This window comes from Dendrobates tinctorius, unplaced genomic scaffold (genome assembly GCF_039654945.1).
Source record: "Dendrobates tinctorius isolate UK_male_01 unplaced genomic scaffold, ASM3965494v1 ptg000223l, whole genome shotgun sequence".
Classification (NCBI taxonomy): Eukaryota; Metazoa; Chordata; class Amphibia; order Anura; family Dendrobatidae; genus Dendrobates; species Dendrobates tinctorius.
The window spans coordinates 8,412,706-8,473,653 of record NW_027361890.1 but is presented as its reverse complement, the minus strand read 5'-3'; the positions used below and the strand labels follow the sequence as shown (position 1 = coordinate 8,473,653).

The 60,948-nt window shown below is 43.2% G+C and overlaps 1 protein-coding gene across 1 annotated transcript; it reads left to right on the top strand.

Moving 5' to 3' along the window:
* The first annotated feature begins 1,468 nt into the window (after positions 1-1,468).
* AAR2 (AAR2 splicing factor) lies at positions 1,469-44,853 on the top strand. Its single transcript, XM_073555304.1, has 5 exons — positions 1,469-1,713; positions 6,533-7,076; positions 34,203-34,420; positions 35,696-35,925; positions 42,480-44,853. Exons 1-5 carry the CDS (start codon positions 1,626-1,628, stop codon positions 42,702-42,704), a joined length of 1,305 nt encoding a protein of 434 aa, XP_073411405.1. The 5' UTR covers positions 1,469-1,625; the 3' UTR covers positions 42,705-44,853.
* The last annotated feature ends 16,095 nt before the right edge of the window (positions 44,854-60,948 follow it).

Sequence of the window (60,948 nt, the reverse complement as noted above, 5' to 3'; positions counted from 1 at the left end):
TCCCGCGGAAAAACTAGCGATTTGCAAGTGTAATTAGCTTGCAGAATACTAGCGTTTTCCAAGCGATCTGTAGCATCGCTTGGAGAACTGATTGACAGGTTGGTCACACTCGTCAAACACAGTGTTTGACGAGTGTGACCAACTTTTTACTATTGAGGCTACCTATGAAGCATCAGTAGTAAAAAGATCTGATGTTAAAAATAATAAAAAAAAATAAAAAATTGGGTTATATTCACCTTCCGATGTCCCCATAAGCTGGGGCCACCGCAATCAGGGGCTTATCTACAGCATTCTGTAATGCTGTAGATAAGCCCCCGATGAAACCTGAAAAATAAGAAAAACACGTTAGATTATACTCACCGAGGGGCGGGTGCCTTCCATCTTCATACGATGATTTCCTCCTGCTTGCTTCTCCCGCGGCTCCTGCTTAGGTGTACTTTATTGGCCCTGTTGAGGGCAGAGTAAAGTACTGCAGTGCGCAGGCGCCGGGAAAGGTCAGAGAGGTTCGGCGCCTACGCACTGCATTACTCTGCTCTGCCCTCAACAGGGCTGATAAAGTACGCGTGCGCAGGAGCCGAGGGAGAAGCAAGGACGTCTTTGTATGAAGATGGGAGGCGCCGGACGGGACGGCGACACGGACCGGACGCCGGGGTGAGTAGAATCTAACTATCTACTATATAATCGTCTAATTCTGTCTGTCTGTAAAGGGAATCCCACGTCGCTGATCGGGCGCGACCAATCAGCGACGCGGGATTTCCGTTACAGACAGAATTAGGGTGTGTGCACACGCTGCGGATTCACCTGCAGATTTTTCTGTGCGGATTTGTCAAAAAACGCAGGTAAGTCCGCAGGTCAAAAGACCTGCGGTTTATCTGCAGTTTTTCTGCGGATTAGCGTGCGGTTTCACACCTCTACAATGGAGAAGGTGTGAAACCGCTGTGGAATCCGCACAAAGAATTGACATGCTGTGGTTTTGAAACCGCAGCAAATCCGCGCAGAAAATTCCATACTGTCTGCACTGCAGGTTTTGTTTTTCATAGGTTATAATGGTACTGTACACCGCAGCAGAATCCGCAGCGTGTGCACATGGCCTTAGACGATTATATAGTAGATGGCCACTGTATGCCTGTCAATACACTGTGGGGACCTATAGCTGCCATGATTACCTCATGTTCTAACCTGCACTGGGACTATGGCAGCGAAGAAGCCCCTCCATGATGCAGCACCGCCGCCCATCAGGACTGTGTACAACATAGAACATTGTAAGGTTCCTGCAGGTTCTCCATCACTTATCAGCGGCCCCTCACCCTAATAACGAGGGAGTTACCTCAGAAGAAAGGTGATAGTTTCACCAGTGACATAACTGCATGTCAGAAAACAGCTGCGTCAGTTTCTGTCTTCACACACTATGGAGCATGCGCAACGCAGACGTTCCCAAACCAAAGACATGTAGCTACTTAAAAAGTGTTTTCTGCTATTTCTCATACAGTAAGAGAAGCAGATGCAGCCATACTGCGGCGGGAGCCTGCTACTACAAGACTCAGCAGGCTGAATAAAAAAAAAAAGCGCGGGAACCTCCCTCCTAAGCACTGACTGACGCTCTGACCTGATGATAGGAAGGATCTATGCACGGAACTAATATGCCAGCGCTCGTTTCCTGGGGGAGATATTTGCGGGGCGCACTGCGCGGGAAGTTCCGTTTCCGGCTCGCAGGTGAGTGGTGTGTGTATGTAAAGTTGCCGTTCACAGGTGTGCTTTATAAAGTGCTGGTGTCTGCGGAGTATAGTGGAGCAGGGGCGCCCCTGATTATATTAGGTCTGTCTGAAGGGGGAATGGGGGTCAGACCTCAATAACAGCGGACACCCCCAAATACCTATACAGTGGGGACAGTAAAGCGGCGATAATGCTGCATGTGCTTGATTGCAATCCCTAATATTCTGCAATCACCACCAGCCCACTTGAAGGAGATGTCTACTTTGGATCACCACAGGTAGTAAGAGCCCCACTTTATAAGCTGATGGGATGCTGCCTGAATCCCTAACTGCATTCACCCTGGCAGAGCTGCACCCAGTAAAGGGTTAATTTCTCTCTTGAGGAGCACACACCTTTCTAGTCTCTCACTTCCTTGGGTCTGGGCGAGGCCGAATAATTCTGATTAAATAATCTAAATTAATTAATAATCATTCATCTGAATTATTAATCCTGAATAATTCAACCATCATCAGGGATATGACATAACTATACGTCATGTTGGGAAGGGGTTAAATAACATACCGCACTTCCATGCACACAGAACAATCGTGAAGTGGTTTAAAGTTGTAACACTTAAAGAAGGCCGCTCTTTATATGTGGAAGCACAGGCCAAAAAAAAAAAAAAAGCCGGCGGACACCACAGAAATAGCATAACCACCTATAAAGCCTGTCAGCTTTTTCCTGCAGTGATTTTGCAAGAAAAACCTCGGCGACTTTGTCACCAGAATCAAGGTGTCGTCTGCACTCGCCTTTATCATTGAATGATGCTTAAATAGAATGTCACCTGATGAATGCGCATTTTGTTTCTTTGTCAGGTGATTGGCAGCCTGTCTACACTATCTGATTAAATGAGAGTTCTTAGGATCGTTTAATGAACCCTAAAGGGGTGATTCATTGAGCATGGCGTAGCGCTCACTGGAGTACACTGACAAGATTCATTAAAGTGACTATTTTTTTTATTTTTTTTTTTTATTAACCATGGGCCTGGAAACCAACAGGGTTTCCAGTGCCTGCGCAGAGCGGTCACGCACCTCTCCTGCCTGCAATTTTGCTACTATGTCAAAAAAAGCAACTTCTTTTCCGCTCTGATCTGTTCACGGGTCGTGACTGCTGACTTCATGCTGATTGACAGCCAGCTTCCCACAGTTTGACAGGCAGCGGGGAGCTGGCTATCAATATGACATCAGCAGTCACACTCCGTCAACAGAGAAGAGCTGAAAAGAATCACATCAAATAAGGTCCAGGAAGCATAAGCCATAAAAATACATAGCCTTTATTCATATACAACAACGTTAAAAAAAAAAAAACATTAAAAGGAGATACATATCCAATAAGCTACTACAAGGGACATATACCCTACTCATATAAATTTTCGGAAAAGACCATACAATGCGGATAGCGTAAATGGTACTATAGCACGGAGTGAAATGCACTTCTAAACACGTGCATAAAATATGCAAAATACTCCCAAGGGTACTGCACTTAAAAATCCAAGGTGAAGGTACACATATAGTATGATCCACAGTAAAAAAGAAAAAGTGCGTGCTGTGCAAATACAACCTGGTCATGTGGCCAAGCTATTATCAAATAATGAGGAACAAAATTGTGTAGAATAAGTCAGAGCATAAAGTGGCCAGCATTAAATGTAAAGTGCAAAAGTAAATAGGGGGGGAAGCCAGCACTGCTTAAGGTTAGAACGCATAAATTGGAGTGCATATGCACATAATGTCTAGCTGTATTCAAAAATGAGATATTTAGCAAAAAAATTGATCAATTCAATTGAGCCACCCCGCCGCGCCAAGGCAATCTCATATGGGGGGTCCTACTCTATATATTTTTAATAAATGCTGTGCCATTACGGCCTCCTAAATACATTTAGAGCATGACCACATCAAGTGCAATCTGTACCTGAACATTACTGGATCGCTCCCATGAAGCCAGATGAAGCAAGTGCAGATGAAGGCCAACCAGGTCTGAACACAGATATATCAGGAATGGCCTCCACACATTGCCTGACCAGCAAACATAGATGAAGGGCAGTGATTTTGCAAGAAAAACCTCGGCGACTTTGTCACCAGAATCAAGGTGTCGTCTGCACTCGCCTTTATCATTGAATGATGCTTAAATAGAATGTCACCTGATGAATGCGCATTTTGTTTCTTTGTCAGGTGATTGGCAGCCTGTCTACACTATCTGATTAAATGAGAGTTCTTAGGATCGTTTAATGAACCCTAAAGGGGTGATTCATTGAGCATGGCGTAGCGCTCACTGGAGTACACTGACAAGATTCATTAAAGTGACTATTTTTTTTATTTTTTTTTATTAACCATGGGCCTGGAAACCAACAGGGTTTCCAGTGCCTGCGCAGAGCGGTCACGCACCTCTCCTGCCTGCAATTTTGCTACTATGTCAAAAAAAGCAACTTCTTTTCCGCTCTGATCTGTTCACGGGTCGTGACTGCTGACTTCATGCTGATTGACAGCCAGCTTCCCACAGTTTGACAGGCAGCGGGGAGCTGGCTATCAATATGACATCAGCAGTCACACTCCGTCAACAGAGAAGAGCTGAAAAGAATCACATCAAATAAGGTCCAGGAAGCATAAGCCATAAAAATACATAGCCTTTATTCATATACAACAACGTTAAAAAAAAAAAACATTAAAAGGAGATACATATCCAATAAGCTACTACAAGGGACATATACCCTACTCATATAAATTTTCGGAAAAGACCATACAATGCGGATAGCGTAAATGGTACTATAGCACGGAGTGAAATGCACTTCTAAACACGTGCATAAAATATGCAAAATACTCCCAAGGGTACTGCACTTAAAAATCCAAGGTGAAGGTACACATATAGTATGATCCACAGTAAAAAAAGAAAAAGTGCGTGCTGTGCAAATACAACCTGGTCATGTGGCCAAGCTATTATCAAATAATGAGGAACAAAATTGTGTAGAATAAGTCAGAGCATAAAGTGGCCAGCATTAAATGTAAAGTGCATACATAAACTGGTCCTAAGAATAATGCTGTCCCCACTCCCCATATGAACTAGTACCAACATGTAATGATTAGTAAAACGGGTATATGACCTGATCAAAGTAGCGCAGATCCCTGAGGCGCGTTTCGTGTTAGCTTCTTCCAAGGGGGTTAGTTGAAAAGAAGTTGCTCTGACTTCGTGACGTCACTGGAAGCCACAAAAATGCTGGCTCTGAGTTGGCAGCAATTGGAGTGTGCACAACGGACAGGTAATTGGCAATTGCCTGACTGTTAGCTCTTTGGTCCATAATGAAAAATAAATAAAATAGTCCCGGACAACACCTTTAAGTGGAATGCGTTGCGTAATGACTCGTACGCTACTCATTGTGCGCCACTGCCAGAAATGTATGCCTGCAAGTGGCTTGCATGCATTTCTGGAGTAAGATATGCCATTTTAGTGTGGGGAGAGGTAGTACAGCAGAGGTGACTGTTATTAAAGGAGATGTTTCTACTAGAACAACCCCTTCTTAGTCTGAATGTTGTCCACTGCTAGGACAACCCCTTCTCGATCTGAAAGTTAGGTTCCGATAAATAATAATAATAAATGTTATTTCTATAGCGCCGACACTTTCCGCAGCACTTTACATTTCAGAGGGGACTTGTACAGACAACAGACATTACAGAATAACAATAATCACATAGATCATAACAGATACCAAGAGGAATGAGGGCCCTGATAAAGTAAAAACGCCTGTACTCGCCTGCCGTCCCAGTGTCTTTCACCGCTGTCGGTGCTGTCGTTCCCAGGGCTCTTGTACTGTTGTCATAACACGTGAGCCCTGTACTAAATAAGCGTTGGCATTAGTGGCTCCACCTTATATAGTAACAGTTATTAAGGTTGAAGGGAGACTTGAAGTCCATCTAGTTCAATCCATATCCTATGTTAACCTGCCCTGACATGTTGATCCAGAAGAAGGCAAAAAAACCCATGTGGCAAACAGTAAGCTTCACATTGGGGAAAAAAATTCCTTCCCGACTCCACATACGGCCATCAGACTAGCTCCCTGGATCAACGCAATATTAAGGAAACTAGTGCATATACCCTGTAATATTATACTTTGCAAGAAAGGCATCCACGCCCTTCTTACATTTTAGTAGGGAATCACTCATTACAACATCATATGGCAGAGAGTTCCATAGTCTCACTGCTCTTACAGTAAAGAATCCGCGTCTGTGAGTATGCTTAAACCTTCTTTCCTCCAGACGTAGAGGATGCCCCCTTGTCCCCGTCACAGGTCTAAGAGTAAAAAGATCATTAGAAAGGTCTTTGTACTGTCCCCTCATATAGTTATACATTAAAATAAAGACAAATTGAATATCGAAAGGAAGTCAGCGAGCAGCCACAGCCCGGACTTGGTATTTATGTGCAATATGTCCGAATGCAGGCACAGTGAAGGCGGCGCCGGACTTAAGTATCATAACAACTGCAACATAGTCCACAGGGAAAACTGTTGCATAACACACTCTTGAACTTAACAAAAAATAATTAGTTACCAAATATTTTGATTGCAATGGAGAGGCAAAATTTAAAAAATAAAATGGTTTTATTCACTCTGCAGCCACTATTAAATATTGCATAGAGTTCAACATGAACAATTTGGTGTTATGTCCTCTTTAAGTAAAAGAAACTAAATGCCAATGAATATGTTTATATTCTTTCAATCTGTAAAACAGTGATTTCAATCTGTTAAACAGTGATTAAGCCTGGCTCGATTATGATATATTTTTTTTTTCCGCAGATTGCGCAATCTCATCTGCAGAAATGGATCCAGATTTGGCACGACAATTGTTCTTTGAAGGAGCAACAATTGTCATCTTCGGAGTCCCAGAGGGATCAGAGTTTGGCATAGACTCAAATAGTTGGCAAGTGGGCCCTCGATTCAAAGGTGTGAAGATGGTGCCACCAGGGATTCACTTTATTCACTACAGCTCGAAAAGAATTGGTGGGGCTTCTGGTGAAACTGGTCCACGCTCAGGCATTTTTTTCTACTTGGAGCAGAAGGAGATCCGTCTCCTGCGCTGGGACTCTCTGGAAGAAGAAATGGTTGCTGCTTCCCAGGAAGAAGCTGAAAATTTACGGGAACAGTTAACCTCTTTGGACCCATCTTTGGGGCCCTACCCATATGAAAGTCTCCGCCGCTGGGTGTCACTCACTAACCACATATCTAAGGAAGCAATATTGAAGCTACAACCAACCTGTGGGACCATTTGCTCATTTCCCGAAGTCTTGCCTATGGAGGAAATGACCCACACAGAAGACCGAGCCAAACATAACTTACCCAGGTAGACATAAAAAAGAATATTATGCAGCAAAATGGTTCTGTTGATGTTTTCCATGTAGATGTTCATGTTTTCTTCTAGTTTCCTCATTCTTTACATGCATACATTTTGGCCTGAGCGGCATCATTATACCCATTCAGTGTGGGACAGTAGCATAACATCTTCTGCTATCAACTTTACACCCGACCCTGTTTTCACCGACCAGACCAGACCAAATTTTACAATTCTAACCATTGTCAATTTATGAGGTGGTATCTGTGGGACTCTTTACTGTATCTCAGTGATTTTGAGATTGTTTTTGTACTTCATGTTAGTGGTAAATTTTGGCCAATACTTTTTGTTTAATTGTGAAAATATTGAAATTTTGGCAAAAATTTTGAAAATCTTGCAATTTTCTAACTTTTAATTTTTATGCCCTTAAACCAGAGCGATATATCACATAACATAGTTAATAAGTAACATTTTCCCCATGTCTACTTTACATAATTTTTTTTTTAGTACATTAGAAGGGTTAAAAGTTGATCAGAAATTTTATCAATTTTCCAACAAAATTAATAAAACCATCTTTTTTAGGGATCACCTCACATTTGAGGTGACTTTGAGGGCATATCTGAGAGAGAATATCGAAAAGAGACACCATTTTAAAAACTACACTCCTAAAAGTCCTCAAAACCACATTCAAGAAGTTACGGTAATTACCTCTTCCTTCTTCACAAGAATTAAAGCTATATGGGAGGAAAAAATGACAATGTTGATTTAGTCCCACGTGTTGCATTTCCACAATGGTAACACAAGATAATGGACAGTACAATATGTTGTGCGACTTCTCCTGAGTACACAGATATCCCATATGTGGAGACAAACTACCGTTTGGGGACACGGCTGGACTCTAAAGGGAAGAAGCGCCATTTAACTTTTGGAACACAAAATTGGCTGGAATAGATAGTGGACATGTCGTGTATGCGGAGCCCCTGATGTGCCTAAAACCGTGAAAACCCCCCACAAGTGAACCCATTTTGAAAACTCCACCTTTCAAAGAACTTATCAAGAGGTGTGGTGGGCACCATGAACCCTCAGGTGTCACAGAATTTTATAACATTAAGCCGGGAAAATGAAAAATGTGGTTTTGCCCCCAAATTTTTATATTCACAATTGAAACAGGAGAAAATGAATCATAATTTGTTGTGCAATTTTTCCTGAGTACACAGATATATGTGGTGAAAAACTACTATTTGGGTGCACTGCAGGACTTCGAAGGGAAGGAACGCCAACTGAATTCTGGAGCTCAATATTTGGTTGGAATAGATTGTGAACACCATGTTACATTTGAAGAGCTCCTGACATGCCAAAACAGTGGAAACCCCCACAATTGACCCCATTTTAGATACTACACCTCTTGAGGAATTAATCGTTGAGTGTATATTGAATATATTTAACTTTCAGGCAATTGACAGAATTGTATAACAGTAGGCTGAGTTAATGGAAAATTTACCATTTTTTTCACTAAAATGTTGCTTTCGCCACAAGTTTTTAATTTTAAAAAGAGATAATAGGAGAAAATGAACTGTACAATTTGGTATGCAACTTACTCCGAGTACGCCAATATGTGGTCGAAAACTACTTTTGAGTATCTCAGAAGGGAAGAAGCACCATAGTGAAGATCAGATTTTTCTGTATTGGTTTGAGGGTGCTATGTCACATTGACAGAGTCCCTGAGGTGCCAGAACAGCAGAACTCCTCCATAATTGATCCCATTTTACAAACTACACCCCCAATGATTTAATCTAGGGTGCAGTGAACAAGTTGACCACATGTGCCTCACAGAATTTTGTACCATTGGGTGGTGAAGAAAGAATAAAGTTTTTACCACTAAAGTGTTATTTTGCTCCAAGTTTTTAATTTTTTAAAGGGCTAATAGGAAAAAAATAGACCAGTTTGATGTCCAATTTCTCCTGAGTATGCTAATACCCTACATGTAATCAGGAAATACTTTTCAGGCAGAGTGGAAAGCTAAAGGTACTGTCACACTAAGCAATATCGCTATAACTTGTGACGTTATAGCGATATTGCTAGCGACATCGCTGTGTCTGATACTTACGACCCGCTCCTCCGCTGGTTATCGCTGATCGCGTGAGAACGTCCTGGACTGTTTCTCGCCGTCAGCTTCCTGTGGTGCTTCCTGTGGAGAGACGAGCGTGGAGCCGGGCGGGAGGACGTCAGGATCGCCTAGTGTGACAGGTAAGTAGCGACCTCCGTCCCCAGCGATGTCGCTGGTGAGATCTGCCTGTGTGGCAGCTCACTAGCGACCACTTAGCGATGCACCAGCGATCCTGACCGCGTCATATCGCTGGTCGGGATCGCTGGTACATCGCTAAGTGTGACAGTACCTCAGAAGAGAAGGAGCACCATATTATAATGTAGATTTCGCTATTATGGTTTGTGGGTGCCATGACCCACTGGAAGAGCCGATGAGGTGCCAGACCAATAGAACCACCCACATAAGTGACCCTATTTTACAAACTTCACCTTTCACTAAATTAATGTGATCATATTGACACCACAAATGTGTCACAGAATTTTATACCATTGGGTAGTGAAGAAAAAATAATTTTTAACACAAAAAATTTGTTTGGGCCTCAAATCTTACATTTTCACTTGGTGAAATAGGTAAAAATGGTGCCAAAATTTGTTACACAATTTCTTCAGAACATGGCAACACCCCTTATGTGGCTGTACAGCACTGCTTAGCCTTACGACGAAACTTTGGAAGGAAGGAGCGTTATTCTTGGAGAACAAATGACAAGCGGAGATATCAGTCTGCGCATGCGCCACCTTTGGCTGTCATTTTCCTGAAGCCCACCACCGGGAAATGAATGAGCAGAGTGACTCCACACTGCCAACATCTTGTTGAAACCAAAGGACCCACAACCTTTCACCGCTGGGACAGCCTCTTCTCCCATCCCAGGGCCCACAGCATCGCCCCTCTCCTGTTGCTGCCGGACCCCTGCAGCAGCGACCCTGCCTCCTGTGACCCCCCGCTCCACCGCTGCCGCTTTCCACTGGTAAGCTACTGTAAATTCGGACAGACCCCCCCCCCCCCCCCCCATCGTTGACAATTATTTTTTTTTCCTATTTTCCGCCCCAAAGTTTTGGGTGCGTCTTTTATTTATTGGTTTAACACTTTGTTTTTGTCTTTATTTTATAATTGTAAAAAATATTTTTACTTAGTCCCGGTCTGGGATTTTAACTTTTATTACTCTGATTGCTGGTATGATGCATTGCAATGCCTTATACCTGTTAGTGCTGCACGGACAGAGGCTTCTTAGACCATGCTCTGGGCTTGGTCTAAACAGATCTCCATAGCTTTCAGACCTGGAGTTCGTCATAACGACCTCAGGTTGCCATGGGAACGATCAGGCGCACACATTGATGTCACGGAGGTGCTGATCGCATGGAAGAGAGAGCCCCTCCCCTCTCCCAGCATTCTAAACGCTGTGATCGTTATAGAGCGTGGCATTTAGGAGGTTACATTGCCTGGGGCTGTGCATACACTGCTCTTAGCTGTGACAGCCTGAGCTTGGCTTAAACTTGCGCTGAGCTCCCGGCACTGATTGTGCAAGGACAGCTTCTGTGATCGCCATGACTTAAATTTACGTTCTTTTGCGGGAACCTCTTCACGACCATGATGTAAGCTTACGTCAAATGTTGTGACAGGGTTAAAAGGAATCTGTCAGCAGATTTTTGCTACCTCATGTAAGAACAGCATGATGTAGACTGAGACCCTGAATTCAACAATGCATCACTTAGATTAATGGGTGGAGCCATTTTGACACAATCAGAGCTTTTAGATTTAAATGAAGCAGAGCTGAGAAAGCTGACCCTGCCCACACCAGGTTCTCGGTGTACATCGCTTTGGCTCTGATAAGCAGCTCAGGGTCTAATCAGTGCTGACTTAACTCTCCCTGTCTTTGGACAAATCAGATATTAAGAGGAAGTCAGAGCTTAGGCTGGCTGCCCACTTTCTATTGATGTGTGATTCGTCTGAAGGTGGGGAGAGTGAAGCTTGCATTGATTTGGCGCACGGCTTGCGTGACATAACAATGGGACGCGAGTCCCACGCGAGAGAGTGCCAGCCCACAGATGTGAGTATAAGTGTTGTTAATTTACTCAGGGCAAGCACTCTGAGAAATGCTTGTCCACCACCAGGCGGCGCTCATAGCAATCCGGGCACTGACAATCTGCAGGAGACCTCTGTTTGTCATGCCGACCCATCAGTGACCCACGATAATGTGACGGGGTCACTGATGGGCGGATTTCTGGCGCGATTGCCGAAAGCGCTTGATAAATGTCGCATCTTGGCGCTTTATAGGTTGAAAACTGTTTATCCTTGGACATGGATTATGGCGTGGGACAGAATGACGGAAAGGTGAGGGATATTGTTGTTTTTTATTTTTGTTTTATTTCAGTAAATGAGGGATTTGGTAGAATTGGGCATTAGGTGGGTATAACGGTTTGTTGTTTTTTAATATAAAAGTGTGTTTTGTTTTATTTCAAATAAAAGACTTTATTCTGGCTGTGTCTTTATTTACCATATAACTATAGGATTAGTAATGGATGTGTGTCTTACAGACGCCTCTCCATTAGGAATCTGTGCCTTGAAGTCACCTGAAAATACAAAGATGACATCAACTCCACAAATATGAACCCCACTTGCCACCGCTACAGGGCAAGTGGGAAGAGCCTGGCAAAGCGCCAGAATTGGCGCATCTAATAGATGCGCCTTTTCTGGGTGGCTGTGGGCTGCTATTTTTAGGCTGAGGGGACAATATCCATGGCCCCTTACCAGCCTGAGAATACCAGCCTCCAGCTGTCTGCTTGGCTGGTTGTCAAAAATGGGGGGGGACCCCACGCCGTTTTTTAAAATTTAAATTAAAAAATATCCTGTGGGGAACCCTCTATTCTTGAAAAGCAGCTTTGCTGAAGCTGACAGCTGAAGGTTGCAGCCCCCACCTGTGGACTTTGCTTGGCTGGTTATCAAAAATACGGGAACTCACGTCGTGTGTTGCCGCTCCTGCCTGCTCTCACTGTTAGTGGCAGCAGGCGTCGGGACTATTGCTCCCATTAGCCGACATCAATGACTTGAGGTAAACTTTATACCTTCAATCATAGCTGCGGGCTCACGCTGTCATTGGACAGTGTGGCTGTCTGACCGACGGTGATGATTTTACAGCCGATCAGAAGCTATGTTTGCCGCGCTTTCATGCAGACGCCTCTCCATTAGGAATCCGTGGCTTAATGTCACCTGAAAATACAAAGGTGACATCAACTCCACAAATATGAACCCCACTTGCCACCGCTACAGGGCAAGTGGGAAGAGCCGGGCAAAGCGCCAGAATTGGCCCAACTAATGCGCTTTTCTGGGCGGCTGCGGGCTGCTAATTTTAGGCTGAGGGACAATACCCATGGCCCCTTACCACGCCGTTACCCCTTTGAAAATAAAAAAAAATTGGCACTAAAGTAACATTTTTAGGAAAAAAAGTTTTGTTTTTTTTTCTTTCACATTCGTTAATTCCTATGAAGCACCTGAAGGGTTGATAAACTTTTTGAATATGGTTTTGAGCACTTTGAGGGATGCAGTTTTAAAATGGCGTTACTTTTAGGCTATGTGCACACGTTGCGGATTGTATGCGTTTTTGCCGCGGCGAAAACGCTTACACAACGCAACCCATTGAATTCAATTGCATTCCTCAATGCTGTGCTAATGCGTATTTTTCCGCGGCGGAATCGCATCGCTTTAAAATACGCAGCATGCTCATTCTTTGAGTGGAATCGCGGTGAATCCGCACACATAGGAATGCATTGTTCCACTTACTTTCTGCATGTGGCTATGCCCACCATGCGCAAAGTAAGCGGATCATGTGCAGATGGTACCCAGGGTCTGGAGGAGAGGAGACTCTCCTCCAGGCCCTGGGTACCATATCCCTGTTAAAAAAAAAAATTACAATAAAAAAATAGTGATATTCTCACCTTCTGGCAGCCACCGCACCCATCGCGGTCCTTACCGATGCTCCCGGCAGCTCCTGTTCCCAGTGATGCCTTGCGGCAATGACCTGTGATAACGTAGCGGTCTCTCGTGATGCTACATCATCATTGTTGCAATGCATCGCTGGGAACAGGAGTTGCCGGGAGCATCGCGAGGATCGGGAAGGCTGCGGGGGCCGCCAGAAGGTGAGAATATCACGATTTTTTAATTTTTTTTTAATTTTTAACATCCTATCTTTTACTACTGATGCTGCATAGGCAGCATTAATAGTACAAAGTTGGTCACACTTGTCAAACACTATCAATCAGTTTTCCAAGCGATGCTACAGATTGCTTGGAAAACGCTAGCATTCTGCAAGCTAATGACGCTTGCAAAACGCTAGTGTTTAGCGGGAATACGCATGCTGCAGGGAGTTGCGGAATGTTCCGCGGCAATTCCAAACGTGTGCACATTGCCTCAGGTATTTTCTGTCATGTAGCCAACCAGTCACTTCAAATGTGATGTGGTCCCTAAAAAAAATAAATAATAATCATGGATTTGTAAATGTTGGAAAAATTAGAGATTGCTTATAAATTTTTGAACCCTTCTAACAGAAAAAAATGGTTTTAAAAAAACATGATGCACATGCTGCCCCTTGTCCCCGATGCTCTTTGCTCTAGCGATAGAGCCTATCGCCCTTCAAATTAGACAGGATCCTTTGGTCGAGGGTATTAGTGTAAATACCAGAATAGATAAAGTGGGATTATATTCCGAGGACCTGGTGCTCTTCCTAAATAAAGTAGCGCAATCCCTCCTAAGAGCAATTGAACTCAATAATTGTTTTGGGGAATTATCAGGTCTCAAAATTAATTGAGGCACATCTGTGGTACAGGTAATATGGCTGAGCCTGTGGTTTTTGGATTACAGGTAGGACAGAATTTTAAATACCTAGGTATTATAATTAATCAAAGCCCAATTAAGGACCTTAAGGATAACATATATCCCCTAAGTGATCTGATGAAGAAAAGGTCTCAACTTCCCCTCTCTGTGGCGGGAAGAATTAACGATCAAAATAATTCTTCCAAATTGTGTTTGTATTGGAGCATTCATCAGTTAAAATCCCAAAGGGTATTTTAGGAAAAAGCATGGTATGATGGTGACATTAATATGGGGTTCATCAAGACCCAATTTACTGTATATACTCGTGTATTAGCCGACCCCCCCCTAATTTTGCCACAAAAAACTGGGAAAACTTATTGACTCGCGTGTAAGCCTAGGGTAGAAAATGCAGCAGCTACTGGTAAATTTCAAAAATAAAAATAGATATCAATAAAAGTAAAATTAATTGAGACATCAGTAGGTTAAATGTTTTTGAATATCCATATTGAATCAGGAGCCCCATATATTGCTTCATACAGTTCATGATGGCCCCATAAGATGCTCCTTACAAACTACAGCCCATATAATGCTGCATAAAGCTTAATAATGGCCCCATAAGATGCTCCATAGAATATGCCCCGTATGCTGCTCCATAAAGGTTAAGGCCCCATAAGATGTTCCATAGATTATGACCCATATGATGCCCCCATAAAATGCTCAATAGATTATGCCCCATAAGATGCTTCATGAAATGCTCCATAGATTATGCCTCATAACATACTCCATAAGATGCTCCTTAGATTATGCCCCCATATGCTGCCCCATAAGATGCTCCATAGATTATGCCGCATATGCTCTTCCTACATTATGTCCCATATGCTGCCGCTGCAAATTAAAAAAAAAAAAATACCTCTTGTCGCTCGGGCCAGGTGCCAGTGTCCTGAGCAGGCGGGGACACCGGCGCGCTATGGGGGGACAGGTGCCGGTGTCACCGCTGGCTCAGGACCCTGGCATCTCAGATATTCACCTGCCCCCAGTCTTCCGGGTCCTCTGTCAGTGACGTTCAGGCAGCAGAGGGCGCGCACTAACTCACCGCGCCCTCTAACCTGAACATCACAGCCTGAGGACGCGGAGAACAGAGCGGCGCGCAGCGGTAGATCGGGAACAGATGAATATTGAATATACTCACCCCCTCCTGGTGCGGTCTCTGCAGCCCCTGCTCTTCTCCCATGGTCTCCGGCTTCTCTTCCTCTCTACAGCGGTCACGTGGTACCGCTCATTGTCATGAATATGCACATATTACTTTAATGAGCGGTACCACGTGACTGCTGTAGGAAGGAGTCAGACCGTAAGAGAAGAGGGGCTGTAGAGACTCGCCGGGGGGGGGGGGGGGGGAGAGAGAGTATGACCTGACACCCCTGCTTCCTCCGCCGACCCCCCTGGCATATATGACTCACGTATAAGCTGAGAGGGGGACTTTCAGCCCCCCAAAAAATGGCTGAAAATCTTGGCTTATACGCAAGTATATACGGTAAGTATTGGATCCCTGCAGAGACCCAATTATCAGGGAGACTACGCGGTGCCTGACCTATTTTTGTAATATTTAGCTGGCCAGATACGTTATTTGAAGTATTGGATAAGTAGCGATAAGCTCACTAATGCAGAAGCTCATCTTATACACTTCTTGGGTGGGAATACACCATGGGTAATATTAGAAGGGTCCTACAGACCACCACAAGGTTTGTTATTTGCACTTAGCAATACAGGTGTGGTGAGAGAGTAAGCTCATCATGAAATTCACTGACCAAATGGGATCCCGAATTTCCACTCATTAAAAGTCTACAGGACCCAATTTTCTGGAAGCAATACGGAATAACAACACTTAATCAGATTTGTGAAAATGAAATTTTATTATAATTTGATCAAATTCATAAAAAGTTTCGGATCCCTCATAGGGATTTTTACAGATACTTGTAAATGAGTCATGCCATAGTGCACCAATTTCCATATCCTAGGATGCGAATATCCAGATATCCATTGATAGTGGTGCTAACAACTCAAGGGCCCAGAGCCGTAATATCCTCCCTATATACAGTTGTGGCCAAAAGTATTGATACCCCTGCAATTCTGTCAGATAATACTCAGTTTCTTCCTGAAAATGATTGCAAAAAGCAAAACATTGATCATTTCACACAAAACTCCAAAAATGGGCCAGAGAAAAGTATTGGCACCCTCAGCCTAATATTTGGTTGCACAACCTTTAGCCAAAATAACTGCGACCAACCGCTTCCGGTAACCATCAATGAGTTTCTTACAATGCTCTGCTGGAATTTTAGACCATTCTTCTTTGGCAAACTGCTCCAGGTCCCTGATATTTGAAGGGTGCCTTCTGCAAACTGCTATTTTTAGATCTCTCCACAGGTGTTCTATGGGATTCAGGTCTGGACTCCTTGCTGGCCACCTTAGAAGTCTCCAGTGCTTTCTCTCAAACCATTTTCTAGTGCTTTTTGAAGTGTGTTTTGGGTCATTGTCCTGCTGGAAGACCCATGACCTCTGAGGGAGACCCAGCTTTCTCACACTGGGCCCTACATTATGCTGCAAAATTTGTTGGTAGTCTTCAGACTTCATAATGCCATGCACACGGTCAAGCAGTCCAGTGCCAGAGGCAGCAAAGCAACCCCAAAACATCAGGGAACCTACGCCATGTTTGACTGTAGGGACCGTGTTCTTTTCTTTGAATGCCTCTTTTTTTCTCCTGTAAACTCTATGTTGATGCCTTTGCCCAAAAAGCTCTACTTTTGTCTCATCTGACCAGAGAACATTCTTCCAAAACATTTTAGGCTTTTTCAGGTAAGTTTTGGCAAACTCCAGCCTGGCTTTTTTGTGTCTTGGGGTAAGAAGTGGGGTCTTCCTGGGTCTCCTACCATACAGTCCCTTTTCATTCAGATGCCGACGGATAGTACGGGTTTACACTGTTGTACCCTCGGACTGCAGGGCAGCTTGAACTTGTTTGGATGTTAGTCGAGGTTCTTTATCCAACATCCGCACAATCTTGCGTTGAAATCTCTTGTCAATTTTTCTTTTCCGTCCACATCTAGGGAGGATAGCCACAGTGCAATGGGCTTTAAACTTTTTGATGACACTGCGCACGGTAGACACAGGAACATTCAGGTCTTTGGAGATGGACTTGTAGCCTTGAGATTGCTCATGCTTCCTCACAATTTGTTTTCTCAAGTCCTCAGACAGTTCTTTGGTCTTCTTTCTTTTCTCCATGCTCAATGTGGTACACACAAGGACACAGGACAGAGGTTGAGTCAACTTTAATCCATGTCAACTGGCTGCAAGTGTGATTTAGTTATTGCCAACACCTGTTAGGTGTCACAGGTAAGTTACAGGTGCTGTTAATTACACAAATTAGAGAAGCATCACATGATTTTTCAAACAGTGCCAATACTTTTGTCCTCCCACTCTTTTATGTTTGGTGTGGAATTATATCCAATTTGGCTTTAGGACAATTCTTTTTGTGTTTTTTCATTTAAGACAAATTAAATGAAGATAATACCAAAGAAATTGTGTTTGCAGTCATTTTCAGGAAGAAACTGAGTATTATCTGACAGAATTGCAGGGGTGTCAATACTTTTGGCCACAACTGTACCTTTCTATTAAACTCCAGGATTGCTTCTACTCAACTTGTTGTAGAGAGTAAATGGTGACAATTGATTCATTCTATCATTGATGATCAGTGGAATGATGCCTTGGAGGCACATATGGTGGTGTCGCCAGCCGCAAATAATAAATTCACCTATATGTCCTACATCAGTCTTATTTGACCCCAATTAGACTACATAGATTTGGCAGACTATCATCTGATGAATGTCATAGGTGTGGGGAACCAGGGGATGGAATTCTGGCATCTTATCTCGAATTGTAGGATAATACGAAGATACTGGAGTGAAGTGATAACTACATTGGAACGGATAATTGGGATACCAATTGAATGTGATCCAGAGATACGTATCTTGGGTATTGTGGATGAAGAATTATGGTTGCATGATGATAGGATATTTCTTCGGGAGGTTATATTTATTGCTAGGAAAGCAATATAGCTAAGATGGATGGGAGGAAGCCTCCCACTGTTGGCTAGTGGAAAAAAATTAATAAATTAATATAATGCCATGTGAGAATATATTATATAGAAATAGAGGATGTTCCCAGAATTTCCACAGGATTTGGGAGAGATGGTGTGACTCACCCTCAACGCACTTATCCCCTAATGCCATGACTTTGTCAATCTCGTGTTTTCTCGTGACATTGTGCTTCATGTTAGTGGTAAAATTTCATTCAAATAACTTGCGTTTATTTGTGAAAAAAAACGGAAATTTGGCGAAAATTTTGCAACTTTCCAACTTTGAATTTTTATGTCCTTAAATCACAGAGATATGGCACACAAAAAACTTACCGTAAGTAACATTTCACATATGTTTACTTTACATCAGCACAATTTTGGAACCAAAATTTGTTTTTGTTAGGAAGTTATAAGGGTTAAAAGTTGACCAGCGATTTCTCATTTTTACAACACCATTTTATTTTTACGGACCACATCACATTTTAAGTCACTTTGAGGGGTCTATATGATAGAAAATACCCAAAAGTGACACCAGTCTAAAAACTGCACCCCTCAAGGTGCTCAAAACCACATTCAAGAAGTTTATTAACCCTTCAGGTACTTCACAGGAATTTTTTGAATGTTTAAAAAAAAAAAATGAACATTTAACTTTTTTTTACAAAAATATTACTTCAGGTCCAATTTTTTTTTTACCAAGGGTAACAGGAGAAATTGGACTGCAAAAGTTATTGTGCAATTTCTCCTGAGTACTCTGATACCTGATATGTGGGGGGGAACCACTGTTTCGGCGCATGGCAGAGCTCAGAAGGGAAGGAGCGCCATTTGACTTTTTCAATGCAAAATTGGCTGGAATACAGATCGGACGCCATGTCACGTTTGGAGAGTCCTGATGTGCCTAAACAGTGGAAACCCCCCACAAGTGACCCCATTTTGGAAACTAGACCCCATAAGGAACTTACCTAGATGTGTGGTGAGCACTTTGAACCCCCACAGAAGTTTCTAACGCCCGGGCGTGTAAATAAAAAATCATATTTTTTTTCCACAAAAATCATATTTTTGCCCCCAATTTTTTATTTTCCTAAGGGTAACAGGAGAAATTGGACCCCAAAAGTTGTTTTGCAATTTGTCCTGAGTAGGCTGACACCCCATATGTGGGGGTAAAACACTGGGCGCATAGCAGAGCTTGGAAGGGAAGGAGCACCGTTTGACTTTTTCAATGCAGAATTGGCTGGAATTGAGATCAGATGCCATGTTGCGTTTGGAGAGCACCTGACGTGCCCAACCCTAATGGGAAAATGTAAGTAAATACATTTTTTTAGTTTTATTATTTTTCTCTAACTAAGGGGGTGAAAACGGGTGGTGAGGGGGGCTTGATTTACTATTTATGGCGGGTTTTTATGTTTGGCAGCTGTCATACGCTAAAAGATGCTTTTTACTGTAAAAATAGTTTTTGCATCACCACTTGTTGAGAGCTATAATTTTTCCGTATTTTGACCCACCGAGTCATGTGAGGTCTTACTTTTTGCGGGACGAGTTGACGTTTTTATTGGCACCATTTTCGGGCACGTGACATTTTTTGATTGCTTTTTATTCCGATTTTTGGGACGCAGAATGAACAAAAACCAGCAATTTCTTTTGGGGGGGTGCGTTTACACCGTTCCACGTGCGGTAAAATTGATAAGGCGGTTTTATTGTTCGGGACAGTACGGTTACAGCGATGCCTCATTTGTCGTTTTTTTTTTGTTTTGGTGGTTTTATGCAATAAAAACTCTTTTATATAAAAAATAATTTTTGCATCGCTTTATTCTGCGAGCTATAACTTTTTTATTTTTTCGCTGATGACGCTGTGTGGTGGCTCGTGTTTTGCAGGACAAGATGACATTTTTTCAGCGGTACCATGGTTATTTATATTCGTCTTTTTGATCGCGCGTTATTGCACTTTTTGTTCGGCGGTATGATAATAATGCATTATTTTTGCTTTGTTTTTTTATTTTTATTTTTTAAGGGGTTTGCTAAAGGGGTTAACTAATGGGACAGTTTTATAGGGCGAGTCGTTAAGGACGCGGCGATACTAAATATGTGTACTTTTATTGTTTTATTTTTGTTTCCAAAAAAATGAATTTATTAGGGATTTTTTTTTTTTTTTAACTTTATTACTATGTCCCAGGGGGAACATAACTGTCATTTGACAGATCGCTGATCTTTCACATCACTGATCGCTGTGACAGATCAGCGATCTGTCACAGGCAGTGCTGCAGGCTTCCTCATGCAGGCGCTTTGACCTCAAATAATGCTAAGAAAACAAGTTCATAATCATTTAGAAACAACCATACTAATGTTTTAACTCAGGAAGAGTTCAGAAATCAATATTTTGTTGAATAACCATGATTTTTAATCACAGATTTCATGTGTCTTGGCATGCTTTCCACCAGTCTTTCAGACTGCTTTTGGGTGAGCTTATGCCACTCCTGGTACAAAAATTTATGCAGTTTTTCTTTTTTTGATGGCTTGTGACTATCCATCTTCCTCTTGATTACATTCCAGACGTTTTCAGTGGGGCTCAGGTCTGGAGATTGGACTGGCCATGACGGGGATTTGATGTGGTGGTCCTTTCGTCCACACATTGATTGACCTAGCTGTGTGGCATGGCTCATTGTCCTGCTGGAAAAAACAATACTCAGAGTTGGGGAACATTGCCTGAGCAGAAGGAATCAACTGTTTTTCCATGGTACATGATGGCACCACGAGAGAGGGGATCCGCCCTACGAGGACAGGAAACCTTCAAGATAAAAGGGGGCGGCTCCTCTCTCCGCATCAGTTGGTTTCCTGTCCTCGACGGGGAACCCTCAAGATGAAAGCCTCTTTGAAGATTCCGAAGAAGAGGATGCCTGGGCCTGGGTCGGGTGATTAATGGCAGGCATGGGTTTGCTACACCCGACGCCGGGTACTGGTAGTCGCCTCGGGGGCCATATATGCCTATGTCCCCCCTGAGCGAAAGCATGGCCACAACCGGTAGGGCAGATGCCCAGGCGAAACGGGGTACCTTGGCGGTCACCCTCCAAGATGACAGCACACAAAGAAGGTCCAGGAAGGCCACTTGCAGTGTTCCCTCCCTGTCGACATACAGTGGCCATGCAGCCCAGGAGACACATCGGTGCCCGGGCAGAGAGCTCCTCGGAGGCCACAGACAGTGTACCCTCCCTGTTGAAGACCAGACACCGGACCCCGCAGCGAAAAAGGGTATACCTGCAGTCAGATCAGGAAGGGGTCCATCGCGCAGGTAAGGGGTGTCTGGGGGTCCCGAAGCTAGCAGGGCCCAGGCGCTCACCCGGCCCGGGTTCGTATGGCCGCATCGGGAGGGGCGCGCGTTGGGAGCGTGCATGATGGCCGATGAACCGGAAGTGGTTGCATGCGACCCGGAAGTAGCGGGGCGCACAGCACCGCGGGGCCTGGGAGAGTCAGAAGGTGTGCACGGTCCCGGGGGGGGCACGCAGAGCATGAGGCACGCGCGCACGTCCACACAGCAAGCAGGGCAGGTGCGAGACCAGGTGGTCTAAAAAAAAAAAAAAAAAAAAAAAAGAAGAGGGGCTATTTAAGATCGCCAGAGAAGGCGAGCAGGCGTCACAGCACCAATTTTGAGTTGGAGGTGACTGCTTGCAGCCATAAGCAGCATAATGGAGAGCCCTTCGCCAGAGCATGTGCAACCGCGCCAGGAAGCAAAGGAGAGGCGGTCGGGCTCAAAGGAGAAAGCAAAGACACGCCGCAGCAGCAGTGTGAGCCACTCGGGCAGCGCACGGGCGGATAATCACCGCAGGAAAGAGGGGTCCATAGTCTCGTTGGGAGACAGTGAAAGGACCAGCCAACCTCCAGATCCGGTACCCGTTCTATGAAGCGTCCGAGTGGTGAGTGAACTTCGAGAAAGTCCAGTAATCTAATGTCTGTTCTTTCTCTTTTCTCCTCTCTTTCCTTCTCCTCCTCCTCTTATATACATTGGCGGGGTGGAGTATAGGAGGTCCCTAAGAAATGTAGAGGAAAGTCAAAAAATAAAGAATGTGCCTTATGTAAAGGTCCCGTAGAAGCAGCCGGGAACAAAAAGTTATGCCAGGAGTGCATTAACAAGACCATAGCGGAGGAGACACCCTCATTTTCGGATAGTCTGAGGGCTATAATTCAGACAGAAGTTTCCAAGTCAGTAAGAGCATTACAAACGGTAGATACAGAGAGGAAAACTAGGAGATCAAGCCCCTCAGGGGTCTCTCAAAAAGACTCTACAGGGTCAGAGGACGACTCAAATAAGACGCAGTATTCAGGAAGTAGCTCGGACGGGGAAGATACGTTTCCAGTGGAGACTACGGATGAACTCATTAAAGCAGTTACATCTACCATGGGGCTAGTATAAGAACGGACAAAAAAGACAGCCCAAGATCTCATGTTCAGTGGGCTACAAAAGAAAAAACGTAAGACCTTCCCTGTTAATGAGCAACTAAAAGCACTCATAAAATGCGAATGGGAAAAGCCAGAAAGGAAGTCCCAGATAACGAATTCCCTGAAGAGGAGATACCCCTTTGAGGAAGAGGCATCCTCATCCTGGGATAGGGCCCCCAAAATTTATGTAGCGATATCAAAGGTCGCCAGAAAATCTTCCCTACCCTTTGAGGACCTGGGGTTTCTAAAAGAGCCGCTGGACCGAAAGGCGGACAATTGCCTTAAAGCAGCCTGGGAAACCTCGGCTGGCGCACTAAGACCCGCCATCGCAGCCACTTGTGTGGCTAGGTCCCTAAAGATATGGACAGACAACTTGGAGGATCATTTAGAACAAGGAGTTCCCAGAGAGACGATTCTGGAATCATTGCCGGCTATTAGAGCGGCAGCGGACTTTCTCGCAGAGGCGTCAGCAGATTCGGCCAGACTAGCGTCAAAGTCAGCAGCCTTAACCAATGTAGGACGGCGTGCGGTTTGGCTCAAATGCTGGCCGGGGGACACCCAGGCAAAAATGAAACTTTGCGCTCTACCATGTGAAGGAAATTTCTTATTCGGTCCGGCATTGGATGAAGTGTTGGAAAAAGCGAGTGATACAAAAAAGAATTTTCCGAAACAACCATTTCAAGCCTTTCGGCGCTCATTTCAGAGGGGCAGAAAATTCAGAAGGCAACAATTTAAAGATCGTGACAGAAACAATTCTGACAGGCGATACAGAGGAGGGAGAGGCTTCTATTTCAGTAAGCCCCCTAGAGAGGCCAAAAAACCCGCCCAGTGACGGTCCTTCTCAGGTGGGGGGGAAGGCTCTCTCACTTCCTCCCAGCCTGGGAAAGGATCTCATCCAGCACCTGGATCCGACAGATAGTACGGTCAGGTCTGGAGTTAAAATTCCACCACTGGCCACCACAAAAATTCATTCAAACTCCGGTACAATCATCTCAAGAAAGACAAAAGAGTTTGGAGGAGGAGGTATTATCGCTTGTACAAAAACTCGTACTGGAAGAAGTTCCAGAAAAAGAAAAGAAGGAAGGCTTTTACTCCCCCCTATTTCTGATAAAGAAACCAGACGATTCCTGGAGGACGATTGTAAATCTGAAAGGCCTCAACAAGTATCTAGTAGTCCCATCATTCAAGATGGAGACGATAAGATCTACAGTGAAACTCCTCTTCCCTCGGTGTTACATGTCGGTCCTGGATCTCAAGGATGCTTACTATCATGTCCCGATCCGGCAGCAAGACCGCAAATATCTCAGGGTGGCAGTCCAGATAAAATCTCAGTGGCATCACTCTCAGTACAAGGCTCTGCCCTTTGGGGTAGCAACAGCCCCCCGGGTCTTCACGAAATTAATTGCGGAGGTCACAGCACATCTCAGGGAAAAAGATGCTCTAGTAATACCATGTCTGGATGACTTCTTGATAGTGGGGAAAGATTTCGCTCACTGTCAGGAACAAGTCAAGATAGTGATAGAGACTCTTCAGACTCTGGGTTGGCAACTGAACTTCAAAAAATCCAGGTTGGAGCCAACAATGGTCCAGAATTTTTTGGGCCTAACAATAGACTCGGTAATACAGGAGTGTCGCCTCCCAGAGGAGAAAGAAGAGAAAATCAAAAACCTAATCAGAACAACATTAGGAAAGCCAACAATGACTCTGAGGAAAGCCATGTCAGTGTTGGGGTCCCTAACCTCCTGCATACCAGCGGTAAAATGGGCTCAATTTCACACAAGGGAACTTCAGTGGTGCATGTTACAAAGCGATCTGACGCTTCAAGGGCAGTTAGAACAGAAGCTCACCATCCCGGATCCTGTACTCCAGTCACTAAAATGGTGGTTACAGATAGAGTCCTCTCCGAGGGGAGTACCCTGGACATATGCAGCCTCCAGAGTAGTCACGACAGATGCCAGTCCCTGGGGCTGGGGAGCCCATCTAGACACCCTATGGCTCCAAGATCCTTGGGCTCAGGAGGAAAAAGATCTATCCTCAAACGAATGGGCGCTACTAGCCATCGAAAGAGCGCTGGAAAGATTACTGACACACCTGAGAGGACATCATGTGAAAGTCCTATCGGACAATTGTACAGCAGTTGCATACGTGAACCATCAGGGGGGCACCCGTTCTCGGTCGTTAATGGAAATAGCAAGAAGAATCCTGACTCTGGCGGAACATCAGTTTCTCTCATTATCGGCCCTGCATATCCGAGGCGCGGACAATCTGAAGGCGGACTTTCTGAGCAGGAACCACTTAAAGCAAGGCGAATGGTGCCTAAAAGAGTCCATTTTTCAACAAATTGTGCAGAGGTGGTGAAAACCCATAATAGATCTCTTCGCCTCAAAAACCAACAGAAAAGTTCAAAAATTCTGCTCCCTAAGGCCAGCAGATATGCCACTGGCGGTAGACGCCTTCAGAATAAAATGGACATCAGGTCTCCTGTACGCCTTCCCTCCGATATGCCTCATTCCATTAGTCCTGAAGAAGATCAGGGAGGACCAAGCCAGAGTAATTATGATAGCTCCCTTTTGGCCAAAAAGGACGTGGTTCTATTGGCTGAGAGTGATGTCAGTGACAGACCCATGGGTGCTCCCAGAGGACCACGACCTCCTGACACAGGGTCCCTTCAATCATCCTCCGAATTCCAGGCTGCATTTGACAGCCTGGAATTTGAAAGGTCACTGTTAGAGAAGAAAGGTTTTTCAGCAAGGTTGATTGCCACCCTAATCAGTAGCAGAAAGCCAGTGACTACAAAAATATATGGGAGGATATGGAGAAAATTTTTGTCCACCTCAGGCCCAATACAGGAGGGGGAAGTACCTGTGAGGGCAGTGCTAGAGTTTCTACAAAGGGGTTTGGACTTGGGCTTAGCGGTCAGCACCCTGAAAGTACACGTCTCAGCCCTGGCAGCATTATTCAACTATGACCTGGCAAACGATAGATGGGTCGCCAGATTTATCCGGGCCTGTACTAGAGCTGACTCTGTCCCATCTCCTAAACCTCCTCCCTGGGATCTAAGTTTAGTCCTATCATCCCTAACGGAAAGTCCATTTGAACCAATAAACGCAACATCAGATAAAGTGTTAACTTTAAAAACAGCCTTGTTAGTGGCACTCACATCGGCACGTAGGGTTGGGGACTTACACGCACTATCAGCAGATCCACCATACACTCAGGTCATGGACGATAGAGTCGTGTTAAGATTAGATCCAGCATACCTCCCTAAGGTAGTGTCGAAATTCCACAGAGCTCAGGAAATAATCTTGCCATCCTTTTGTCCTAACCCTGGTAACAAAAAGGAAGAGAGATTACATTGCTTAGACATTAGGAGGTGTATCCTACAGTATTTAGAGGTGACAAAGCCATGGAGGAAACAGAGGGCCTTATTTGTCTCATATCAGGGGGCAAGGAAAGGCCTTAAAGCCTCTAAGCAAACTATAGCTAGATGGGTGAGAGAGGCCATCATACTAGCATATAGTAGTGCAGGCAGGGCTGTTCCAGAGGGCCTAAAAGCCCACTCTACGAGGGCCATGGCAACGTCCTGGGCGGAGAGAGCGGACGCCTCCATCGACCAAATCTGTAAGGCGGCCACTTGGTCCTCTCCATCTACCTTTTTCAGACATTATAGATTAGACCTATCTGCTACCTCTGATCTCACATTTGGGAGAAGAGTGTTACAGGCAGTGATCCCCCCCTAAAGAGAATACAAATCTCTGTAACTCTCTCGTGGTGCCGTCATGTACCATGGAAAAACACGGGTATTACATACCTGGTAATGTGCTTTTTCATGAGACATGACGGCACCCTTATATTCCCGCCCTATTTGATCACGTCATTAGTTGGGTGTTTGGTTGGTATTATACACTCCCTTGGTGTTGGAAATTTAGCAGTGTAGAATAGATATTATTTATGTGTGCACTAACCTGCGGAGTTCCTCTCATGCTCTGTAAAACAACTGATGCGGAGAGAGGAGCTGCCCCCTTTTATCTTGAAGGTTTCCTGTCCTCGTAGGGCGGATCCCCTCTCTCGTGGTGCCGTCATGTCTCATGAAAAAGCACATTACCAGGTATGTAATACCCGTGTTTTTCAAGGATAACCTTGTATGCGGCTTGATTCATACGTCCTTCGCAAAGATTAACCTGTTCAGTTTCAGCCTTGCTGAAGCTTCCCCAGAGCATCACCATTCCTCCACCAAATTTCACAGTGGGTGCAAGACACTGCCTTGTACGCCTCTCCAGGTCTCCGTTTAACCATTAGACGACCAGGTGTTGGGCAAAGCTGAAAATTAGACTCATCAGAGAAGATTACCTTACTCCAGTCCTCTATGGTCCAATCCTTGTGGTCTTTGGCAAACTTCAGCCTGGTTCTCCTTTGCTTCTCATTGATGAAAGGCTTTTTTCTAGCTTTACATAACTTGAGCCCTGCCTCTAGGAGCCTGTTACTTCACCCAAGCTGCCATTTGCCATTCCTTTTGTAGGTCACTTGATGTCATCCTGCGGTTGCTGAGTGACATTCAAATAAGATGACGGTCATCCCGGTCAGTGGAGAGTCGTTTTTGCCCTCTGCCGGTCTGTAGCTTTGTTGTCCCCAATGTCTGCTGCTTGACTTTGTTGTAATAGACTGCCATCTTAGAACTTTTAAGGATGGAGGCAACATGACGCTCACTGTATCCCTCTGCTAGTAAAGCCAGAATTGAGCTCTTCTTTTCCTCACTCAAGACTTTTCTTTTCAACTCCTTTGGCATGGTTAAAAGATATTTTTTCATTCCTATCACTTTTGGGATATTACTAGGACTTGTTTTGCCACCTTGCTTGTCCTATTGCAAGAGGATTGTGAACACCACAGCAGGGTTTTTTATACTTTCTTTCGTTAAATAAGACTTGGTTAAGGTGATCACCTAATCAGAAGCACATTAAGCAGAATGAGGTGTACTCTGATTGGAATTCAACTGACACTGGAATAGAATGGCTATCACATGTAGAAAAGCTGATTTTTTTTTTTTTTTTTTTTTTTTTTTTATAAAACTGTGCAGTAGTCTCAATTTTTGCCAGAGCTGTGTGTATATGTATGTATGTACACATATATATGTGTGTGTATGTGTATATATATATATATATATATATACAGTGGGGAAAAAAAGTATTTAGTCAGTCAGCAATAGTGCAAGTTCCACCACTTAAAAAGATGAGAGGCGTCTGTAATTTACATCATAGGTAGACCTCAACTATGGGAGACAAACTGAGAAAAAAAAATCCAGAAAATCACATTGTCTGTTTTTTTTTCATTTTATTTGCATATTATGGTGGAAAATAAGTATTTGGTCAGAAACAAGCAATCAAGATTTCTGGCTCTCACAGACCTGTAACTTCTTCTTTAAGAGTCTCCTCTTTCCTCCACTCATTACCTGTAGTAATGGCACCTGTTTAAACTTGTTATCAGTATAAAAAGACACCTGTGCACACCCTCAAACAGTCTGACTCCAAACTCCACTATGGTGAAGACCAAAGAGCTGTCAAAGGACACCAGAAACAAAATTGCAGCCCTGCACCAGGCTGGGAAGACTGAATCTGCAATAGCCAACCAGCTTGGAGTGAAGAAATCAACTGTGGGAGCAATAACTAGAAAATGGAAGACATACAAGACCACTGATAATCTCCCTCGATCTGGTGCTCCAAGCAAAATCCCACCCCGTGGGGTCAGAATGATCACAAGAACGGTGAGCAAAAATCCCAGAACCACGCAGGGGGACCTAGTGAATGAACTGCAGAGAGCTGGGACCAATGTAACAAGGCCTACCATAAGTAACACACTACGCCACCATGGACTCAGATACTGCAGTGCCAGACGTGTCCCACTGCTTAAGCCTGTATATGTCCGGGCCCGTCTGAAGTTTGCTAGAGAGCATTTGGATGATCCAGAGGAGTTTTGGGAGAATGTCCTATGGTCTGATGAAACCAAACTGGAACTGTTTGGTAGAAACACAACTTGTCGTGTTTGGAGGAAAAAGAATACTGAGTTGCATCCATCAAACACCATACCTACTGTAAAGCATGGTGGTGGAAACATCATGCTTTGGGGCTGTTTCTCTGCAAAGGGGCCAGGGCGACTGATCCGGGTACATGAAAGAATGAATGGGGCCATGTATCGTGAGATTTTGAGTGCAAACCTCCTTCCATCAGCAAGGGCATTGAAGATGAAACGTGGCTGGGTCTTTCAACATGACAATGATCCAAAGCACACCGCCAGGGCAGCGAAGGAGTGGCTTCGTAAGAAGCATTTCAAGGTCCTGGAGTGGCCTAGCCAGTCTCCAGATCTCAACCCTATAGAAAACCTTTGGAGGGAGTTGAAAGTCCGTGTTGCCAAGCGAAAAGCCAAAAGCATCACTGCTCTAGAGGATATCTGCATGGAGGAATGGGCCAACATACCAACAACAGTGTGTGGCAACCTTGTGAAGACTTACAGAAAACGTTTGACCTCTGTCATTGCCAACAAAGGATATATCACAAAGTATTGAGATGAAATTTTGTTTCTGACCAAATACTTATTTTCCACCATAATATGCAAATAAAATGAAAAAAAAAACAGACAATGTGATTTTCTGGATTTTTTTTTCTCAGTTTGTCTCCCATAGTTGAGGTCTACCTATGATGTAAATTACAGACGCCTCTCATCTTTTTAAGTGGTGGAACTTGCACTATTGCTGACTGACTAAATACTTTTTTTCCCCACTGTATATATATATGTATATGTGTCAGCCAGATTCCCTCATTAATGGTACATAGAGTTAAATAAAAGACACACACAAAAATTTGCGAGAAATGCAATGTTTATTTTTCCCAAAAATTTTTAAAAATTGTGTGGACTCCCACGTAATTTTCATAACCAGCAGAGGAAAAGCCGACGGCTGATGTTAATATTCTAGGAACGAGCCAACAGCCAGAAAGGTTCCCAGGCTATTAATATCAGCTCACAGATGTTTTCTTAGCCTTTACTGGTTAATTTACAGCTGCGGGCTGATATTAATAGCCTGGGAAGGGGTCATGTGTATCTTATAGATATATATATCTTAGAGATGCACCAATTGTGGCACTTAGCCTCGCTATTCCCTCTTGCCCTGTAGCGGTGGCAAGTGGGGTAATATTTGTGGGGTTGATGTCACCTTTGTATTGTCTGGTGATATCAAGCCCATGGATTAACTCCTTAACCCCCAAGGGTGGTTTGCACGTTCATGACCGGGCCAATTTTTACAATTCTGACCACTGTCCCTTTATGAGGTAATAACTCTGGAACGCTTCCATGGATCCTGGTGATTCTGACATTGTTTTCTCGTGACATATTGTACTTCATGCTAGTGGTAAAATTTCATTCATATAACTTGCGTTTATTTGTGAAAAAAAACGGAAATTTGGCGAAAATTTCGCAATTTTCCAACTTTGAATTTTTATGTCCTTAAATCACAGAGATACGGCACACAAAAACTTAATAAGTAACATTTCTCACATGTTTACTTTACATCAGCACAATTTTGGAACCAAAATTTTTTTTTTTCTTAGGTAGTTATAAGGGTTAAAAGTTGACCAGCAATTTCTCATTTTTGCAACACCATTTTATTTTTACGGACCACATCACATTTGAAGCCACTTTGAGGGGTCTATATGATAGAAAATACCCAAAAATGACACCATTCTAAAAACTGCACCCCTTAAGGTGCTCAAAACCACATTCAAGAAGTTTATTAACCCTTCAGGTGCGTCACAGGAATTTTTTGAATATTTAAAAAAAAAAATACTTCAGGTTCAATTTTTTTTATTTTACCAAGGGTAACAGGAGAAGCTGGACTGCAAAAGTTATTGTGCAGTTTGTCCTGAGTACGCTGATACCTGATATGTGGGGGGGGAACCACTGTTTCGGCGCATGGCAGAGCTCAGAAGGGAAGGAGCGCCGTTTGACTTTTTCAATGCAAAATTGGCTAGAATTCAGATCGGATGCCATGTCACATTTGGAGAGCCCCTGATGTACCTAAACAGTGGAAACCCCCCACAAGTGACCCCATTTTGGAAACTAGACCCCCCAAGGAACTTATCTAGATATGTGGTGAGAACTTTGAACCAAAAAGGGCTTCACAGAAGTTTATAACGCCCGGGCGTGAAAATAAAAAAATCTTTTTTTTCCACAAAAATAATATTTTTGCCCCCAATTTTTTATTTTCCTAAGGGTAACAGGAGAAATTGGTCCCCAAAAGTTGTCCAATTTGTCCTGAGTAAGCTGATACCCCATATGTGGGAGAAAACTACTGTATGGGTACACGTCGGGGCTCGGAAGGGAAGTAGTGACGTTTTGGAATGCAGCCTTTGATGGAATGGTCTGCGGGTGTCATGTGCGTTTGGAGAGCCCCTGATGTACCTAAACTATTGAAACTCCCCACAAGTGACCCCATTTTGGAAACTAGACCCCCCACGGAACATATCTAGATGTGTGGTGAGCACTTTGAACCCCCAAGTGCTTCACAGAAGTTTATAACGCCCGGGCGTGAAAATAAAAACATTTTTTTCCACAAAAATATTTTTGCCCCCCAACAGGAGAAAATGGACCCCAAAAGTTGTTTTGCAATTTGTCCTGAGTACGCTGATACCCTATTTGTGGGGGTAAAACGCTGTTCGGGCGCATGGCAGAGCTTGAAAGGGAAGGAGCACCATTTGACTTTTTCAACGCAGAATTGGCTGGAATTGAGATCAGACGCCATGTTGCATTTGGAGAGCCCCTGATGTGCCCAAACAGTGGAAACCCCACAATTCTAACTCCAACCCTAACCCCAACACACCCCTAACCCTAATCTCAGCCCTAGCCCTAACCCTAGCCCTAACTGGAAAATGGAAATAAATACATTTTTTTAATTTTATTATTTTTCCCTAACTAAGGGGGTGATAACGGGGGGTTTGATTTACTATTTAAGGGGGTTTTTATATTTGGCAGCTGTCACAGGCTAAAAGACGCTTTTTATTGTAAAAATAGTTTTTGCTTCACCACATTGAGAGCTATAATTTTTCCATATTTTGACCCACTGAGTCATGTGAGGTCTTATATTTTGCGGTACGAGTTGACGCTTTTACTGGTATCATGTTCGGGCACGTGACATCTTTTGATCGCTTTTTATTCCGATTTTTGGGACGCAGAATGAACAAAAACCAGCGTTTCATGAATTTCTTTTGGGGGGGTGCGTTTACACCGTTCCGCGTGCGGTAAAATTGATAAAGCCCTTTTATTCTTCGGTTCAGTGCGGTTACAGCGATACCTCATATAGATCTTTTTTTATGTTTTGGCGCTTTTATGCAATGAAAACCATTTTATATAAAAAATAATTATTTTTGCATCGCTTTATTCTGCGAGCTATAACTTTATTTTTTCACTGATGACGCTGTATGGCGCCTCGTTTTTTGCGGGACAAGATGAGGTTTTCAGCGGTACCATGCATATTTATATGCGTCTTTTTGTTCGTGCGTTATTGCACTTTTTGTTCGGCGGTATGATAAATTATTTTTTGCTTCGTTTTTTATTTTTTAAGGGGTTAACTAATGGGACAGTTTTATAGGGCGGGTCATTACGGACGCGACGATACCAAATGTGTACTTTTATAGTTTGGTTTTTTTTATTTCCAAAAAATGAATTTATTAGAGAATTTTTTTTTTTTTTTTTTTTTACTTTATTACATTGTCCCAGGTGGGACATCACTGTCCTGTGACAGATCAGCGATCTGTCACAGGCACTGCACAAGGCTTCCTCCTTGCCTGCGCTTTGCAAGCATGAGGAAGCCAACTCCCTGCAGGCCCCCGAAGGTCCCCGTCGGCATCTTGGATTCGGGGACCTGCAGGGATGGAGCCCCCCGCAGCAGCGCTGCACATTGCGCTGCTGTGGGGGGCTCAGGGAAGCACGGAGGGAGCCCCCTCCCTGCCGATGCTTCCCTTTAACCCCCGGTACACCGCGATCGTGTTTGATCGCGGTGTGCAAGGGGTTAACGTGTCGGGCGGTCCGCGTGGGCGCCGCTGATCGCTGTGACGTACTATCCCGTCCCTGGGAATTAAGACCCAGGGCACATGGACAGGATAGTATGTCACATGACAGAAAGGGGTTAATAATGGAGAAGCGTCGATAAGATACCTATCCATTACTAATCCTATAGTTATATGGTAAGTAATGACACAGCCAGAATAAAATCCTTTATTAGAAATAACGAGACACTCGTTTTTTGAATCTTAATTAACCATACTTATGGCATTGCCCAATCCCCGAATCCCTCAGTCTCCTGCAATAAAAATAAAATAATAAACCAACACAAATACTCCCTGTCTGACGTAGTCCATTTACCGAGTGTCCCGCAATGATCTCGTGTAGAACAGTCACATTGAGAGATGTGACTGCTCTTCAAGGCTGCGGTGACACACGAACAGGAAATACACTGCAGGAGCAATTATCACTGAGAGTTCACCGGAGTTTGTGCTTTCACTTTACAGCACTACCATACCAAAAAGAAGAAAGGTAGCATGTATAAGGAAGGATCACCAAAATCAATATAGCAATATTGATTTTCCTGATCCTTCCTTATTCATGCTACCTTTTTTCTTTTTGGTAATACACATGTTCCTAGTGTGTGGTTAGGGATCCCCTATCTAATTATTAGTAGTGCCCTCAGGTCCCCCCCCCCCCCCCCTTTTTTTTTTTTTTTTTTTTTTTTTTTTTTCTTCTTCATACTTTCTTTACGGCACTACCGCTGGGTGAGAATTTTCTCAAGCAGCGGTGCTGCAAGTGACAGCACGAAATCTGGTGACCTCTGACAGCAGCAGTGATGCAGTGAGGGAGGATTCCTCCTGTCAGTGTGTCATCAGAGACGTGTAGAGCGGTCACATCTCCCAGTGTGACTGTTCTACACATGAGATCGTCGTGGGACAGTCGTTATTAAGTGGACTACGGCGGAAAGGTATATGTTGGTTTATTTTATTTTTTTGTGCAGGAGATCAAGGGCGTCAGGGATTAGCTGTTTGGGGCGTATGAAGGTTTTTTTTTTTTTTTATACAATTGAACACAGTCGCCAGATGATGGGGCTATTACTGTCCCATCATCGGCTCAGCTGTCACTGTAGCAGACATAGCTGGATGGGAGTAGTAGTCCCAGCAGACGATGCCTGGCTACAGGCAGACACCTGCAGTTTAGCTGCGGATTTGATTGACTCAATGGGAGCAGAAACGCTGCAGATCCGCCAAAAGAATTGATATGCTGCAGAAAATAAAATGCTGTGAATTCGTCTAGCATTTTCTGCAGCATGTGCACACCAATTGTGGATTCCCATTGATTAACATTGGTTGGGCAATACATTGCGGATTTGGTGCAATTCCGTGCGGAAAAAAACACTGCGGATCTGTGTAAAAATCCAAAATGTGCACATAGCCTTACAAGTTATTACCTCATAAAGTAACACTTGTCTGATTTGGAAAATGAGGCTTCGTCATTAACCTACAAAGTGGCTCGGTCCTTAACCCCTTAAGGAGAGAGTAAATAAATACATGTATTTGACAGCTATATCCTCTACATATTAAGCCAATGTTGAACTTGTATGTGGTTACATTTTTCCTTCTTTGCTCAGGTATGACACTGTCTGTCAGAATTATAAGGAAGGTTTGTCCAGGCTTCCGCAAATGAAGCAGAAAGAGGGAACAGAAATCCGATTCAGCCAGTTACCAGAGAAAATGTACCCAAAGAATGCCACCCCTGCTGAGATTACACAGCACAGCATGGATTCGTCTTTTGCACTTGGAGAACTGATCAGCATCAACTATTCAGGAGATCCACTGGCGATCCTAGGTCAGTGAAAAATAACTATCCAGCTGCTAAAAATTGTTATGGAAGTCTAGTTCTGTAGCTGCAGACCAAGTGTCATGTACAGTCCTGATATGCAGGGCTGTGGAGTCGGAGTCGGTGCTCATTTTGGTGGAGTCGGAGTTGGAGTCGGTATAAAATGGACCCACTCCGACTCCTAAAATATATAATAAATTGGGTACAGTAATTCAATGCAGGATGTGCTGAATATTTTTTCATAGGAGTTTGGGAAAGTTATGAAATGTCCTATAAATGGCTGTTATATTCCTGATCTAAGGCTACATTCACACACAGCGTTTTTTCAGCTGCAAAAGCTGATCATCTTTTTAAAAAACCGCATCACCTGAAAGGTTTTTGAGCTCATAGATAATGTTTTCAATAGCAAAAGCAGATTAGAAATCTGCTCTATCTATCCATTTATCCATATCTGTCTATCCATATCGTATCTGTACCAAAAAGAATGAAAACCGGGTAGTACACCAATATATATTCTGTTCTATCTAAATATCTTGATTATTGGATCATAAAAATGATTAAATGTCTGAGGTTCACATTGTACTACAATAAATTTTTCACTTAAATAAAAGCAATATGTGTGGGAGTCGGAGTCGTGGAGTCGGAGTTGGAGTCGGAGTCGGTGTAAGGGAAATTGAGGAGTCGGAGTCGCAGGTTTGGCTTACCGACTCCACAGCCCTGCTGATATGCTTGCAATGAGCTAGCCTCATTGTTTTAAAGGTTAACAGTTATTTTACGTTTTATTTCATAAATCAGTAGCACAAATGAAAATAAGCAACTGTGTAATATATCCTATCCGAGAAATCTGCTTCTTTCTCTGCCAAAATTTTACAGTCATTATAAAAGCTCTCAATTCTGGGGTAAAATGTATATTCAGTGAAGACTTTCCCATTACTAAGAGAGAAGATGGCGGCTTCTATGGATAAGATTCTATGTAGCTATGAGGGGCTACAGGCAGAGCTCCCCCCCTCTTGCTATGGACAAGATTCTATCTCAGTAATGGGAAAGTCTTCACTGAATACACACTTTACCCCAGAATTGAGAGTTTTTATAATGACTGATCCATTTTGGCAGAGAAAGAAGCAGATTTCTCTGATAGGATATATTACTTATTTTCATGTGCACTACTGATTTATGAATTGAAACGATGGTTACTCTTTAACAATAGTAATTATAACTTTGACACTAATATTTTTGTGGCAATGTCAGTTGTCTTATTAAATCCTCCTGTTCATTCCATTTCAGCTGAGCTGCAGTTTTCCTTCGTGTGTTTCCTTCTTGGTAATGTCTATGAGGGGTTTGAACAGTGGAAGAATCTGCTGAATCTTTTGTGCCGTGCAGAGACGTTCTCCATGCAGCATCCAGATCTGTACAATGAGGTCATCTCTGTCCTGTATCACCAGCTGGCCCAGGTTCCTACAGACTTCTTCATAGACATTGTATCTCAGAACAACTTCCTGACAAGCACTTTGCAGGTAAATTAATCCCGTGAGCTGTGTTCTTTCCTTTTTTTTGTGTTGGCAGTAACTATCATTATAAAAAATATGTTTAGACTCAACTCTCCTTAGACCTTAAATGGGTTTTCCCAGAAAGTTAATTTTAATCAATACATCTTGGAATAATAGTTTTCAAAATTGATGAGACATGGTCTGATCATACCACAACTCCTGGGCAGGGAAGGAAGTAAGAGTATACAGACATTACAGCACGGATCACAGCTGATTCAGTTTTGTGACATAAATCATTTTCCTGCCTGTTTTTTAAAAATGTTTTACCTCGATGAAATAATTTGCAATCCCATGTTATGTCTGTATATTGTTTTTAAAAGGTTCACAGGAACACTAAGGCTGTGTGCACATGCTGCGGATTTTGCTGCTGTTTCGCAGCGGTTTTGGCCACTGCAGTTTTTGCTGCGGTGTACAGTACCATGATTCCCTATGGGAATAAATAAACCGCAATGCAGACGGTGCGGAATTTTCCGCGCGGATTATCTGCGGTTTTCAATCCGCAGAAAGAATTGACATGTCAATTCTTTCTGCGGATTCCCCTGCGGTTTGCCATCTCCTCCATTGAGGAGATAAAAAACCGCAGGGCAAAACCGCAGAGCAATCCGCAGGTAAAACCGCACCTAATCCGCAGCGTGTGCACACAGCCTAATAGGAAGATGGGAGACTGTTATTGGGATTGCTCTTTACCTATGAGATCTAATTATAGTGGATGCATTTATAGAAGAAACACCAAAGTAGATATAACTAGTGATGAGCCAGTATACTTGATGGTCAGGTGTCCTCCAAGTATTTTGGCGTGCTCGGAGATTTAGTTTTCGTTGTCTCATCTGCATGATTTTCAGCTGCTGGACAGCCTGAATACATGTGTGGAATGCCTGTTTGTTAAATCATGCAGATGAGACGACGAAAACTAAATCTCCGAGCACGCCAAAATACTCGGCGGTCACCAGAGCAGGAAAACCCGAGCAACGAGTATACTCTCTTCACTAGATATAACCAATGAAAGGAACTGGAGTATATAAAATAACTATACTATATTTGATAAAACAAAGGTTGGTGACAAGAGGTAGATAAAGAGGAGTTCCAAATCACACTGGGAATAAAGAGACTGGGCACCGAGCTTATCATTAACGGTACATAATTTCAAGAATAGAATAGTTCATAAAGTGAGAATTTCCATATGGAGGAGTACATCACTCAAAAAAAAAAAACCCCCTAATAGGAGGGAGTAATAAAGTGCTTGTGCTGAGGTTATTCTCTAAATGTTGTTGCTGAATGCAGGTAGCAAACTGAAAAGCGATAATAAAGTGCACGTGCATAAATAAGTCATAATACATAATCCCTGAGGAAGAAGACAGTTAGTCTTTGAAACATGTTGGAAAGTCCATTAGTCCCTGCCGCAACCACCAGCAAGTGAAACCGACGTTGTCATGTGCTGACTCGCATCACGAAGGTCCTGTACACCTGGAGCAGCTCACAGACGCCCGGAGCACGAGAGGCCGCTCACGTCTGCTCCACAGCTGGAGGTACACTGACAGGAGGCTGCCACCGGCCGGGGAAGCCCCTGTAACTCGTCCATACCCCTGTGTACAAACCCCCCCCCCCCCCCCCCTCTTTTTCCAAGCGCTGGAGCAAAAAGCGCTATTTTAACCTGCACCGCTTACTGGAGTGAGGACTTCGCATCGCATTATCTTTACAGGTACCGCTCTCTGACTTGTGCATTTACTATTGCGGCTACTCTGCACAGCCATTCACAGGCTGCAATTTGACTTTGACTTTTTTTTTTTTTTAAGCTGCTATCAGGAAGAAGTACCCTGCAGTATATAACCTGTTCATGATTTTAGGTTTTTACCTTCACTCACGCCTTTTTAATGATTGTTCAGGTTGGAACTAAGATTGCCACCAGCGTATGTATATATATATATATATATATATATATATATATATATATATATATATATATATATTATTTTTTTTTATTTTTTTTTTATTTATTTTTTTTTTCCCTTAAGCGCTTCTTCTGAGGTCTTACAATCATCTATTTCTAATTGCTATTTTCTCGCTATTATCCAGCTACATAAAGAACACTTATAAGAGGTTGTTTTTTTTTCTATAACCACCTAATTTAAATTTCCCACTTCTTTGAGTGTTCCAAGCGCACACTAATATTATGAGTTATTTTAAGTCATAATACATAACACTCACCCATTGTACAATGCAAGTGCAAAGATCGATTCCCAGGGGGCAGCTCTGTTGCACGTTTCACGCTAGCTTTTTCAACAAAGATATGTCTATATACTCTTGTGTGTCCTCTCCTGACCAGAAGATGTGGTATTATCAGACCATGTTCCTGCATGATCAGATACAGCAATTATATAGTACACAGCAGGGGCACATTTGTAAGATTGTCTCGGCACAGGAACATTTTTTTCAACACATCAAATTGTGGTTATGTTATTATTCCAAGATCTATTAACATGAATTTTGTTCATGAAACAACCCCTTTAAGACTTACATGGGCAAATAATTGTTGATCGAGCATTCATAAGATCGCTCATTACTAGTGTTGAGCATTCCGATACCACAAGTATCGGGTATCGGCCGATACTTGCTGTGTCGGAATTCCGATACCGACTTCCGATATTTTTTCAATATCGGAATTCGGCATCGGAATCGGAAGTTCAAAGTTGATTGACAGCCTGACGTCATCATGATGCGCGGTGTGTGCGCATCATGATGCGCCGTCATTTCGGGCCTTCCGGGGGTCTCTGCCGGCCTGCCGGGGGGCTGTGTGGACTGCCCGGGGTCTGTACCGGCCTGCCGGGGGGCTGTGCCGGCCTGCTGGTGGTCTGTGCACCCTGTGGGGGTCTGTACCGGCCTGCCGGGGGGCTGTGCCGGCCTGCCGGGGGGCTGTGCTGATGTCCGGGGGTCTGTGCAAGCATCGTCCGATGGGACTACAAGTCCCATCTGGCGATGCCTGCTACCATGACAGTGATTGACACATTAGCCAATGATGGGACAGTAGTAGTCCCATCATCCGGCTAATGTGTTAAATGTTAAAAAAAAAAAAAAAAATACTACATACATACTACATACATACTACATGCATGCTACATACATGCTACATACATACTACATGCTACATACATACTACATATATACTACATGCATGCTACATACATGCTACATACATACTACATATATACTACATGCATGCTACATACATACTACATGCTACATACATACTACATGCTACATACATACTACATACATGTAGTAAATGTGGGAATTTCCCACGCAGCAATGGCATAAAGTGAGACTAGGGACTTTTTTTTTTTTTTAAGTGGCGGAGGAATACAGTGCGGAAGGATACCTACCTTCCGTCATTGGATTCCTGCAGCCCATAGAGAACGGCAGCATCATCTTATGCTGCAGTTCTCTACCCAAGATCGTCGTGGGACACACTCGTGGACTGCTTCGGATCGTGGGTGAGTATTTTTGTGGTTTGTTATGTTAATATTTATTCCGGAAAAGACAATGGCTTCGGGGAACAATGTGACAAGTATTGGTAAGTATGTTACTCTATGTTATTTGTACTGTATTTCTATGTATGTATTGTATGAATGTATTGTATGTATGTAGTATATATGTGGTATGTATGTAGCATGTAGTATGTATGTAGCATGCATGTAGCATGCAGTATGTATGTAGCATGCATGTAGCATGCAGTATGTATGTAGCATGCATGTAGTATGTATGTAGCATGCATGTAGTATATATGTAGTATGTATGTAGCATGTAGTATGTATGTAGCATGCATGTAGTATATATGTAGTATGTATGTAGCATGTAGTATGTATGTAGTATGTATGTGGTATGTATGTAGCATGTAGTATGCATGTAGCATGTATGTAGCATGTAGCATGCATGTAGCATGCATGTAGCATGCATGTATGTATGTATGTAGCATGCATGTAGCATGCATGTAGCATGTATGTAGCATGTAGTATGTATGTATGTAGTATGTATGTAGTATTTTTTTTTTTTTTTTAACATTTAACACATTAGCCGGATGATGGGACTACTACTGTCCCATCATTGGCTAATGTGTCAATCACTGTCATGGTAGCAGGCATCGCCCGATGGGACTTGTAGTCCCATCGGACGATGCCTGCACAGACCCCCGAAGCCTGCACAGCCCCCCGGCAGGCCAGCACAGCCCCCCCGGAGCCTGCACAGACCACCGGCAGGCCGGCACAGCCCCCCGGCAGGCCGGCACAGCCCACCGGAGCCTGCACAGACCACCGGCAGGCCGGCACAGCCCCCCGGCAGGCCGGCACAGACCACCGGAGCCTGCACAGACCCCCTGGCAGGCCGACACAGCCCCCCGAAAGGCCCGTACAGACCCCAGAGAGGCTGTACAAGGCAAAAACAGGGTTTTTCTTATTCCGATACCGGAAGTCCCATAGACTTGAATGGGACTTCCGGTATCGGAATCGGCGATACCGATACTTTTTTTAAAGATCGGCCGATCCATTCCGATCCGATACTTTGAAGTATCGGACGGTATCGCTCAACTCTACTCATTACCAATTGTAGGCTCAAGGAAAAATGCCACCATCCACCTTTCAAGTGATCAGATTGTTTATGCTGGCATTAAAGTTCTGTTGCTCTTTGGGGACAGAACAATTATATTAATGGGATTATCTGGGCCAAATATAGAGCTATGAAGGGAGGAGAGTACTGTGCTGAATCAGAACATTGTGTCATGTGCTCACTATTGAGATTCCCCTGTTTCACAATCCCAGGGGATCGTCATGCGACCACTCATGCAATTTAATAATAATAATTTTATTTGTATAGCGCCAACATATTCTGCAGCACTTTACAGACAATAGACATTACAGCATAGCAATAAACACATAGATCTAAACACATACCAATAGGAATGAGGACCCTGCTCGCAAGCTTACAATCTATAAGGGAAAAAGGGAGACACGAAAGGTGGATGGTAACAATTGCTTATATTGTTTTTATGGTTTGGAACTTCCCTAGTGTAAGAATCGGGTGTTCCTGTTGCTGCATGAACCAGTTAACAGTCTAAATATATAACAGTACAGACACAGAGGGCTATTAACCGCAAAAAGCATGTGAGAACATGATGCGAGGAACATGGATATGGTAAAAAAATTTTTGAAATGAGCCACACAGGGATATTTAGGTTAGTGCATTGAGGCGATAGGCCAGTCTGAACAATTGCGTTTTTAAGGGACACTTAAAACTGTGAGGACTGGGGATTAATCGCATTAGCCTGGGTACTGCATTCCAATTTGCATACCTGCAGTGTCATGCTGACCACTTTTTCTTCTACTACCAAAAAAAGTAGTAGTAGAGTAGACATCACATGTATATTAATGGAATATTACCCAAAGTACATGTAAGACAATGGCATTTTGAGTAAAAAAAGTAAAAAAAAAAAAGAGGTTGCACTTCCTAAATTTGAACAGTGTAAATACTTATTTAATAACAAACACAGAAGCTTAGACAAGAGAAATAAAAACATTTAAAATTGCGCAATCGTGGCTTTGATTGTTTCCTAGCCAAAAATTGGCAAAGGGAATACAACTCATATAACAGGCATGATAACCAATAGAACCATGTAAATGTGAAGGAAATCTGAGTTAAGTATGAATGGACAATACCTGTAAAGTGATGTCCAAAAGTATTCCGCAAAGCAGAGAGGTTCAATGCATGTGTGCAGACAATAAATAATGTTATATTAAAAGAATATATAAAGGACAATAAGTAATATATGCGATAAAAGGCCATGTGCATTGTCAGTTGCCAGGTAAACTGGCTCAGAAAAGCATTATATGGAAAAGACCCTTTGTGTTTCGCCACAGAAGGTGGCTAATGAGCAAGCAACCTCCTGTGGTGAAACACAAGGGGTCCTCTTTCCCATATGACCTATGCAAATAGCTTATGAGTGGTCACCTGATTGCTGGGTGTATTCAGCAGAATGGAATCCGAATAGGGAGTATATTACACAATGTTGGGTTTTAGCATTTTACTCTGCCTCCCTAGTTGTATAATTGGCCTGGACAACCCCCTACTTTTTTTTTGGCTTGTGTAAATATCCCAGTAATCCAGCTTTAATCAGTGCTCATCAACAAAATAGGCCTTATTTAAAGCTCCGTTTTTCTCTTACTTGATAAAACAAAATAAGTAGCAGACTGACGCTGAAACTGTGATCCAGCGCTGTCTGATTTTATCATTTGTGTAACATCTGTTTTTCTCTAATGCAAAAAAAGTATCCAAGCTCTCCCTACCCATGAAACAGTAGTAAACAGGCATTACTTGGGTGACACACAGAAGGCACGTGTTGTCTTGTTTTTCATGGACCTGTTGATTTGAATGGGCGAGTTTATATTATTAGTAGGGCTTGTTGTAGTCAGACACCACTGAATCTGAGACTGAACTTTCCCAAATTGTACAGTCTCTTCTTCTATCTCATTCCACAGGTTCTCTTCTCCTTTCTGTGTACCCCATCCACAAATAAAGACCTGAGGAAGAAAGCTCTCCGCTTCCGTGACCATCTCACCAAGAGGCTTAAGTGGGACTTTGAAGAGGAACCTCTGGATTGTGCGCCGTTAGTGGTTCAGCTGCCGGAGGGCTGGGAAAACACTATTAATACAGACCAAACTGCACATGTGGAAGCAAATGTGGAAATTCCCTTTCCTTCATAGTTTTTATTGGGCCACTGCACAGCTGGTGATGACCCTTTTGCGGCTCTGGTATTGAGAACCTTGGCTCAGAATAAGTAAATTATGAATCTTGCCATAGTTTGTACGACAGCAGCACTATATCCTAAGTGGAAGTTATGTACAGTATGTGATTTGTTTACCACACAAACCACAGCCCAACAATTTCCTTTTTTGGGGTATTGTGAAGTACTTGCCTATATATGGTACAGAATGCCAAACAGACGCATGCATTTGTAAATGGATGGTATGATATACCAAATTTGTAATTCTTAGCATGGACATGACACAGCTGAACTTACCTTGGGGTTTACTGCTTTGTCCTAACATAAAAATGTACAGAACTGCTCCTGTCTTGATAAACACTAGAGGGCGCTGCTTTACCTAAAAATGCGAAACCTTGTGACATACAGGATAGTGTATACTGTACATATCATTCATGCACGGAAAGTATTCTTGGCCTCAAGACTGCCTATGTCAGCGAGATAGGTAAGCACTGCAGGTAGTTCTGGATATAAGGTCTATATACACTCATCCTCTAAGAGAGATTTATATCAGAGCTTGTATCCTGGGTCATATATGTATAGCTAGTAAAAGGCGAGAAGCAATTCCCAGAATTCGCATCCTTTGAAGAATTTCACACCTGTCACTTTGAAACCATACTGATATCGTACAACACCACCTTACAGTGATATTAACCAAGGGAGATTCAGAAAGTTCTTCATCTCATCTTTACATTTTGATTTAGGATCTCTTATAAGGAAAGCTAGGGATGTTATCCTGTTCTTTTTACGCAATTAGGAGCTGCATGGTAAAAGAATTAAAAATACTACAGTACACTGCCCTATTTATTTCTAGCATCCCCATGGAGCTTCCTGCCGTGACTGAGGGATGAAGTAATTGGTCATTGTGTCTTGTACATGTAATCTAACAACTCATAGGCAGCAATATCAGTAACGTAGGTACGGTATACAGTACAGACCAAAAGTTTGGACACACCTTCTCATTCAAAGAGTTTTCCTTATTTTCATGACTGTGAAAATTGTAGATTCACTCTGAAGGCATCAAAACTATGAATTAACACGTGGAATTATATAATTAACTAAAAAGTGTGAAACAACTGAAAACATGTCTTATATTCTAGGTTCTTCAAAGTAGCCACCTTTTGCTTTGATTACTGCTTTGCACACTCTTGGCATTCTCTTGATGAGCTTCAAGAGGTAATCACCGGAAATTGTCTTCCAACAGTCTTGAAGGAGTTCCCAGAGATGCTTAGCACTTGTTGGCCCTTTTGCCTTCACTCTGCGGTCCAGCTCACCCCAAACCATCTCGATTGGGTTCAGGTCTGGTGACTGTGGAGGCCAGGTCATCTGACGTAGCACCCCATCACTCTCTTTCTTGGTCAAATAGCCCTTACACAGCCAGGAGGTGTGTTTGGGGTCATTGTCCTGTTGAAAAATAAATGATGGTCCAACTAAACGCAAACCAGATGGAATAGCATGCCGCTGCAAGATGCTGTGGTAGCCATGCTGGTTCAGTTTGCCTTCAGTTTTGAATGCACCCCCACTCCATCATACCTCCTCCATGCTTCACGGTGGGAACCAGGCATGTTGAGTCCATCCGTTCACATTTGCTGCGTCGCACAAAGACACGGTGATTGGAACCAAAGATCTCAAATTTGGACTCATCAGATCAAAGCACAGATTTCCACTGGTCTAATGTCCATTCCTTGTGTTCTTTAGCCCAAACAAGTCTCTTCTGCTTGCTGCCTGTCCTTAGCAGTGGTTTCCTAGCAACTGTTTTACTATGTAGGCCTGCTGCACAAAGTCTCCTCTTAACACTTGTTGTAGAGATGTGTCTGCTGCTAGAACTCTGTGTGGCATTGACCTGGTCTCTAATCTGAGCTGCTGTTAACTTGCGATTTCTGAGGCTGGTGACTCGGATGAACTTATCCTCCACAGCAGAGGTGACTCTTGGTCTTCCTTTCCTGGGGCGGTCCTCATGTGAGCCAGTTTTTGTAGCGCTTGATGGTTTTTGCCACTGCACTTTGGGAAAACTCTGAAAGTGTCCCCATTTTTCGGACTGACTGACCTTCATTTCTTAAAGTAATGATGGCCACTCGTTTTTCTTTACTTGGCTGCTTTTTTCTTGCCATAATACAAATTCTAACAGTCTATTCAGTAGGACTATCAGCTGTGTATCCACCAGACTTCTGCACAATACAACTGATGGTCCCAACCCCATTTATAAGGCAAGAAATCCCACTTATTAAACCTGACAGGGCACACCTGTGAAGTGAAAGCCATTTCCAGTGACTACCTCTTGAAGCTCATCAAGAGAATGCCAAGAGTGTGCAAAGCAGTAATCAAAGCAAAAGGTGGCTACTTTGAAGAACCTAGAATATAAGACATATTTTCAGTTGTTTCACACTTTTTTGTTAATTATATATTTCCACATGTGTTAATTCATAGTTTTGATGCCTTCAGAGTGAATCTACAATTTTCATAGTCATGAAAATAAAGAAAACTCTTCGAATGAGAAGGTGTGTCCAAACTTTTGGTCTGTACTGTATATTGGTATTATGACAATAAGAAAACCATTGGGCAATGACTGGTGAAATACTGTCAAGGTAATGTCATCTGTCTATTTTGTAAAGCATTGCATCTAACTGCAATAAAATGTATTTTACTAAGAACACTGATTATTTGCTGCAGGAATATGCCCATTAAGAAGCAGAATACAACACATCATTTTTGGAAGCCAGTTTTCCACATATGTTGCTTTAGGAACTAGAAGCTATGAGAAATATATTCTTCCTATGGCTTCTTTTCTATATACTCTCCTCAACATTGACATTGCAACACCAAGAAGGACAAGCCGTAAGATCCTGCAACTTGAGAAATAGCAGGTGTCTCCAAGAACTGCAAATCATCACCTAGCTCCATTCTGTGGCATGTAGGAGGTCCATAAAAGCCAGATCAAAAGCTGCAAGAAAAAATAAAAATCTGATCAAGTCTTGTTGGATGATTGTACAGTGCCTCCTGTTTGTCGACATGCCAATTATTGCTGCTTTTTGTAAACTTGAGAAAGATGGAATGGAGCTGAGAGACCTTGGTTTATCACTCTGGGACATGACTATGCACGTAGGCTCGCACATAGGATTTCAGCACAGTTTAAAATGCATGTCACAATAGTTGGGAGAAAGACGACGAAATCGAATGACAGCACAGGTGAACCTTTTACATGGATGAGTCATCCGATTAGAAGAATAGGGTGTAGTAATGCCTTCTGTACAGCAAGTGAAATTGGTCATCACATACCAAACCTAAGGCTATGAGTTCTAGTTAAAGGGAACCTGTCACCCACCCACCACCAGGCGTTTTTAAGTAAAAGAGCCACCTTGTGCAGCACTAATGCTGCTTTCTGTCAAGGTAGCTCTTTTACTTGGTGTCCCTTCCACCGCAGAAATAATCGTTTTTAAAATTGTTCAAAAGTACCCGAATTTTGACAGGGGGGCAGGTCTTTCCCCCTCTGACAGACGCCTCGCATCCATCAGTCATTTTTTTTTTTCAGTATTTGGCGCCGCCTCCTCAGTTTTCTTTTGAAATGCTGGCGCCTGCGCTGTACTGTAGTTTCATGGGCATGCGCAGTTAACGCCCGACGTGTCCATGCTGTCAGATCACATCCCAGCCTTCATTTTGCGCGGCCACAGATCCCGCACTGCAGTCGCTTATGATTTATTCACACTGCGGGGCTGGGAATCTTGGGCATGCACAGTAGTTCTCTGCGGCTCTCATGCCCAAGATTCCCAGCCCCGCAGTGTGAATAAATCATAAGCGACTGCAGGGCGGGATTTGCTGTGGCCGCGCGATATGAAGACCAGGATGTGATCTGAGAGCACGGGCACGTCGGGCAGCGCTAACTGCGCGTGCCCACGAAACTATAGTACAGCGCAGGCGCCAGAATTTCAAAAGAACACTGAGGAGGCGGCACCAAATACTGAAGACAAAAATAACTGATGGATGTGAGGCGACTGTCAGAGGGGGAAATATGCAAAGCACAAGCAGCGGAGACACCATCACATGTTTCTCAACGCAAGCAATGACTAGCCAGGTCTTTCCCCGGGAAGGAACAACCACGGGAAGGGCAGTCTCCAATGAAGGAGACCACCTATGTCAAAACATGGTATCTATCCACAGACAGCTGTTTTTTTTTTTTTTTTTTAAAAAAGCATTCAGGTTAGTTATAAACAACTCAATATAAGCTCATCAACTTAAACGTCATTGTTTCAACTCTCATCATGGTTCATATTTATTTTAGTATAACAAACCAAGGGTATAAACAAAAGACATCCTGAAAATCAATAAACATCACTAAAATTCACTGATAATTGATCAGGTGCTGCCATTTTTTAAATTTCCAGACACCCTCTGCATCAGAACCACCACTGCCTTCGCTGTCTAATTTATAAATCAAGTATAATCTAGAAAGGATCAGCCCGACACACTTATTCACAGATACATGCTTCTCTTTGAAAATTCCTAAATTCCTCACATCCCACAAACTCTGCATCACACAAGTCATAATTAACCATAGGATTCTATTTTTCACACGACCACATGCACCAATTCCAAACATCGCAACTCGCCAGTCAATAAAACTCACACCCGCTAACTCCTTATACAATAAACCTACACACTTCCACACACTGCACGAGTAATCACAGTCCCACATAGTATGCCACACAGTCACATCCACCACATCCTTCCCTCGGGCACACATCCCTTCTGGTCAGACCTCGTCTCTTCTGAACCTGTCTCACAGGCAAAATATTGTGCAAGGACATCCATACAATATCCTTTTGTCTATTAGACATCCCGTGCGTTCCCAAACTCTTCCATGCAACCGAAACTTCATTCCCTCCCAACCCCACAATATTACATTCCACATCATTCTTACGTATTATTTTCATCACATTCTTAGCCATTCTAAAATCATTCATCGGTACACTCAGCAAATCATGCTTCCTCACAAACTTCTCAATCACCTCATACCAGACTGGACACTGGAAATTAACAGGCACTCTAGCGTCCCTCTTTCTCCAACATAAGCCATATAACATCCAACCAGCAGAATAACTTGCCATATACACTCCCTTATTTCCTTTATTCAGCAAAATAACAACAGTTTTGATATACTGAAGCCCCAGAAAAATCTCAATGTTTGGAAAGGCCATGCCACCATGGTGACACGCCTTGAAAAGACTTTCTTAAGTTTCTCTATTTTACTGCTCCAGAAAAAAGTAAAAACTAACTTTTCCACTCTTTTTATTTTCCTACATGATGGTGGAAAAACTGTTGCAATAAAAAGCAAAATCGGAAGAATCACCGCTTTTATGACCAAAATCTTACCACTCAAGGTCAAGTCTCTCAGTCGCCAAAAATTTAACTTACGCTCTATGCGCAATCCACACTCCTCCCAGCTTACCTTCCAAGTCCTTATTAAATAATGCTCCCAGCACTTTGATAGCACCCTCCTCACACTTTACCCCCTCCATTTTAACCCTGTCATCCCCAAAACATTTAAAACTACATTTATTCCAATTCACTCTAAAGCCAGATGCACCACAGAAAAACTCCAGAAGCAACTTAACCCTACTCATAGACGCAACACTTTCACTCACAGCCACAACATCATCCATATATCCAAGAACTTTCACATGCTTCAAACCACTCCCAGGTACGAACAAACAAACGCATCATTTTATCACGTCTCACCAAGCAAAACAGGTTCAATCACACATACAAACAAGACAGGGGACATGGGACAACCCTGCCTTACACCAGACTTAATATTCACTTTCTCACTCAACCACCCATTAACAAGAAACTCACTTGACACACAATCATACAAAGAAATCCCATTCGCAAATTTTTGAGGAAATCCCATTCTCTCCAGAACTTTAAACAAAAACACATGCGAGACCCTATCAAACGCTTTCTCAAAATCAATTGACAGAACCATACACTTCCGTTTCCTTCCCTTGCAGTCTCCAATCAAATCCCTTAATAACAATAAGTTTTCACTCATACTTCTTCCAGGCACAGCACACACTTGATCCTCATCCACAATACTACCAATCACCTCACGCATACGATTCACCAACAACTTGCTATAGATTTTGTAATCTGCGTTCAGCAATGTTATAGGTCTCCAATTCTCTAAACACTTTCACCTTTCTTATGCACAAGCACAACCACGCCCTCTTTCATTGATTCACACAACTTACCACTCTCCCACATATACTTACATATCTCAGTCAAATCAGCACCCAGAAAATCCCACGCCTTCACATAGAATTCTACCGGCTATCCGTCTTTACCTGGTGTCTTATTTTTTGCACTCTTCATCACATTTTCTACTTCTTCCATAATTACATCCTCATTCAAAATATCACATTCTCCACTATCCAACTTGTTCTCTAACCCATTCAGCACTTCTGAAACAAGACCAGAATCAATCCATTTTTTAATTATACGCTCGTATAACTTGCTATAGAACCTATTCACCTCCTTTATCACATTCTCACCTGACACACACAAACCATTCCTATCCAGGATTTTATCCATATCAACCTTTTCTCCCATTCATTTTCTTAAAAAAGAACCTCGTGCACTCTTCATCTTTCTCAAGATGTTCTATTTTGGTGCGATAGATGATTTCTTTCCCTTTTTCATCCATAACACTCTTTAATTCACTCTTTGTCTCAGCCAGCAGATCAGACACATCCATGCCACTTTCTCCACACTTCCTTAACCAGTCTAAGCGCCTGTTTAAATCATTAAATCTACTCTGATAAATAGCAGCTTTTTTATAGCCCCACTTTTTTAAGAATTTTTTGCAACACACCTTAAGCCAATCCCACCGTTCCAGTACACACGCAAAATCCCTCTTACATACTCTCCACTCTTTATACTTTATTTTTAATTCATTCATCACATTCTCATTTTCTAACAATCTTACATTCGGCTTCCAAACCCCACCCCCATACACACAGTCATCAATCGCACTAAACACACCTCTCAAACACTCATGATCAGAAAAAGGTACAGCATTTTGCTCAAAATTCATACACAACATATTTTTGGAAAACAACATTTTATCCTGGATGCAATACCACCCCTATCAGCATGGTACGTTGGCGGTGGTGGGATGCCAAATTTCAGAGCAGCAGCATCTAGAAGGGAAAAATCAGAAATAAGATTGGATAACTTTTTACCAGTTATGTCACAATTCCCTTCTGTGGTGCAATTAAAGTCTCCAACTTAAACATTAGGCATTTTGCCCGGAAGAAACAAACTTAATTTTTCCAAAAGAGCCAGATGCTCCTTTTTCCTGTCGTGTCCTGTTGGACAGTACACATTAATAATTCTAGCCCGCCACCCCCTATAGCTAACGTGCAATTATACATCTACCCACCTCTACCACCGTGTAGCCATCTAAGCTAATCTCCCTGCTACCCATTAATGTCCCTACACCATCATTCCTATTAACACATGAGCCAGACCATACATGCTGTCCATAAGGCCAGTCCTTATCGCTTGGAGCGTCCACAATCCCACATTCCTGAAGACAAAAAATGTGAGCATTCATCTGTTTAATATAATCTAGAACGATTGCCCTCCTGAATTTGGATCTAATTTGCCTGACATTCAGGGATGCAATGCCCCAACCAGCTTGGGGGGCCATAACATGACTGTTATTTACATGACGACAAACACGCCACTTCCTCTTCAGCCATTTTCGTCTTCCATCTGGAACTGCAACTCCTCGAATTTGTTTACGTCTGTGGGAATGCCTAAAAAAGCATTGGTGTCAGGAGAGAAGACATTTTGAGGGTAACTACGTTCACTCACCGGACTTAAGCCAACTTCACCGGGGTCTGCCCAATCCGTTCTGGGCTTCTTACAGGAAGTTCCGGGCTCCTCATCCTCAGAGGACCTCGCAAGAGTGAAGTCACCTTGAACTCCACAACTGGCCAACTCCTCAGTAGCAAACCAAGATACACTGGGGGTATTGCCAAGAGTACCCTCCAACTCCCCCTCCCCACAGACATCAGACTGATGAGGGAGCTCACATTCAACATCAGTAACTTCCAAGACTGCCACCTCTGGGCTGGGAGACTCCATTTGCATCATGTGCATCCATGATTTCAGGTTCCTCAATAAGATCCGGGTCTGAAACCTGTGGAATGTCAACAACAGCAGCAGGGGGTGCAGATGCCCCACCTGAGACCTCAGTGTAAGATCTAGGACTGATCCTGACCTTACAGTCCCGATACTTATGGCCCTCCTCACCACAAGCATTACACATAACAGGATTTGTGCAGTCTTTTGCCATATGGCCAGAAGCATTGCAATTCCTGCAAGTTGGCATCTCCTTGCAACTATCCTGGGTATGCCTGAAATTTGTACACCTCCTGCAATACATCGGGGCATCTGGAAAGAACAAAAAAACACTTTTTCCCAATTGAAAAATTAAGAGGGGGGTAATGGATGCCTCCCGGGCCTTGGGGATCCATCCCAAATCTCACAAAAAAATTTGTACTTCCCGGTCCAGAGCCCTTCTCCATTCAAGACCCTGTGGGAGTACTGAACATAAATGCAATGTCTTTTCAAAAATAAAGCAATGTCCTCCAGGGAAACAAAAGGGTTGTGCATGAAAACTACAAGTGGGATATCTCCCTTAGAGTACAGCACAGTAAAGGTAAGACCTTCCAGCAAAGGATTTGTCACTCCATTTTTCAAGGCAGTAAACAAATTCTGGCAAGCCGCCATAGAAGATAGCACCAGTACATACCTGCCTTCTCTCCTAAACTCCTGCAGGCATATATCAGACTTCCGAATCTTCAGGATGTCATAAAACACCATGTTGACCAAACATCCCAGGGAAAAATGCAACTTCTTATCTTCAGCGATGTCAATCCTGAATCCATTTTTGACCTGGCTATCACCGGTCCCAGAGAATTGAAGTCGGACTCCCATCATCCATAACTCTAAGGATCTCCTCCCTGAAACCTCCTGGCTATCTCCCAAAAGCAGCGACCGGCTTAAGCCACCAAAGTGGCGATGCCAGAAGGCCAAGAGACAACACTCAAGGTATTCAGGAAACTTTGCCCCTCATCAGTGTGGAGTAGGAAATTGGCCAGTAGGAGCAATGCCTAGTAGAAGACTATGAAAAATGAGGATGAATAAACTCATGGAGATCAACATCCAACACTGCGGAGACACCATCACATGTTTCTCAATGCAGTGATTCTAGAGCAAAGCCCCCATCCCTTATGGGAAATATGTCTAGTCTTCTACTAGGCATTGCTCCTACTGGCCAGTTTCCTACTCCACACTGATGAGGGGCAATACCCCGAAACAGCTGTCTGTGGATGGATACCATGTTTTGGCACAGGTGTTCTCCTTCATTGGAGACTGCCCTTTCCATGGTTGTTCCTTCCAGGGGAAAGACCTGGCTAGTCATTGCTTGCGTTGAGAAACATGTGATGGTGTCTCCGCGGCTTGTGTTTTGCATATTTTTACATATTTTCCATAAGGGAATGGGGGCTTTGCTCTAGAATCACCGCATTGAGAAACATGTGATGGTGTCTCCAGTGTTGGATGTTGATCTCCATCAGTTCATTCATCCTCATTTTTCATAGTCTTCTACTAGGCATTGCTCCTACTGGCCAGTTTCCTACTCCACACTGATGAGGGGCAATACCCTGAAAAAGCTGTCTGTGGATGGATACCATGTTTTGGCATACGTGGTCTCCTTCATTGGAGACTGCCCTTCCCGTGGTTGTTCCTTCCCGGGGAAAGACCTGGCTAGTCATTGCTTGCGTTGAGAAACGTGATGGTGTCTCCGCGGCTTGTGTTTTGCATATTTTTACATATTTCCCATAAGGGATGGGGGCTTTGCTCTAGAATCACTGCATTGAGAAACATGTCAGAGGGGGAAAGATCTACCCCCCTGTCAAAATTCAGGTATTTTTTAACAATTTTAAAAACAATTATTTCTACAGTGGAAGGGACGCTAAGTAAAAGAGCCACCTTGACAGAATGCAGCATTAGTGCTGCACCAGGTGGCTCTTTTACTTAAAAACGCCTGGGGCGGGTGGCAGGTTCCCTTTAAATGTTGGAAGCAATGATAGCCAGAGATTGGTCTGGAGAAAACTTGGGCAACACCTTGGATAAGCCTTTATGGGGGAACCTTACACCGGTCATACTCCTGGGATTATAGTGTGGGGTGGCATAATGTACGATAGTCAGACGCCTCGAGTCTGCATTCCAGGTATACTTAAAGCTCGGCTTTCCATTCATTTGGTCATAGAACTAGAAATATGGCCATTTCTCCAAAGATTCCCAGAAGCTGATTTCCAACTTGACAATACATATTGCTCATCCTACTGTGAGCAGCCTGTGTGGTTTAAATGTGTTACCATGGTCTGCCGCATCTCTGGCCTTGTCTCCCAGTGAGCACAACTGGGACATCATCAAGTCCAACAAAATTGAGGTTATGGAGTAGCCAACCCAATCCTCGGATCTTAATTCAATAGAACACTTGTGGGGTGGCCAAAAAAATGGGATGCAGTCCAAGCATCTTGGGCTGGAATAACAGGTGCCAGAAGTTTGTTGACTGTATGCAACAAAGATGTGAGGCAGTTCTGAAAAAAACTGTGGGTATGCACTAGTGATGAGCGAGTATACTCGATGCTCGGGTTTTCCCGAGCATGCTTGGGTGTCCTAGTATTTTGGTGTGCTGGGAGATTTAGTTTGTGTCAACCAGCTGCATGATTTGCAGCTGCTAGACAGCCTGAATACATGTTGGGATTCCCTAACAGTCATTCCACACATGTATTCAGGCTGTCCAGCAGCCACAAATCATGCAGCTGGTTGACACAAACTAAATCTCTGAGCACGCCAAAATACTCGGAGGACACCCGAGCAACAAGTATACTGGCTCATCACTAGTATGTAGCTAAATATTAGGTTGGTGATTCACAGGAATGCTAAATCCATAAAAAAATAGTACAGATTGTGAGTTTGTAAAGACGAATGCAGACACTGCTAGTTTTTAGAAAAGCCCAATGTTATTTTTTTTATTTTCTGTGAAAGTTAAAATTATACAATTTTTTTTTCATGTTTTGAATTACAAAACAGTGTGCAATGTTCCCAATGCACGGGAATAAAAACTAGTATAAAGGTTTTGTGATTAACTCGTGTTTTTGAACACGTTGCTATTATTTTGAACACTACTGTATGTGCATCCAGATCTGCACTGTGCAGTACTACTCACAAAACTCACCATTTTGATACCTGTTTGCTAGACCTGGAGCGAATGCATCAAGCTGACAGACACAAGCGAGCAATATGTGGCTCCTGATCTACAGGTTGGGGACCCCTGATCTAGGGCATAGTATTAGTCCGGGATCAGACAGTCATATTTCCGTCAGCGTGCTCAATGGATTGTTCACTGATATGATACTAACCTGTTTTAGCCTGTGCACACCAGCAATTTTCTACATGGATCAATAGTTTGTGTGTAAAAGCAAAAACCCAGCATGCACTAGTCTGATACGTATTATAGACCAGACTGATGTATGTAAATGAAAGCAGATTCTGCATCCCTCGGCTGTGTAGATGAGCACACAGAAGCAGTTACATAGTCAGCTTGCCATCCCAGCCTTAATAGGATGAAGATAATTTCCCCAGCTGAAGCTGTTATGGGATAGTATCATAGCCATAATATTGTCGCCAGGTCTGGTGTTTAAAAAAAAAAAAGTCTATAACCAGCCTTAGGCCTCTATCACACATCCGTGTGTCCAGTACGTGTGGTGACAGTTTTCACATGCACCAGAGACACACATGTAGACCCATTCAAGTGAATGGGTCTGTGCACATGTCAGTGTGTTTCCATGGACTGCGTTTCCGTGGGCAAAATGCGCTGACACGTCCACTTTTTAACCGCAGGACAAGCTGCAAAATCCCGCACATGTGCAAACGGATGAGACAGAGATGTCATCTGTGTGTCACGCAGGGCTGTGGAGTCGGTAAGTCAAACCTGCGACTCCGACTCCTCAATTTCCCTTCCATCGACTCCGACTCCACGACTCCGACTCCCACATGTATTGCTTATATTTAAGTGAAAAATTTATTGTAGTACAATGTGAACATCAGACATTTAATCATTTTTATGATACAATAATCAAGATATTTAGAACATAATATATATTTATTGGAATACAACTTTAGAACACAAAAAACTACTAAATTGTAAATATGTAATACACTATGTAATATCGATTACATATATATATATATATATATACACAGTATATATATATAACTATGTAATAAACTATGTAAGTGGCAAAAAACAGTTTTCAACAAAAACATACTAAATAACATTTGTGCAGTCTATGAATTTGTTCTAAGAAATAGAATTGCCTCCATCAGATCCTCCTTCATAGATGACCTAAAATCTGACCTAATAATTTTAAGGCTAGAGAACAACCTCTCTACACTAACTTGGGTTGGAGGCAAAGCCGTAACCACATGGGTAACATCTCTAACAATTACCAAGTATAAAGGAATTGCCTCATGCACAGTCAGTTTTGATGAACGGTTGAATTTTTCTTTTTCTTTGAGAGCAAGTGAAACATTTTGCTGAAATATGGTAAATCTGCTTGCTATAGGAGACGGAGTGAAATCTTTTTCCTTGCAGCAACGCTTTGCCTGCTCCATGTCATCCAAATACTTGTCAAAGTCCTCATCTGATGAGGATGAAGATATGGCAGCAGTAGCACTGTCAGGACCCAAGTCCTCTTGCGCCTGGCAGTCCTGTAGGCCACTCATCCTAACTGCTACCTCAGTCAGAGCTTCTTTTCCTTTAGTAAGCTGATGATCATCAAGCAATATACGATGACTTGGGTCAACATAAACAGCTGCCAGAAAAATTTTATTTTCCAATAGCTGTGTCTCTCTCCGTTTCATTGAAGCAGAAATGCCATCTGCGATTAAATCTCCTCTTTGGGACAGTCAAAATAGCAAGTTCTTCCACTACCTTATGAAAATGCCAGGAGTTAAATCCTCAGCTTATAATTTTTTAGTCACGGTAAATAGGTGATTAAGCAATTCCTTCAATTCAGCCACCTGTGTCCATTGACCTTCATTTAGGGTTACCTGAGGGTTCGCCATATCAATAAGAAACGGTTTTAGCCAGGATCAAAACTAGGGGGGGGGCAGAACCTCATACTGTTCCGCAGAATGTCATACTGCACACCTCAGCTGCTGCAGAACCTTATACTGCACACCCCTACACTTGAAAATAAAGCCTGCACCTTAAGATGTGGTGAATGCAGTCTATTTATTCCAACTATCAATTGATGTTGATGTGTTACTGAAGACGAGCAATGCCTGTCCTTGGCGTCCTTTTGGGCAGCTATGACGTGTACCTGACTGGTGCTAAAAAAAAGGAGTGTTAGTCTGTGTGCTACCCGGCTTTCATTCTTTTTGGTACAGATAAGATATGGATAGACAGATATGGATAAAAGGATAGATAGAGCAGATTTCTAATCTGCTTTTGCCATTGAAAACATTATCTATGAGCTCAAAAACCTTTCAGGTGATTCGTTTTTTTAAAAAGCTGATCTGCTTTTGCAGCTGAAAAACGTATCCTTAAAAAACGCAGCAAAAACGCTGTGTGTGAATGTAGCCTTAGATCAGGAATAGAACAGCCATTTATAGGACATTTCATAACTTTCCCAAATTCCTATGAAAAAATATTCAGCACATTCTGCATTGAACTACTGTACCCAATTCATTATATATTTTAGGAGTCGGAGTCGGACCATTTTATACCAACTCCGACTCCACCAAAATGAGCTCCGACTCCACGACTCCGACTCCACAGCCATGGTGTCACGTACCGGCGCCTGAGAAGCAGCGATTACAGTTAGCGCTGCTCCCCGGCGACAAAGACAGCTCTCATCATTATCTCCTGATCTGCCTGCCATCAGCACGAGCAGGGGAGAATGATGAGTTATATTCAACTGATAACGGCAAAAGCAGGCGGAGAGTGATGGGAGTATTCATCAGCCGCCGCCTGCGCTATAAATAGATGAAAAAAACGTGGGTTCCCTTGTATTTTGATAAGCAGCCTGGCAAAACTGACAGCTGGGGGCTGCAACCCTCAGCTGTTAGCATTAGTAAGGCTGGTTATCAAGAATAGAGGGGTCTCCACGCTGTTTTTTTTAAATTATTTAAATAATCAATTTTAAAAAACAACATGAGGTCCCCCTATTTTTGACAACCAGCCTAGTTAAGCAGACAGCTGAGGATTGGTATTCCCAGACTGGTAACGGGCCATGTATATTGACCCCCCCCTCCACCCACCCAGCCTAAAAATAGCAACCTGCAGCTGCCCAGAAAAAGGCACATCTATTAGATGCGCCAGTACTGGCGCTTTGCCTTGCTCTTCCCACTTTTCATGTAGTGGTCGCAAATGGGGTAATGTTTGTGGGGTTGATGTCAAAACAAAATCTAGTTTTCCATTTTTATTTAAAAATAACAAACACAGTTATACTCACTCAACGCCTAATTCCACTGAATCCCTTGTCTCCTGTAATAAAAAAAACAACAACAATATTCCTCACCTGTCTGTAATTCTGTCCCACGCTGTAATCCATGTCTGGGGATTAATAATTTTCAACCTGGATGGTGCCAAGATGCGATCGTCCAGGCTGAGAACCCATGGTAAATGAGCTGCTGCGAGTGCAGCATCATTGATCAGCAGTGACATCTTTGACGTTATCGCCCATCAGTGAGGCTGCATTCCCAGACAGCAAATGAACTGCGGTGACCTCATCACCGTGGGAAAAAGTCAGTAATGAGGTCACTGAAGTTCAGCTCTGACTTCACTGCAGACCACCCTCTTACGGTAATCTGCCGTGAAGTCACTGAGCTGAACTGTGGTGACCTCATCACTGACTTTTTCTCACGGTGCGGAGGTCACTGCAGTTCACCCCAGCTGGGAACACAGCCTCACTAACTGGTGGTAACCTCGATGAAGTCACCGCTGGTCAATGATACTGGACACCAGTGGTTCTCAGCCTGGACGGTCGCAAACTGTGTTTTGTTTTATTTCTAATAAAAGACTTTATTCTTGCTGTGTTTATTTACCAGATAACTATAGTAATAATAACGGATAGGTGTCTTATAGACACCTCTCCATTACTAAGCCATGGGCTTGATGTCACCTGACAATACAAAGGTGACATCAACCCCACAAATATGAACCTCACTTGCCATCGCTAAAGGGCAAGTGTGAAGAGCCGAGCAAAGCATCAGAATTGGCCCATCTAATAGATTTGCCTTTTCTGGGTAGCTGCGGGCTGTTATTTTTAGGCTGGGGGATGGCAGTCTTGAGAATGCCAGCCCCCAGCTGACAACTTTAGCAAGGCTGGCTGTTAAAAATGGAGGGTGCCCCACAACGATTTTTAAAATTATTTATTTAAATAATTTAACAAAAAAACAACATGGGGACCCCTCTATTTTATAACCAGTCTTGCTTATGCTGACAGCTGAGGGTTGCAGCCCCCAGCTGTGAGTTTTGCCTGGCTGGTTATAGAAAATAGAGGGGAACCCACACCTTTTTTTTCATTTATAGCACAGGCAGCAGGTGTGGAAAACTCCCATCAACCGCTCCTACTGTCACTGTCATTAGCGGGAGCAGGTGTAGGCTGATGGGAGTAACATTCAATTAGACTGCACTCGGATGTCATCCGAGTGCTGTCCGATGTTTCACACACACCCATAGGCTTATATGTATGGGTGCAAATGGTCCAATTTGCTGAGCCGCTCGCAGAACGCTGTCCGAGTTGTATGCTCATGTGAGCCCTTAAACTGAGTATTTAAATGGCAGTAAAGATTCACAGATGTATTGCTGGCATGTTACCCTTCCATCTGGGCATGTTATCACGCTCCACGCTAAGCAGTATCTGGCACAAGTGGTGATTGGCGGTGTACTGGATTGTCATATGTGTCAAGTACTGCTAAATATGGCTTGTGATTATGTATCTGACTTGTATATCAGTGAAGCATGGAGGGGGCCCTTCTAACAAAATGGGTTGTAAATGCCTTCAATTGTCAAAAAATGTTTCTAAAGCCGGGGTCACACATGTGAGAAACTCGCACGAGTCTCGCATCTTAATACCTGGCACTAGAGTTGAGCGAAACGGGTCGAAAAAATTGAAAAGTCGCCGACTTTCGCCAAAGTCGGGTTTCAAAAGATGCTTTAGCGCCCTTTTTCAGCCAATCAGGAAGAACGGACACTGTGGGCAACGTGATGACATAGGCAGTGGTCACCACCATCTTGGAGAAAGGCATGCAAGTGATTGGCTTGCTTTGTGTGGCGTCACAGGGGGTATAAAAGGGCGGGGTCGCTGACCGCCATGTTACTCATGCTGATCTCAGAATAGGGAGAGCTGCTGCAGCTTCTGATTCTGTAGGGAGAGCGTTAGGAAGGCAAAAAGAAAAAAAAACTGCTTCTGCTGCTAGCGCTTTTCACTGTAGTTACTGTGCAGTGAAAGGTGAAGGTTTTTGCTTTTGTGCAGCAGTGCTGGTGGTGATTAGCCTGCCTTTTAAGGCTAGCTGCATTGCTGTGTGCACACTGGTGTTCAAACTGCTTTTATAAAAGCAATCCAAATTGTATTGTTTTGTCCTGGTGAGGTAGTGAGCGTTCATTTTTTCACACACCATACAGCGGTGTATGCTCCTCACACAGTACCGTGTAACGGCTGTTATCACGACCAAATTGAAGCTATCTACGTGTGTGACTCTGTAAGGAAAAGTCGAGGAGTTGTCCTTTCTTACAGACCTACACCTTATAGTTTTGTCCGTTTTTCAAACAGTTTAGTATATTTGCTGTTTGATTACATTCAAAACTAGAGAGAGACAGCGTGTGTCAGTCCGTATACAAAAACACGGAGCTTGACAATTTTACATACACCGTACAGCGGTGTACGTGCACACTCCTCTCTCAGTACCATGTAACGGCTATTGTCACGGCCAAATTGAAGCTATCTACGTGTGTGACTCTGTAAGGAAAAGTCGAGGAGCTTGTCCGTTCTTACAGACCTACACCTTATAGTTTTGTCCGTTTTTCAAACAGTTTAGTATATTTGCTGTTTGATTACATTCAAAACTAGAGAGAGACAGCGTGTGTCAGTCCGTATACAAAAACACGAAGCTTGACAATTTTACATGCACCGTACAGCGGTGTACGTGCACGCTCCTCTCTCAGTACCGTGTAACGGCTGTTATCACGGCCAAATTGAAGCTATCTAAGTGTGTGACTCTGTAAGGAAAAGTCGAGGAGTTTGTCCGTTCTTACAGACCTACACCTTATAGTTTTGTCCGTTTTTCAAACAGTTTAGTATATTTGCTGTTTGATTACATTCAAAACTAGAGAGAGACAGCGTGTGTCAGTCCGTATACAAAAACACGGAGCTTGACAATTTTACATACACCGTACAGCGGGGTACGTGCACGCTCCTCTCTCAGTACCGTTTAACAGCTGTTATCACGGCCAAATTGAAGCTATCTAAGTGTGTGACTCTGTAAGGAAAAGCCGAGGAGTTTGTCCGTTCTTACAGATCTACACTCTAGGGAGATTCCAATTCTGCCCAATTCTATATACACCTTGTAGTTTGTCATACACTAGGCAATTTCTGCCTATCACATTGCGGTGTAATATAAACAGGGCCTGACAGAATCCAACTGTGTCCTGAAGTCTAGAGAGAATCCAATTCTCCACAGTCCTCTATACACCTTTCTTACACCATCCAGAATCTGCCTGTCACATTGCGGTGTAATATAAACAGGGCCTGACAGAATCCAACTGTGTCCTGAAGTCTAGAGAGATTCCAATTCTCCCCAGTCCTCTATACACCTTTCTTACACCATCCAGAATCTGCCTGTCACATTGCGGTGTAATATAAACAGGGCCTGACAGAATCCAACTGTGTCCTGAAGTCTAGAGAGATTCAAATTCTCCACAGTCCTCTGTTATGATTGAGTCACCGTAGGAGTCAAAAACAGAAATGCTAGCTAAGTCCAGAAAACCAGAGGAGTTGGCAGCTATCGGATTGCAGACCCCTGAACTTATCAACACAACTAGC

Excerpts from the sequence above, each read along its gene's own strand:
- AAR2 (XM_073555304.1), top strand. The coding sequence starts at position 1,626 with ATGCACGGAACTAATATGCCAGCGCTCGTTTCCTGGGGGAGATATTTG. Across the intron at positions 1,714-6,532 it reads GTTCCGTTTCCGGCTCGCAG|ATTGCGCAATCTCATCTGCA; the intron begins GTGAGTGGTGTG and ends TTTTTTCCGCAG. Across the intron at positions 35,926-42,479 it reads TCCTGACAAGCACTTTGCAG|GTTCTCTTCTCCTTTCTGTG; the intron begins GTAAATTAATCC and ends CTCATTCCACAG.